The following is a 53,345-nucleotide window of genomic DNA, read 5'->3' on the forward strand; positions in this document are numbered from 1 at the left end:
GCTCCCTTTTTCGTGCCCCAACCATGAGACGAGCAGCTGCAGTTTGGACCAGTTGGAGACGTGCAAGGGAAAATAGATTTACACCAAAATACAGTGCATTACAGTAATCCAGCCTAAATGTAATAAAGGCAGTGCTGAAAAGAAACCTGGGGTTCTTCTTATTTGCCTCTTTTACTGATGAATAGAGATTTGTTGAGGTTTTTCATGGGATGTTCTCTCTTTCACCATGCCATTTTCCAAATCCTTGCTGGTTCAGAGAAGCATTGCATCACGTTGACAGTATACAATTCTAAATATATATCTTTTTTTTTTTTTTTTTTAACTGAATTATGCTTAATAATAATTTCAAATGTAGGCTTTAAATGATTCAATTCAAATTTGACACAGCATACAAACTGTTTCAGAAATGGGATAAATGATATTGATAAATATTGATTGTGATGTGCTAATTGTAGTCTAAGGGTGTCTGACGGTGCAGGTTGTCTTAAAATCCAGATGAACAAAAACAGAGCTGGAATCGGAGATGGTCGTCCTCCCACCAACAGGTAGCAGTAGAAATCCTGTTTGAAAGAGTTGAAAAGGAAGAACCCAGGTAATGATACAGGGTTACAGATGACCATCACAAAAACTGGTCGTAATTGAACCTAAACTCGTTCAGTACGACTCTACTGTCAATCATACAATGTAATATAAAAACGGATTTGTGACATGTCCATCTGATACAACATCACTGGTTTCTACCTTTAACGTTAGTTATTTCATTTATGTAGCATATTAAATATACCCTAGCTATATGTTTAGGCCTGTTAGAAGCGAAGATTCAACATTATGTAACGTTAAAGTTGGAGCAAACAGTAAGATTAGCGAAGCGGATGTTACATCGAGAGGACGGGTTTATCCTCACATGTGATTAGTGGGTGTGTGTTGTTTTTTTCTGCTCATTCAGTGCGACGTTTTATTAAAGTTGTAAGATGGCGACGGTGCATCTGAGGATCGGGGACCTAGTGTGGTGAGATAAACATTGTTAGAAGCCTCTGTTTCTGTGAAGTAATATTGTGTTGCACAACGCAAGTGTGGTCGGTGTTAACTAGACGCAAGTTATGTGGTCGTGTACCAGGTTAGTTGATTGCTAACCTAGCCGACTCAGCGAGCAGTCGTCGTTTGCTGCTAGCTAACGGACAAGCTACAAAAAAAGGTCTAACTTTAGTCTAAAACGTGTTTTGGGTTTTTGAAGATGCAGCAGTGGTTTGTATACGTTCAAGTGCTGCGCCATGTGTTTGTAGTTAAAACCTCGTGTACTTAGGAACGTACAATTGTGATCTGTGACGAGCTTTGCTAGCAGTGTAGCTTCAGCCGATCTGAACTGTAGGTGGCCCTGCGTCTGTTCGGCTTCCGTGTTAAGTGTAATACCCCACAACACTTGTTTATCAAGCTACATTGATTTACACGTTTCTCTTAGTCTGAATTTAGATATTCTTAATTCAATCATGTCCCCCTTATTTAGCATATTCGTTTATTAATAGTAACGTCAAATTGGTTAACCTATTTCTACTTCTTGCCTTTACCTATTCACTTTATCTTCACTTCACTAACACCAGTCCTGACGATCACGTTATTATTGGCATTAGAAAACAACACAGCGTTACAGAAACGAGATAAAGTGGGGCTGATTGAAATGTATATCAGCAACATGCTCAGCGAACGATTGTCGAACATTTCTTAAAGAACATAATGAACATTTCGTCAATGTTGCATACGATCTTCTACTTTCTCTCGTCACCTGCTTTTGAATATCTTGATTTAAAGATTCCCAGTCGTCAGAGTTAAAAGCTGACAATTTGTAGTATTTCACAAAAACACTCCAGGTTAGTTATGTAGAAAAAGAAAATGTTTGTACTATTTCAGCGTGCATAATTTCGACTGAGAGAGAAAGAGAACAACTAGAGAACACAGATACACAACACTTGATAATCATTTCATTTAAAATTTTTAAACAAAGTGAAACCTCATTGGGCCTCAATAAAAATAAATAAATAAAATAAAATAAAAACATTGTCAAAGTCAGCATTGTGAATCCTTTGTATTACTGTGTGATTATATTTACTTTAATTTACTTTACCTTTATACAGTTGATCTGTCATATAGTGCATGTGTTTCTTACCCAGTATAGCTGGGTGTGTTTAAATGTTTTTATACAAATGCGGTTTCAGTACTGAAAATATGTTTGTTCCCAGCCCAGCTGGATTAGTTAAGTTGCTAGCTAAGGCTTGGAGAAGTATAACATACAAATACTAAGGGTAAATATAACACTCATTTCAGGGGGAAGCTTGGTCGTTACCCACCATGGCCAGGAAAGGTGAGGCATGTTAATGAAGTCAGTGACTGGGTCACATTTATTTTAGCAATTACACCTTATGTTACGCTAAAACATTTATTCACATTTCAGATAGTAAGCCCTCCCAAGGACCTGAAAAAACCCAGGGGAAAAAAATGCCATTTTGTCAAATTCTTTGGAACTGAAGATCAGTAAGTATGAATTATAAGGTACTTATTGTATTCGTTGCCCTTGTAATGCCTTCTCCGTGTGTGTAAGAACTGAGTTTCTGTGTGCTGGTGCAGTGCCTGGATCAAAGTAGAACAGCTGAAGCCCTACCATGCCCACAAAGAGGAGATGATTAAGATAAATAAAGGAAAGCGCTTTCAGCAGGCAGTGGATGCAGTGGAAGACTTCCTAAAGAAAGCAAAGGGGAAAGAACAGGTGAGGGGATGCACTCTAAAATAATCAAGAAATGATTTATATAATTTAAAGGTTTGTGTTTTCAACATTTTACTGTAAAAGATCTAAATGTATTTCCCCCAAAAACTATAAGTTATTGTTATATAATTTGTAAGAAAATGGGGCTGTATAGCCATGTTAAAAATAGAAGATCCGACAAATTCTGTTGCCCCTGGAACTGCTGTACACAATAGCACATCAGCTTTTCAGGGAAGATGCTTCTTAGCACTGAAAGATAAGGCTGCTGGTGAAAAAGTTGCCTTTATATTTATTTTTAGCCTTGTTTTTTGCTACTAGACACTGAAGCATTTTCTTTTGTTTCTGAATATGTGCTATAGGTATGGTGAGGCACTATTTAACAGTTGTTCCTAAGACGTAGTCTATGCCGTACCCAGATGTGAACCTCCCCAGAAATGTAACTACACATTGCACTGTATCAACTGGTCCACTCGATAGCACTGCAGTGTTTGTACAGGACATGTACAAAAAATTGGACACATTTTGACAGCCCTGGTATGCAATATTGTCAATAAAAGAAAAGTAGCAGATCAGAGTAAGAACTGTGTGTACAGAGCATCCAAAAAGTATTTACAGGACTTTTTCCACATTTTGGGAAATGGCTTGTTCCAAAATGGTTTCAATTTATTATTTTCCTAAAAAATCCTACAAAAAAATACCCCATAATGACAAAGTGAAAGAAGAAGCTGTACATCAGTATTCACAGCTGTTGGTCAATACTTTGTTGAAGCAACTTTAACACCAATTACAGCCACAAGTCTTTTTAAGTATGAAGCTACAAGCTGGGCACACCTGTTTTGGGGCAATTTCTTTCATTCTTTTTTGCAGTACCTCTCAAGCTGCATCAGGTTGGATGGGTAACGTCGGTTCACAGCCATTTTTAGATCTTTCCAGTGATGTTCAATCGTGGATTCAAGTCTGGGCCCTGGCTGTGCCACTCAATGACATTCCCAGAATTTTCGCATGGCCACTCCTTTTGTTATCTTGGCTGTGTGCTTAGGGTTGTTGTCCTCTTGAAAGATGAACCATTGCCCCAGTCTGAGGTCCAGAGCGCTGTGGAACAGGTTTTAATCAAGGATGTCTCTGTTTATTGCTGCATTCATCTTTCCCTTGATCCTGACTAGTCTCCCAGTTCCAGCTGCTGAAAAACATCACTGTAGAATGATGCTAGCACCATGCTTCATGGAAGATATTGGCCAGGTGGTGAGCAGTGCCTGGCTTCCTTTCAGGCGTGACACTTGGCATTCAGGCCAAAGAGTTAAATCTTTGTTTCTCAGGGTCTGAGAGTCTTTCGGATGCCTTTTGGCAAATTCCAGGTTTTTACTGTGGAGTGGTTTTCTACAGGCCTGATTGGTGGACTGATGCAGAGATCGTTCTTCTTCTGGAAGGTTCTCCTTTCTCTACAGAGAAACACTTGAGCTCTTTTAAAGTGAGCATTGGGTTCTTGGTCCTGACTAAGGCCCCTTTCTTTCAGTTGCGCAAATCGGTTGGATGGCCCACTCTAGGAAGAGTCCTCGTGGTTCCAAGCTAGTGAAACAACCACAGTAGCTGGTCTCACAATAAAACGTCAGCAAAATTTGACCCCTGTTAGGTCTTTCACATGGGTGGTGGGGTGAACCTGCCTCACCTCTGACACTACCTTTCAAGACTACATGGATCCCCATGCCAGCTTAGTACATTTTACACAGCACAGCAGGTGTATTGGGGAGGTGAAGCTGCTTTGTAAAGGGATTTAGTCTCACTTGTACATGAAACCATACACCCCATGTTGTAAGGAAAGTTTGCACGTGGCCTTCATGCATTCCACATTGGGGATACCTGTTTCCTGTTTTATTTAGCATTTGCTACCTGTTTAAAAGGTTGCCTACTAGAATGGCAGCATCAAATGATTTGTGCTTTTGACAGAATGCAGATGGCAAAGGAGATTCAAAAGGAAAGAAAACACCCAATAAGCCACTAAAGATATTGGAGGAGGATGATGAGGATCTCAGCGCCCTAAAAGACCCCTCGGAGAAGGTCAGTAGCACATTGAAAGACTTTGTCTTGTGAAATATTAGTTTAATGGATTTTTAAGAAAGGCAAAATTAATAGATGAGGAGACGAGAGAAAATGTTGTCGATTTCCTCATTTGGTACAAGTTATGACATCCAGATTCTGTATCCAAACATTTCACTGAAATGAAACAAGTTTTGGAGATTTGGTATTGTCTGCCCATCTCTAGATATAAAGAAGTGAATACTGGGATCTACATTATACACACTGGTAAATTTTAAACTACATCTACTTGCAGGAACATTCATAAAACTTAACTAAGTAACTGCCCAGATGATGATGATGTCTAAATATGTGACACTTAACATCCAAAACAAACATCCCATATTAACTTAAAAAACTACTCACTACTTTGCATTCCTGAACTTGGCCCTACCACAGTCACCATAAAAACTGAAACGCAGTCCCCATTTTTAGAAAAACTGAATTTTTCTAAAATCTTCATCTGACAGAGCTACAACAAAAATATTTTTTCACTGACCAGTGTTTCGTGTGGTTTAGAGTTTGATTCCTGCAACACACTCAAAAGTAAGATCACTCAAGATGATTTTTAGCATATTAATTGGTAACAGGTAAGGGATTGTGATAAAAGGGGTGTCCACCACCAAAAGGTTTAAGCCAGCACTGCATGAGAAATCATCATTGTACTGTGATGAATACAACCACATAGGTTTAGGAGGTTTTTGGAAAACCATTGTAACTCAATACATTTCACCGTGTGTCCAGTACTGCAACCTGAAACTCTGTTATGCAAGGAGCCAGCAAAATGTCAATTGTGTGCCATAGACCATAGAGTTCTGAGCCCAAGCTTATGTGAGATGGACTAAAAGGTTTTGAAAAAGTGTACTTCACTCAGGTAACGCATCATATCTAGAAAACAAGTTTATCACAGCATTTCCTTCTTCATAAGTTAGTTATTTAAAAGTAGTACGTTTTGGAGCATGGTTATTGTAATGTAATTTCAACAACTGCCTCACATGCTGGGCTGAGTGTAGCTTGCAGAGTAGTAGCATCCTCTCCATATATCACAGTGAAACAACCCAACTACAGCAGACATCTATAAATGAAACATTAAATTTAGATGGTGAATGTCTGTCTCTCTCCCCTTTAAGGACTTAACTGACTCTGACCCGGAACCATCCACTATTGAGAGGCTGGGGACTGGACCCGGCTCAGGATTCAAATGGGAAAGCAACGTAGGTGAAACCGCATATCTATTAAGCCTGCCTTGCCTTGCTGTTTTTCTGCCTCATCTTAGGCTCTGTCTTTAATCACCAACATTTGCAGGTTTTTCTCTTCTGACCTGTTTGGTACTCTACGGTTGACATGCTATCCAACTCTTTGTGTAGAATGAAACACAGGCTGTGGTTCATGCTTTCTATGAATGTGTGGTTATTTGATACATAATGAAACACTTTTCTTTATCGAAGGTAATTCAGCATATTGGAAGAAAAACTTTGTTGGTTTGGAAAACACAATCTTGTTAATTGAGCTGTGAACACATCAATGTATGTGGTAGTCATACAAACATGATCAGTTTCCACAAACATAGGCAGAAATGAACTGATCATGTAGAGTGCACAGTGCTACTTTCAGTAGTCGAGGTTGGGCACTGTTGCAGAAACTGTTTTACTCACTCCAAAAGAAAACCCACTTTTCACTGCAAATATCTTATACAATTACCTAACTAAACTGTAAATTCATGGCAGTCTCTAAAGGAATCCTGATGGAAAGCCCTGATGTGTCAGCATTGTTACCGCATAGGTTTTTGCACACAGAACCTTTCTGTCAGGTCAGTTTTTGTTGATACGGAAAGAGAACACTGTCCCACTCAACTGTTCTTATGTTGTAGTCTGTGAAGGACGACCCACATTTCCATCACTTCCTACTGAACCAATCTGAAAAGGTAAGAAGAAGCATCAACATTCTGACATCTGCATCTTTAGGATTTTTTTTAATTTTCAGGTTCATTGAGAGGAATGCATTTAAAGTCCCTTAGCTCTTTACATCTATATTAAATTTCCTAATTTCGTAAATGCATCTTTTTCTCTTCTTTCTGTTTGAATTGTCTTTCCAGATGAAAAACCTGAGTTTTTTCAAAACATCCTCTAGAGCAGAGGTGTCAAACTCAGGCGGTGTAAATATATTTTTGAATATTTATTGAGTTTGGCCTGCGACTTTGTCCCAGTTTGTAAATTTGGCCCACTGCGAATTTCAGTTTGCAATCCCTGCTCTAGAGTATGTAGCTCTTAGAACACTGGCTTGGCATTGTAGTATGTACTACACACCCCTGTGACAATGCCAGCTTTCTGTGAGGTAAAAAAAAAAGACCAAGATAAATCATTTCAGAGCTTTTTCCACCTTTAATAACATATAATGTATAACTCAACTGAAAAACAAACTGAAATCTTTCTTTTGGGGGGTGGTAAAAATAAAAACTAAAATAGTGTGGTTGCATAAGTGTGCATACCCTTGGACTAATACTGTGTTGAGCCACCTTCTAATTTTGTTACATCACTCAGTCAATAAGCATGGCACATCCTGACTTGGTAAAATTTGTCCACTCTTTTTTGCAATAACACTTCAAATCTGTCAGGTTCCCTTTGCGTGCTCCCTTCAGATCACCCCACAAATTTTCAATCGTATTAAGGTCTGGGTTTTAGCCAGTCTTTGATGTTTTTCTTTTCTGCCAGCTTGACCAGCTTTGTCAAAACAAAGCTGGTCAATATATCATTGTCTAGTTTTGAGCCGGGGCTGAGACATGTTAGATTGCCCTTAAATGCCCTTAAACTTATGTTTTGTAAAAGACCACAAAAAAGTTGCGTAGGTTTTGCAATTGTTTGACTTCAGATAGATTGGATCGAAATCAAGTGAACTTGAGCTTGGTATTATAGTGTGATTGGTCTGTAGAGTATATTGATCCCCTCTAATTTGGTTGGTCCTTTTCCTCCCGTAGCCGGCCTCATCAATGGAACCCATTAGCAAACGCCTGAAGATCATTGAAGAGGTAAAGTAATTAACAGTATTGAGTACAAGTAACTAGTCAGTGTGTTTGTAGATTTATTCCAGTGTTAAGTATATTTTTACTTAATTACTTTACTTTTTTAGTTAATTTGCTTTACATTACATTACATACAGTGTGGTAACATTTCAGAACGATGTTTTTGTGAAGGTAGTATATATATTTCCATATGTAATGGCTGAACACAGCTATGAATGACTTTAATAGTAATTGCATGCTTTGTTTTCTTGAGTATGATGTTGACAGTGTTGCTTTTAATTGTTTTAGGAGACAGGGTCAACATCTATACAAGCAGCAGACAGCACAGCCATCAATGGCAGCATCACACCCACAGATAAAAGGTATTAACAGATTCTCACTAAAGTATTAATGAACTCTATTAGAAAGATTGATTAAACGTAATAAACTTAACTAACAGATCATTGGCTAGGGATTATTGATTTGTGGTCATTTAGGATCATTTTTAAGGGGTCCGTAGGATTTTTACTTGTGTAGTAATGTCAGTTTTTACAAATGTACTAATGTTAGTTTTTATTTTAATACTTCTTTGCTTATATTTCAATTTGTTTTCCTTCTGACTTTGCCCATCAGAATAGGGTTCCTGGGTCTGGGGCTGATGGGTAGTGGCATAGTTTCCAACCTGCTAAAAATGGGCCATGTTGTCACAGTGTGGAATCGCACAGCAGAAAAGGTACATAATATACTGTGAATGTCACACGATGCACAAGGAGAGTAGCACAATGTGTTACCTAGAATATTGTTATGCACATGTAATTGTACGTGTTTTTAATTGGAGTGCTTATCCAAATACTTACATTTTTTGTTTGGTTTTTTTTTTTTTACAAAAAAACAATTTCTGGTGTTGAGAACTAATGACCAAAGGTTGGGTGTTGATCTATCCATGAAATAACACAGAGATAATTTTTTGTTATTTTTGTTTATAGCATGGTAGGATTGATTCATGAGGTTTTAATTTATACTGAATGTAGTGTGTTGGATCTCTGTTTTTACAGTTTTCTGCACTAGTAAATGAAATCATTCTGTAGCCATGTGTTGCTTGACAAATATGCTGACGGGTCACCTGACCTGACTGCAACTGTGAATTTTCTTCCCCCTGATAAATGCATCTTCTGAGATGCAAGGCAATGAAAGACTTTTCTTTTTGTCTACTACTAATTAATCCTCCCTGCTGTATTCCAGTGTGATCTGTTTATCCAGGAGGGTGCCAGGTTGGGCCGAACCCCTGCAGAGGTGGCTTCCATGTGTGACATTACTTTCTCCTGTGTCTCTGACCCAAAGGCTGCCAGGGATGTGAGTACCATATCAAGTGCAGTAAATGGCTTCCTGTTATTGTCTGATTCACTGACTTTGTGTTTTGTTTTGTTTTATTCTATTTATTTTGTTTTCTCTTCAGTTGGTGTTGGGACCGAGTGGAGTGCTGCAGGGAATCAGACCAGGCAAATGCTACATAGAGATGTCCACTGTAGACCCCGAGACCATCACTGAACTCTCACAGGTTAGACATTTGCAATAATCTAGGAAATTACAGCTGCATGGATTATTATGTTTCAACTGGCAACAAGTCATTTAACTCTAACTGATACAGTTAGTAGCTTCTCATGTCTTCAACAACCATGTCAAGAGAGACATACTGTTGTTGTGGAAAAATGTTAATCTGTTTCAAAAGGGTCAAATTATTGGCATACAAGGAGATTGCTGAAACTACTAAAATTGAATTATCTAACGAGTTATTAAAAACTGGAAGAAAGGTGGGAAGCCATCTTCGAGGAAGGAAAAAATCTTGAATGAACATTTGTTGAAATCAAATCGTAGAAAAACAACTGTAGAACTCATGGTTATGTTAAATAGTTAAAGTAAGAGCATTATAGATTTCATCACGCTGCTGCTCCTTCTACGGCAGGCGTATTGCTTCACTTCCTGTAATCGATGCCCACTTGTTCTTGTGTTGATTAAGTACGAATTAACTTTAGCCTTTTAACTCGATTTTACAATAAATACTTAGTTTTATTATACAGCAACTGAAGTTAAGAGTCGTAAGATATGCTTGTGTTACTTAAACACCTGTTTAAAATTTGGTTTAATTCACAATGATATTGTTCTCTGCTAGCTTATCCCTTAACTAGCATTTCAGTTAGCCATGGCTTTCTGCTTTTCCTCCTCTGACCTGCTCAGTGTGTCTTTAGTTTAGTTTCTCCTCTGCCTCCTTTAGTTATAAGGGTACCAGTAATAAATACAATTTATTTGCAGCATTGGAGGCAAAGCTGATCGACTTGGAAACTTTGCTCTGCACCATGGAAAACAAGCCAGCCACCTAGCCTAGCTCCCTTAGCTGTCCTCCGGCAGTTCCCTGAATTCTCAGGATTTCTATCTGATTTGGTTCTTAGTGCAGGAAAAAGTCATTATAGTGGTTGACTTTAATATCCATGTAGATGATAACTGCCTCAACACTTCATTCGAGTCACTATTAGACTCAATTGGTTTTACCCAAAATGTAAATAAACCCACTCACTATTTTAATCACACCTTTGATCTTGTGTTGACGTACAGTGTTGGAATTGATTCACTTAATAGTTTTTCCCCAAAACCCTCTTTTATCTGACCACTTTTTAATGACATTTGAATTTACTGTACTGAACTTTACCTAACATTTCACTACAGTAGATGTTGATCTGAACACGCAGTTGACAAATTTAAGGAACTGATTCCACCTTTTATTTCAGAGCCATGTACCAACACAGAGAAGGGGGGGCAGTCAACTTACCTTTACTCCAGTACAAACTGATTATCTTGTTGATAATACCGCACTCAATACTGTGCCCCTCTAAAAAGAAGTTGGTGAATCAGAGGAAGCTAGCTTCATGGTACAGTTCACAAAACCGAAGCTTAAAGCAGAGATCATGTAAGCTGGAAAGGAGGAAAGGACCTTTTTAGATTAATCTTGCCTAGCCTGAAAAGATAGTTTAATAATATTTTTAAAAAGCACTCATTATTCCTTATTAATAGAGGCAAATAAGAACAACCCCATGTTTCTTTCTTTTCAGCACTGTAGCCAGGCTCTGTTGAGCCTAGTATCGCCTTAACTCTCAGTAGTAATGACTTGTGAATTTCTTCACTAATAAAATCATAACTATTAGAGAAAAAAATATGAATGAGATCCTCCATTAAACTGGCATGGATGATCTGCTTCTTCCCCATAGATCATGCTGAGTTAATTTCAATAGTTAATTCATCTACACCATCAACAAGTTTTCTGGACCCTATCCAAACTAGACTGCTCAAAGATGTTTTACCTTTTATTAGCACGTCCATATTAGATCAGATCAATCTATCTTTATTAGCAGGCTATGTACCATGGGTTTTTTGATTGCTGTAATCAAACCTCTACTCAAAAGCCTACTCTTGCCTCAGGGGTTATAGCCAGTTATAGAACAATATTGATTCTGCCCTTTATTAAGTATTGCTGTATTAAATACTTTTTCAATGTTTGAATGTCAGGTGATAACATCACGGGGTGGCCGCTTCCTGGAGGCTCCTGTGGCAGGAAGTCAACAGCTTTCCAATGATGGAATGCTAGTCATTCTGGCAGCTGGTGACAAAACAGTCTATGAGGACTGCAGCAGCTGTTTCCAGGCCATGGGCAAAACCTCTTTCTTCCTGGGTATGTAGGGCATAATGATGTTCATAACGTGTACATCATTTGTTCAGTGTTTCAACTGTACAGTGTACAATTGAAAAGAGGTTCATTTTTTAATACATCAAGACGAGTTTTAATAAAACTATAATGATGAGAATGAACACGTTTATCGGGTTAGTTCAGTTTCTTCTGTTTTTGTGGAAGGATACCAACAGATTCATCTACGCCTGTACCTGTTATTGATGCACAGAATCCTCTCCCCTGTTTTTTTATTCTTTAATTTGCATCTGTTTCTTCTGTTTTAGGCTTGGCACTGAAGTATTTTAAGCATATTTCTTCTTTAATATATGTATAAAAATGTGTTTATGTCTTAAGGTGAAGCAGGGAATGCAGCAAAGATGATGCTGATCCTCAACATGGTGCAGGGTAGTTTTATGGCCACTATTGCAGAGGGACTGACTCTTGCCCAGGCCACTGGCCAGTCACAGCAGACTTTTCTGGACATCCTGTGCCAAGGCCAGATGGCAAGCACCTTTGTAGACCAGAAATGCCAAAGTAAGTCAGCACAAGATATGTTTTGTCTGTTCATTGACTTAGTGGTTGATTGTTTGTACTTGCTGTACCTTAAATGGTAAAGTTTTGAATTTGTGACCACATAAAAACTGGCTATGTGAACTTTAAACGTTTGTTTAAATGTTAGGCTTACAAAAACATTTTTCCTGAACTCTATTATAGATATTTTACAGGGCAACTTCAAGCCAGACTACTATCTGAAACATATTCAGAAGGATCTGAGGTTAGCCATTTCCATGGGTGACATGGCCAACCATCCAACCCCAATGGCTGCAGCTGCCAATGAGGTATGATGATGTGCTTTTTTACATTTTCTAAGGTATTTTTCAAAATTTGAAACTTTGTTTCTTTTTTTCTTTTTACTGTAAAGCCCAAAAAATGCATGTGTAACTATTGGTTAATGTCAGCCACTCATATCAGCTGTCACCAAGTTTTTTCAGTTACAACTCAAACCAATGCTATAGCCTGTAGCTCACCCAACAACTCAAAACTTAGATCACATAAGAGCTCAACCACAATCAATATATGAATAAAATCTGAATAAGCAAAAATAACCTTTTTTGTTGTTTGTTTTTTCTATTCCTGTGCAGGTTTACAAGAGGGCTAAGGCATTGGACCAATCAGACAATGATATTTCTGCAGTCTACAGAGCTTACATTCACTAGAGCGAGGTGTGACCTGTCCTGTGGACTGCGCAGTCTTTAATCCCTTATTATTTTTCCTTGTCATCTAATAATTTTTTTTTTTTTTTTTAATTTAAATTATAGTGGTTTTATTTCATTTTGCCGTAGCTCCTAGCTGCCCACAAGTCATGGGACATAATTCCTATTTTAGAGACAACCTTGGGCATTGCACTGTACTAGGAAAAGGCACACTGTAGGAATACTCCAGACAAGGTTGCACTGCACCGCACTGCTGTACTGCTGCAGTTTACTGCAGGTGCAGTTTGTGTGGTTTGTGACAACTCACACAGTGTAAGTAATGCAAGTGGTTTAGCAAGGATTTGGGGTCCAGTGCCGCTGTGAATGGCAGGGTGTGTGACTACTGTCAGGTTTTGTGGATGCAGAGATCCTAAAGAAGTTTTATTTTGTTGTTGTTTTGTGCAGATTGACTTTATTGTTCCTGAAGGGCAATCAATGATGAGTTTAGTTAACTGTAATCTTTGCATTTTTTGTAAATGTCCAGAATTCTGTGAGAGAAAACACCAAGAACTTGCAACTCCATTGCCTTAATATTGTAATCTTGAGTCTTTCAATAGAGATATATTTATTTGTTTCTTTTTAAGTCTTTGTGCAGTTTAGTCTTGGCTTCTGTATTTGACAAGATGATTAATGCTTTTATGTTTGATTATTGTCTTTCTTGAACAGGATGAAAATAGACAACAGATGTGGAGGCCTTAAAATGTATGCCTTGATGTCATATCAAGACTTGAGATTTCCACATTTGAACCCCTAATTTTTTTGTTTGGAAGAGTTCTTATTTCTCCTGTTTTTCCTTGTTAATATATTGCTCTATGACATTAAGCCACTTTCTCAGTTGCATTTTCCCCAGGTTGTTATCAAACATTCTGAATCTGCTTTAAAGGCTAATTTTAGACCCTCATGGGACACAACTGCTAAAGCTACACAGCTATTATGAAAAAGTTTTATATAGGTTAGTGGTGGAATGGTTTTATTAGTTTTAAAGATTGACATACAACAGCAGGTCAATAAAGACAACATCCTCAACTGCACAGTCAAGAGCTGATTTTAGTTAGCACTGTTATTGAGTTGTTACGTGTCACTGTTTGATATCAAATCAGTACATTAGACACAGCCCTCACTTCAGCTAAACTTCTGTTTTCCCCCTGAAGCAGATGTTAACATGGATGGCTATATTATACAGTGGCAAGAAAAACTTTGTGAACCTTTTGGAATTTCATGGTTTTCTGCATGAATTTGTCATAAAATGTGCTCTGATCTTCATCTAACTCACAACAATACAAAAACACAGTCTGCTGAAAATAATAGTACACAAACATTTAATGTTTTCATGTTTGTATTGAACATAACATGTAAACATTAACAGTGCAGGGTGGAAAAAGTATGTGAACCTTTGGACTTAATAACTGGTTGATCCTTCTTTGGCAGCAACAACCTCAACCAAACGTTTCCTGTAGGTGCAGATCAGACCTGCACAATGATCTGGAGTAATTTTGGACCACTTCTCTTCACCAAACTTTTTCAGTGTAGCAATATTCTTGGCATGTCTGGTGTGAATGGTTCTCTTAAGGTCATGCCACAGCATTTCAATCAGGTTGAGGTCAGGACACTGACTGGGCCACTCCAGAAGGTGTATTTTGTTCTGTTGAAGCTAATCTTTTGTTGAATTACTTGTATGCTTTGGATCATTGTTCTGTTACATCACCCATCCTCTGTGGAGCTTCAGTTGGCGGACAGATGGTCTTACGTTTTCCTGCAAAATGAACATCAAGGCTTTTGGAGATACTGTTGTAACCCTTTCCAGCATAATGCAAGTGAACAATTCTTGATCGTAGGTCTTCTGAGAGCTCTTTTCTGCGAGACAGTGCTTCATGAAACCAGTAAACCCAAGACTGGTGTGTGCTTTTAAAGGGCAGGACAGCTTTCAGCAACACATCCAATATCATCACACTGATTGGACTCAAAGTTGGCTCACTCCTGGCTCCAATTGGCGCTTAGAGAAGTCATTAGGCTAGAGGTTCACATACTTTTTCCACCCTGCACTGTGAATGTTTACATGTTATGTTCAATAAAAACATGAAAACATATGTTTGTGTAGTATTATTTTCAGCAGACTGCGTCTTTGCATTGTTGTGAGTTAGATGAAGATCAGAGCACATTTTATGACAAATTCATGCAGAAAACCATGAAATTCCAGAAGGTTCACAAAGTTTTTCTTGCCACTGTATATTTCTCACATTGTCTTCAGAGTTTTGGGATAAAATAAGAGGGACAGCAGTTTGTCACAGCACAGACAATGTTCTATACATAGTAGATGTCCTCCACCACCATTACCTATGTGTAAAAAAAAAAAAAATATATCACAAATGCAATAACTTAATGTCAGTAAGCATGGTCAAACATGTATGCAGCAGATTTTACCTTTATATCTTTAAGCTTGATAGAAACAGTGATTTGATTTATATGGTGATGTAGACTGGAGATCATAAATGTTGCCTAAATTGCTCAACATTTATAGGAATTTTTGTTGTGCATATATACAATGCCATTAGAACCAAGCAAACCAAAGCACTTCAATAAATTTATATGTATTTTGCAAAAAACACAATGATGAAAATTAGAAAACAACAGTGACTGTACCTACATAAAGATTACAACAAAACTTTGAAAGATTCAAAGAACAGTCAGCATTTAGTAGGAAGTGTAAAGGCTCTTACTTTGAATGACTTCAGCACAGCTGCTCCTACAGGACATCACTAGTCTCTCATACTGAGTGATTTTGGTCCACTTCCACTTCTTGTCTCTTCCACAGTTCTATGACTGTAGTGGGTTTTCATGGCCATAACTTTGTCACTAAGAATGTTCTAGAGATTTTCTATTGGGTTTAGATCAGCACTCTGGCTTGGCCATTTTATTATTTCAGTGTTTTCACTTGGAAGCAACAAGGGGGCATTGTCCTGCATGAAAATTGTATTACGAGATAAATCATTACCCTGCTAAGAAATGAACTGGCAAGCAATACTAGTTGCAGCTTGCCCATTGACATTTTGCATATCATCTTGTCCTCTCTTGCATTTGTCTTTCGTGGACAACCAGCCTTTTTGGGAAGCCTCTATAGTTTGTGACGTTGTAAAGATGCAATATTATGGAAATCACAGATTTGGAATGACCAACTTCTGTTGATATGGCTGATAGGTTAATCCCTTTGGCTTTCATCTGGAGGATTTCAGTCACTTTTAAACACCTCACAATCTTCCAAAGTCGGTGAAAATTAGAAAATGTGACTGTCAGTTAAATAGGTTTTGTCAGATACATAAGAAGCTAAATGAACACCAATAACTGGGAGGTATCTGAAAGTGTTCTCTAATTTTGATCAGTGTTCTTTTTCAAATATCTCATATTATGACTTTGATACTTAGATATTACCTAAATGACCTAGACCAGACTTACATATTTAGTGTTCTTTTTCAAATATTTTCTAATATTATATAAAAAAGATGATATTTAGGAAATTGTAGGTTTTCATTTTTTCTAGTTTTGATCTCCAGTGTATATTGATATCTACTGATATTAAAAGAAATAGAAGAAATAATTTTAAAAAAATATATGTATAAAATATATATATATGATTATTTAATTATTATTTAATCCATATCACCCAGCCCTAGAAGAGACTGAAAGCAGCAAGATGACACTGCAATTCCAACACTGCTGAAAAAATCAGGAGAATTTGGGAAATACTTCAGGGTTGAGATGACAAAAACAGCCACAGTTAACAGTAGTAGCAGTTCGGTGACCAGTCATTGGTCTGCAATGTTTTCACGTTATCTTTTGACATTGAATCAGCTCACTTGAAACCCTCACAGAGATGATACCAAAAAGTACTAGGTACTATCCACAACATTTACCCAATGGAAAACCAAATAAGGTGAGTAGAGGGGAGTTTAGTCTGTACTATGTGGTGGAAAAGCACTACACTATATCCCACTCTTTGACAGAAGCCATTGTAAGGAGATAATCACGTTAATGGTTTAATGTTGTGTCTGATCAGTCTGGCCAGCCATTTTCAACTGACATAAGTCGGTGAAGATTCTCAGTCATCAAGTTATCTGGAAGTATAGTCGTGGCAACTGGACTTCGTTGTTTTGACCTTAGAAAATGGAAGTCCAGTTGCTATATCTCAAGTTCCAGACAACTGACATAAGGTCATGATAGATACATTATGTTTGCTGTTAACTAACAAGACAAAGACATGCCAAAGATAGGTTAGTTCATTTAGATGGTATGCGTTATAGTGGACCCTGACATGTACATTTTTACATTCTTAATTCCAATGAATTTAAGGGATTATGATAGAAAATATAAATGTTCCTTGAAAGTGGATATGTTTTTGACCTTTTTAATTTTCAAACATTTACACTACAGGATTTCTGTGGCAGATACTTTCCAACATTTAGTTATTTTCAATTATGTACAAGTTAGGTCTCAGTTCTGTTTGCAGGTGAATAGTGATTTATTTAGGAAACATGTAAAGTGCAAAAAAACTGGTTCACACTTATGCTCGTTTATTCTAAATAAGGAGAAATGATCTTTAAACCTATATTAATGAGGTCTCTTATGTTAATTAATGCGAATTAGGTTTTGTCCTGGCTCTGTTTTGGATTCAGGCCAATATTGTGGGACTATGAAGACCTCTACTACATAACCTAAAACATACCCTACCTAAAAAAGTATGCATATTAATTGACCATCATATATGCAAATAAAATGGCGCTGCAGTACTACGTACTCGGTACGTGTGTGTATGAGAAATACTTTTTTTTTTTTTTGTGCTTGTTAGGAGGACATCAATAATTTCAAAAACTCTATTGGATGTGACTTTGAGTGATTCTAATACTGGACAGCTATAGCAAACAGACCTGCTGTTCTTTGGCTGTAACTCTTCCAACATGACATGAAGACACAGAAAGCAGAGATCCGAGAGTGTGGTGCACCATTAGAAGACCCCAAATTGTAACTGTTGCCGTGTTTTGTTCTTTTCCATTCTTATCAGGTGTTTTTCATAAAACACTACAGTTTTTTGTATATTAAGAATTGTTTGTCCCTAAAGCTTTTTATTCAGTTGACGCATTTATGTGTAAGGAAGACAGATGTAAATGGCACATTGGGTTGAGTATGGTTTATATAGTATAGTTTATACAATAACCAGAATTAATGAAAACTGTTTTTGAGACTGTAGAGCTTGAACTATCTAACGTCTTTGACTTTATTCTGTAGATTGTTTAGTTTAATCTGACATTGTTTATTAATATGTGTCTTATATAATCTGGATTATTGCATTGAAGAGACATTTACTTGGGTCCCATTTCAGGAGGGTGCGTGTAACTTTGGTGGTTTTGGGAATATTTATTATTTTGTGTACATGTGGAAATAAAGACTTGTGCTGCTTAATAAATGATCTTCTGATTACTGATAGTTGTGCATGTTGTATAAGTTAATCAGGTCAAATGAAGAATATTGTTGACATTAATAAATCACAACATAGGGAGAAACCTCAACCTCTGGGCTTAAGTGGCCTTTAAAAGTCATTTCATGCAGGCATTTGCTGTGTTATACTCTTGAATGGCCTTGTAGCCACAAATGATTCACATTTACTTTGTCAATGATTTATCACGTAAAGCGGCACCTCAACTCTCTGAGTCTTACAGCACACATACTGACGTTTGAACACATTTTTATTTGTTTATCAGAGCACATTTGTCAGCAGCTTTGCTCTGACAGTAGCACTGAGCTCTACAAGCAGTAAGTGATATATGTCGGGGTCATGTGACCTCTTCACGTGATCGTTCCTCATTCAACCCGGAAGTTGTTCCGTTCCTCCGTGTTGTACGTCTCAAGTTTCGTGTATCAGCTGTGACAACTCGTTTCTCACAGGGTCAATATATAACAGACCATCCTTGCCGGAAATAATTTACTACACAGACACACGTCTTTATTGTATAAATCGGGCTACATAATAACACAATTGCTAACAAAAAAACAGTACGTGTATCAGAATATAAATAAATAAGGCGTTGCAGACATCACATCATCACAAATCATCCATCAACGGCTAAACAACACAGTGGTGTGACTGATGTGAGCACAGTAAAACATACATAAAGTAGGTTTTTAATAAATATGCAAATGTTTGTCAAAGACTTGAACCATATTCAGACTGAAAATAACACTAAATTGTACTGACGTTGGTACAGGGACTGCATGTTATTGAGGCAGATGGACGAACTACACTAGTTTAGTGGGAACCTACTAAAACCTTTAATGGTCGTGACGGTCCGCGAAGAATAAAAAGCTTCTTGGGATTAGTGGGTGGGTCCGCTGTGATAGTGACTGTGTGAGCAGTCAAATGGTACCTTCAGGTGATTCACGTAAAAACGAAAACATATTTCCCTCGTAGTGCTTAGGTGGGCACAAATAACTAAACACACCACTCAGTATAAGAAACATATTTGATTTATATGTGTTTTCAGGCGACGGGCGTACGCGGCAGCGTTATTTATTCATGCGTACCTCTCGCTTACTGGGATCGTTCGTGCGGCTGTTGGTATTTCCGACAGCTCCCGAAGGCAAGTGATGCTACGCCGAGCTAGTAGATCGTGAGACACGCTTATCTTCAAGACAAGTCGAGGTTAGAAAAGGTATTAATCGAGGGTTTGCTTTGTCTTTATTGCACAAAATGATCAACCCCCAGAGATCTCTGTCCGAGCTTCCTAAGATGTCTGCGGCCAGCCAAGTGGAGAGAGCAGTGTTGGTAAGCTTTCCACGGCTCTGCAGCTCTACGAGGCGGCTGAGACGCAGCGCCGTGTTGCTGTTTACTGTTTGCTTTACCGACGGACCTTTTAATATAATCTTTATTTCACTAGTCAATGTTTAAATGTAGCTACACGGTACGAATGTAGGCACACGTAGCACGGAGGCTCAGTAACATTTGCCGCAGTGAGTCCGCCTGGAAACACCACACAAACTAACGAGAGCCTGCAGTAACGCTGAAAACCAAATGTTAGCATCACACACAGTTCACACAGGTTATCACCCTTCGTCTGGGTCTGTTTTACATTTAGAAACATGCAATAGTTACTATAAATCACACGGTATAAATGCTATAAAACCTTTATTTCTGCTGTAGACTGAAAACCTTTTTTTTTTTTTACAACATTTCAGCATTAACCTCCAGAGGTCCAGTGGGTCTCTTTACATCCCACTAGCCCTGATGGGTATTGCACAAAAGCAGAATTAAGAAATCCAGGATAAGTGAAATATCCTAGCTTGACTTATTCTGATAAAGTCACCCTGGTTTATTCTGTTGAACCCTTATCAAACCACAACAGTACTGTTTGGAAGACACAGAGTTACTGATTAAACTTGAACAAACCTCGCTCAGCATATTTTGAACCCACAGAGCAGCAGCACAATATGCAGATGTACGAAGAGCTAAATCATAAATGGAAAACGGGAAACATGGCTGAAAGAATTAGACTACAGAAAGGAAAAGCCTGGCTTTCAAGTGCGGATCGGCTGAAGTAATAAATAATTATCAAGGAGTGTTCCAGAGAAGTTGTTACAATGCATAGAAAGACATTACATATAACATACATATATATTAACATATGCACTAAACAGTTTGAGTATAAATGCTTTAAATGTAATCATTGGCAGTCCATATGTTACTCAGGACAATCCACTGTTTTGTATTAGTTTTCATGGTATTAAAAAGTAGTTTGGCTTTCAAACAAATCTATAATGTCATAATTTGGTCAATTTATGTAAATTTACCTATCTTATTATTTTTTTATTTACATAGTCTCCCTCATTTTCCCCTGAGGGTGGTTCGATACAGATGTGGGTGCAGTCCACTGCACTAATGACATTAGGGAAGGCTCTACACAAATTAAACTACACTTGATGTGTATATATATATACACCTCCAAAGGTGGTTGAGAATGACCGAGCTAAGATCTTGTGGGACTTCCAGATATAGACTGACAAACTGATAATGGCCAACCAACCCGACATATTAGTGATGGGCAAACAGGAGAATAAGGCTGTAGTGATAGATGTAGCAATCCCAAGTGATAGCAACATCAGGAAGAAGGAGCACGAGAAGATTGAGAAGTACCAAGCCGACGTAAATCTCTTTATATAGAATATATTTTTCATATTTTGCAATCAGGTATTAGTCTTCAAATGCAAAAGGATCAGACCTGTCCCGGAATAGTCTCTGATGCCTGAATGCTTGTCTGAGTATCAACTTTTCCTCATCAACTGCGTCGTCTGAGAAAGGGCATGCTATTGTCAAGAGAAACTTGTGAATAGAACTTCTACAGTTTATATACTAGATTGCATGTTGCCCATCTTATGGTCTTAATTGAAACTGCCTTCGCAAAATGATCAGCTGTTTTCAATAAACTCAACAGTGTCAATACATTTATTCTTTAAACCACAACCATATGAACAGCAATCTTCATAAAACTAGTGATTAAAAAATAAGTCTGACAGTAATTACGAATACCACATGAATAGTTATAAAAAATAATTACGGTATGTTAATAAACGAATCAACGTAGGCACAATTAAATAAAAAAACAAAACACTATCTGTTGTATTTTAAAGCAGAATAAATGAAATGGGGTAATATATAGCACAAAACAATTTCTAATAGTTCAGACAGATAAACATAAAGATAGATCTAGGATTAATCTATCCGGGTTGTTAGCCTGCTCTGGATCAGGCTAACTTAAGGTGTTTTTCTCCTTCTCCTTCTTCTCCTCCCCCTCCTTCTTCTCCTCTTCTCCTTCTCCTCCTCCACATTCCAAATGGTTGGATTGGCTATGGCCAACATTTGTGCAGTGGCTCTGATTAATTTTGCATCTTTTCTCCGCTTCACAATTGCTTGTTACTCACTTAAAGACAGCTCTCTGGTTTCATGTTGGTTATACCTTTTAACTGTTAATGCAATCTGAACAGGTAAAACCCAAATCTAGAACTGAGCATAGACATTCAATGTAATAGGACACATCTGGGCAAGAAAACACACCTGTCAGTTACATGTTCCAATACTTTTGCTCACATGAAAAATTGGTAGGTTCAAAGAAAAGGTACCATCTTCTAAGTTGTGTATTGGATCCAGACATAAACACCTGGAAACAAAAGCTGAAATGTCGATCTCTCATCTCATATTCATCTTTTGATGCCAAACCCAAATGTTTTCAGTCTACAGCAAACATAAAGAAATTGGCCCCTCTGTTCCAATACGTTTGGAGTGGAGTGTAGGTGGGTTGCTTGGAATTGCACAGCACTGGTAATATGATTATACAGCATTACAGTTAATGATATGGCACCAAAAATGGTTTCCTGGGACAATACAAACCCCCTGAGTAGTATCACCTTCCCCATAACAAGAAACATCTAGTCATAAAATTGTCAAATACCCTTACATAATGTTTAAAACTCAGATAATTATTAGGAAATGCAATTTCAGGATCTTTTGTTTTAGAAATAGTAGGCTTTAGTATAAGTATTGCTGAATTCTAAATATTGATGAAATATGTGTTCATCCCTTTAAAACACTAAAGTCACTTTGTGGGTTTTTAAAGGAAGTTGTCATTTCTGTAAATTGCCTAATCATTATGATAGCATTTATCAGTAGTGCAGTTAAAATGTAAAACATGTCAGTGTGTTTCAATGCATGTCGATCTAAGCAGTGCACCTACATTTTGTGCTGGTAAATTATGATTAAATAGCACCAGTGCTACTTGTGTATAAAGTTAGTCTGAAGCTCTGTATTGAATTTAGATTAGATAAAAGCAGTGGCCAGTCAGACCTGTCAGTTGAAGCCACCATTAAATTCTTCCAACATTAAAACCACCAGGTGGTGTTAATGTTGTGGCTGCAAGATGTATGCTTACAGTACACATGAAGGTGTGGCACACTAGTGAAAGTTTTTCCTTATCCAATTCAAGGGTCTGAGGACACAGGATGTTGCTATTGCATGGATAGTAAAGCCCATCGAGGTAAATTTGTGTTTTGGCAAATAGGTTATAAGAATACACTTCAGGTTCATTTCAAGGTCTTTTATTTTTAGCCACTCAATTTAATGTTTGGAATGCCCATGGATATGGGGGCATTGTCCATGATGTTCTGCAGATTTAGCAGCATAGTTCTGAATCTCTTCTCCGTTCCATTTGTTTTTCATTTCATCTTTTGAATAGGACGATGAATTCAACTGGCTGCTTAAAGAAGAGGTTCATGCTGTCTTAAAGCAGCTTCAGGATGTACTTAAGGTAAAAACTGATATTTTATGTATAAATCTATTTTAAAAAAAACATTTTAGATTATCTTCCAACACCAGTGATGGATGTTTGATTAACATGACTAGTCACAGACAGAGAAAGCTGTGCAAATCATATGGTCCGCAGTATATAATGATGATGCATTCTCATGATAAGGATTTGTTATATTGTAGCGTTGGCAAATAGTTGTATGATCACATGTTTGTGCCATTAAATGTGGTAAGAAAGGCAGCAAGCATGGTGGAAGGCCAAGCCTCCACTTTGGAAAAAGAACATCTGTTATTTGGAAATAGTTAAGCAACAACTCGGATATGATAGACAAGTTGTGTCGCAAAACTTTACCACAGATGCCACCAATGTGAGGAGGAGGTCATGGCAGATGTTGGAGCATCAGCAGTAAGCAGGCTCCTTTAGCTTAGAAGGGTTTTGTCTGCCAGTGGTTCTCCGTACAATTAAAGGAGATGCTCAAACAGAGCTAGTGACACTGAGGCAAAGATATGATGCCAGTCCACACTGTAGACAATCAGAAATTCACCTGTAAATCACTTTGGATAAAAGGTGACAACCAAATACAGTATAAATGCTAAATGCTATTTGAGGAATTGTATTGTTAGTGCAAAAATATTGTAAAACAATGTCATGTATCAATATCACCCACCCCATCACAAACCATGGAAAATCTTCCCCTGGGAAGAATTTGTACTGCAGTCTGTGTTACCTGCTAGCTGCAGAATTGCACATAAAGAATGGGACAGCAACATCAGTGAAAATTACTAGATGATTATATAAATATAATAGAAATTATTATGAGTATAAACCAGTCCTAGCTGCATTGTACATCTGTTTCAGCAACTGTTTCAGCAAACACCAGAAGGGCTAAAATGAATGCATCTACACTGTCAGCTCTTAGGCCATGACTGCACAACACTGTGATTATTATTTTGCTCTGTTGTTGTGAACAGGAGGCATCTAGACGTTTCTCAATGCCAACACCAGGCCTGGAGAGTCAGCTCAAACAGGAAAACTTCATCCTCGGCAGCTCAACGTAATACTTTACATCTCTAACCATTTCATTTTACAGTTCTTTTTATGGTGCGAAGGTAGTTGACTATGTCACATAATGCTAAATGAGTAGGCCATATTAATTCCATAACAGTATAACTGTGCTGATTGTGGCTGACTCATGCTAGTGACAGCTATTTTGAATGAGTTTGCCATTTTGGTCATGTCAGTTTCTTACCCTTTCTAAAGACTAGCCCTGCTAACCAGTCTTTCCTGTTGTTACTCATGGATGTTGAAATAAAAATGTGATGTTTTGCAGCATGGATCAAGTAAAGGGGGTGCTGACACTGCAGGGCGAGGCTCTGACTCAGGCTGTATGTTTGACTTGTTCCCATTAAAGATTCATTCCCCTTATATGAACATGAAATGTTGATTTAAATCAAACATGCCTCAAACGTTGTTTTGCTTTTCTCAACAGGACATAAACCTAAAGGTTGCAAAGAACAGCCATGTGCTGCACTTTCAGTTCCGAGAGGACAAGCACTGGAAGCTGCAGCAGGTACTGTTAGTATATGATACAGTCATCTGAGAACCAAATAGTTAAATAGCATTTACTGGTGTAAAGATTGTCTGCCCGTTATCTTGAAGGTTTTTGGTTAACTAGGTTATTGATTGGAATCTGAGACATGCTTATGAAATATACTTTGAACTTGAAGTTTACACAGACACATGTGTTTATTATAAATCGTCTCAGTAAAATGTATTATTAAAAAGAGTATTATAATATCCTAAACATTATACTCACTTTTCTCATAATAATTGTTTTAGCAGTGCAGATATTAGCTCTGCATATTGTGGAATGGAATTAGTATGTTATATTAAACTCCATTCCTGGTTTGTCTTTCCCTCACTGGTGTCGTCATCCTCAAGGCTGTCACCTGGCAAATTGAAAATATTTTCAGTGACTGGGGAGCAATGATTAATAAATGTGTTCTTTCTTATTTTGCCGTTAATTAATAATGTTAGTTTTTGCATGCAAATTATTTTAATGCTCCCATCTTGCTTTATTTGTCCCTTACATCATTTCACCTTTCTCTTGTCTCCCTTTTCTATCAGATCCAGGATGCCAGGAATCATGTGAACCAGGCTCTGCAATTGCTTAACAGCCGTGATGAGAGCTACTGCTTCAAGACAGGAGCTGAAGTTAATAAGGTCTGTCTCTGCTCAGAGCAACAATACCCTGTTCCATTGAGCACAGGGCTGGACATTGATGATAGTATCCTCAATGTTTCTATTGACACTGTAGCTGATGGACGCAGTGATGCTGCAGCTGACACGAGCACGAAACCGCCTCACAACCCCAGCTTCCCTGACGCTGCCTGAACTGGCTACCAGCGGTCTGATGGTATAGATAAACACACCATACACATTATGCAGACACTGCTATACCAAACAAATAACCACAGTATAATGGTATACATTTTTTACTTCTTACAAAGTAAATAAAATTCGTAATTTGTAAAGAAGTGTAATGGCCAATGTGTCATTCTCAGTCAATCTGGTGAAGATATTTGGAAGTTGAGTAATGGCAACTGGACTTAGTGCTAGGTCGAAACGTTTCGCTATTCACCAAGGTAGCTTCTTCAGTCTGAGGTTAGTTGGTAGGAGACCACAAATTTATCTTATCCTCTGTGTGTGTGGGTGTGTGTGTGGGTGTGTGTGTGTGGCTGGGTGTGTGGCTGGGTGTGTGGCTGGGTGTGTGGCTGGGTGTGTGGCTGGGTGGGTGGGTGGGTGGGTGGGTTGTGGGTAAACGGTGGCTATTGTAAGGAATTACAATTTCACTGTGTTTATTATGAAGTATTGTACTGTTATTTTACACTTCTTTATTTCTCTCTTATCACCAGAAAATGTTTACTCCTCCTATGCCTGGGGATGTGATGGTGAATTTTTACATCAACTTAAGCAAACTGTGTCTGACTGTCTATCAGCTTCATGTGCTTCCTCCAAACACAACCAAGGTTAGACATGTATGATGTATATATACCAGTGGTCCCCAACCCCCGGGCTGCGGGGATTATTTGATCTAAACGATGTTTTATTTTGGAAAAGTACCGGATTCTCTCCTCCACATCTGTCTATGATTCACTCTTGATGTATGTCAAGATGCTTGCCTCGTTCACATTAACTACATCTGCTACCTTCTGCATAATATGCGGTGACCGGCTCTCTAATGAGGTAATGAAACCTTCAAAACTGCTTCACCACTTCATTTTAGACGGCAAAAATCTCATTTTGATCGAAAACCCTTAAAATACCAGTTTTTATGCCGGTCGTATCATTTTATTTTACTTTATTTAATTTATCTGCCACATCTCAAAGGCCGGTCCGTGAAGATATTGTCTGAAATTTAACCGGTCTGTGGCGCAAAAAAGGTTGGGACCACTGTTATATCTGTCCAACCGCAATTTCCCCAAGGGGATCAATAAAGTATACATTATAATATAATAATAATAATAATAATAATAATAATAATAATAATAATTATTATTATTATTATTATTATTATTATTATTATTATTATTATTATTATTATTATTATATACTACTCAATACTACTATACTGTGACTAATGTTTTGTGTTTTCTGTCACATCCAGTATTTCAAGCCAGCTGGAAGTTCGGTGTTGCATAGCCCTGGATCAATGTTGTAAGTATTACTTCTTCTTCTTTTCTTTTAGTGTGTGTGTGTGTATATAAATGAGGGGATGGAACTACTAGAAGGCAAGATAGCAGATGTTGAGGATAGCTACAAATACCTTGGAATCCCACAGGCAAATGGTAACCACGAAGGGGCCGCAAGGAAAACAAAGCAACCACTAAGTACCTCCGAAGGGTAAGGCAAGGTCTGAGAAGTCAGCTGAACGGGGAGGAACAAAGTCCGGGCAATCAGAACTTACGCCCTCCCAGTCATCAGGTATCCCGCTGGCATAATAAGCTGGCCAAAAGAGGAGATGGAAGCCACTGACATCAAGACAAGGAAGCTCCTTACAATGCATGGAGTGTTTCACCACAAATCCAGCACCCTGAGAATGTATGCTAAGCGGAAGGAAGGAGGCTTAGTGAGCGTCAAAGCCACTATCCAGGACGAAACAACTAAGCTCAATGAATACATCAGGAAGATGGGCACATCTGATGGCGTGCTTAGCGAATACCTCAGGCAGCAGGCTCCAGAGGAACAAGGGAAGGAAGAGGAGGAACCCTCATGGAAGGACAAACCCCTGCACGATATGTACCACCGGCAGATAGAAGAAGTGGCTGATGTTGACAAATTCTTCCAGTGGCTGGACAAAGCTGGACTGAAAGACAGCACAGAGGCACTAAGATTGATAGTGGCTGGGATCTACCATACCAGGCAGGACCCCAGGTGCAGGCTGTGCAAAGATGCCCCCGAAACAATCCAGCACATAACAGCGGGATGCAAGATGCTAGCAGGCAGGGCATACATGAAACGCCATAACCAAGTGGTACCATACCATAGTGTACAGGAACATCTGTGCCAAGTACAGGCTGGAAGTCCCAAAGTCAAAATGGGACACACCTCCAAAGGTGGTTGAGAATGACAGAGCTAAGATCCTGTGGGACCTCCAGATACAGACACAATGTTGTTTTAGAGTGAAGGATCTTCATTATCACCAGTCTTTGGCTGACACCTATGCCTATGGAGCATGTTTACTAGCATGCTACTTATAGAATTCTTGTTCATTCATTAGTGATGACTAAAATGGCTTGCAGCCAGCAATGTTTGTTTTTTTAAATGTAACCTTTACTTTTGGCTAAAAACAAGGAGGGTGGCTGTTTTTATTCTGACCATCGCTAAATACAGTATTACCAGAGTTTAGCTAATCAATAATACAATAATAAATAAACAATAATAAAAAAGTGAATTGTTTTTGCACATCTATACCCTGCTGCCTTTCCTTTGAACTAAAAATATTTCCCTCCACAGTGAACTTAACAACAACCGTTTTGAGGTGAGCCATGTTCACAAGGTGGAGTGTGTGGTGCCTTGGCTCAATGATACACTGGTGTTCTTCACCATCTCACTACAGCTCTGTCAGCAGCTCAAGGACAAGGTGAGCGTCTCTCCTGGAAATAATTCTGCCAGGTTACACTTAAAGGGTACGTTCCTAATTTTATAAGTATAAGTCTGTCCTAAAAAACACTCAAGACATCAAAGGGAATTCCATATTTATAAAACAGTAGCTTTAGAAAACCCCTAGTTAATTTATTTCTTTAAAGAGTCCATATTATGCTAACTCCACCAGTCCTTGAATTGCCTATTTGAAATTTGTGCAGATAGAACTCACTGATTGGATGTGTGGATAAATACAGAAGTCCCTCTGCTACCACCAGACTCCACCCCTTAGCAGAGCACAGTGGGCAGGAGGAATGGTAGACCTGGGTGCGGGAGTTCAGGTAGGCAGGTGCTGTTGGCTACATGTCGAGGTGTCCTTGGACAAGACACAGAAACCTCTATAGTGGCGCTGACATGTACTGTCTGGCAGCTGTCCAACAACAATTTGTGCATATCTACATACACCAGAGAGTCGTGTATAAAAATGAAGAAAAAGTGGATTTTGCATTATATGGTCTCTTTCACTGGTGTGTGGGTGGAGAATTATTTGCTTGAGTAACTTGAGAAAAGTCACATTATGCTATTCTGTTCTTCTTTTCCTTGCAGATATCTGTCTTCTCTAGTTTCTGGAACTACAGACCTTTCTAATCCAACTCTAATCCATCTTCCAGACACTGGTCTAACTAACCCCACGAGTGTAAGGGACATCCTGAAAAGGTTTTCATCTTTAATTATCAAGTCTTTCAGTCTGTAATGTTGCATGATCAGCCAAAAGAGCCAGTCAGACCCCAACAGATATCAGTGTTTGGTGTTCCCAGTTGTGTCTCATGTGATTGTCATTGCTCTGATATGTGTGTATTGAAACTCATAGCAATGACTTGTCTTGAACTTGTTAGTGAATTCATTTGATTGTTGTTGATTTGTTATTAGAAAATATTTTATTTCAAGCAGCTTAATACTTGTTTAATTATTGACTGATTCTTAATCCCAAGTAGCACTATTTCCCTGTGTACTATTTATGAAGGCTTAGAAGATTGATAAAAGTTCATAGTTATTTTTTCCTGACATACTTTTTAGTTCCCTCAAAAAAGATGTCTTCATTTTTGCGCTCCCACCCAAGATGTGCAGTCTTGCCTTCTTGCATGAGCATTCTTGCGAGGCCCACTGAACAAATGTTCAATCAGCTGCTTACTGAGTAATGGTACCCAACATGAACAAAACATTTACTGCCAAAGCTGGAACAGTGGTTCAGCTGTATAATTTTAATTTTACTAACTTAATTTAGGAATATTCTGTAGTATTTAAAAAGGTATATACACATACACTTTATTGATCCCTTTGGGAAATTGCTGTTGGACAGCTGACAGACAGTACATATTAACACTACTATGAGATTTAGGTGACTTCTCCTGAACATGCTGCCAGGAGGAACTGGGAATTGAACCACTGACCCTGGGGTTTGAAGAGAATGCTTTATTAGTTAAGCTGCAGCAAATCACTCATTACATATATAATATATCCGCCTTTAAGACATGAGTAGTCCACAGTCCAGAGTAAAATTAACCACTTAAAGGAATGGTTTAACATTTTGGGAAATCCTCTTCTTCTAAAGAGAGATGTTACCAACCTCATAACTATACCATAATTATGAAGCTACAACCAGCAACCAGTTATTATCAATTATCATTGCTGATTGTTGCACAAATAAGTTATGAAAACAAAGTTAATACAGTTTACTGAGTGGAAATACTAAAAACTTGACATGAACATTAACGTGAACATAAATACACGTGACAATCTTTGTTAGTAAATGGATTTGTAACTGTTAGGCCATCAGTTATGTTTGTTGATGATTTGTGTTCATCTGCTATATATTGTTTATTTAACGTTTACATTGTCTTGCAAACAATATTGACTCAGAGCCAGACACTAATCCAGTCTTGAGCAAATCACTTCATTCCAGTGTTATTCTAGTTTTAGAAAGCTGCCAATATAAAATGTGGAAATGATTTATCTGTGCAATAAAAATATTTTGAACAATAACCTGCCCGAGTCACACTCTTCCTGTGCTGAATTCTTCTATGAAGATACACTGGCCTAAAAAAAAAGAATACCAAAGCACAGCAAAACATTTTCTTCATTATGTGTAACAATGTATACAGCATGCAAACCGTTTAAAACATAATAGATTTACTTTTACAAAACAACTAACATTTGATATTTAATCAGTGACATGCTGTAACTGGACCAATCAGCGTGGAGAGGGTGTCTGCCTCCCACAGGAGAGGAACTTGAGAGGTCTTTAAGATAAGATGGAGAGGAGCTCCATCTTAAAGACTTCATAGTTCCATATTTTCCTAGCAGAACTCTCCGTTCTCAGAGTGCAGTTTTACTTGTGGTTCCTAGAGTTTCCAAATGTAGAATGGGAGGCAGAGCCTTTATCTATCAAGCTCCTCTCCTGTGGAACCAGCTCCCAGTTCAGGTTCGGGAGGCAGACACCCTCTCAACATTTAAGACTAAACATAAAACTTACCTTTTGTATGAAGCTTACAGTTAGGGTTAGGGTCCCAGAAACAGATGTTGTTTCTGGGATCTGCTGGAGCCACTCTCCCAGTTTGGGAGTTACAGCCCCCAGTGTTCCTATTACCACGGGTACCACTTGTGCCTTCACCTTCCACATCTTTTCCATCTCTTCTTTCAGCCCTTGGTACTTCTCTATCCTCTAGTTCTCCTTCTTCCGGATGTTGCTATTACTTGGGATTGCGACATCTATCATTACAGCCTTGTTCTTCTGTTTGTCCACCACTACTATGTGCGGGGCTACATGAACAGGATGTGGGAACTATGGATATATATATATATATATATCTTTTTTGCCAGCTTGTTGACCTACTTTCACAGCTTGTTGACCTACACCCACTCCCTGTGCTAGTACTTACAGTAAATTTAAAATCAAGTAGCTGACTAAATGTAGGATGTTGTGAAAGAGCAGGTCATACAGTGGTTATTGGTCAGTGAATGGGCTGCAATGGAAATTTTCTTCTTTCTTTTAAATGTTTGCAGACATCCACAAAACCAATGTCACCACTCAGCTAAAACTGGCTTTTAAAATTCATTACAGGATAGAAATATCACATTCATGTATCACATTGTTGTGACAAACATAAATATGACCTCAAAAATTTGGCTTTATCAGACTCTATGCTAGCAAAACTTCAGTCATACATTGAATGTATGTTGTATAATTTTACCTTTTTATATTTTAAGTTTATTAAAGCACCTTTATTAATTCACGTGTACAGACATTCTGTTTTCATCCAGTCCCATGATTTCCTTGTCTTTGTCTTTAATCTGCATGTTAGTGACAAAAGGCAAATTACATTCTAGTCCCTTTTTGAGACGATGTTCCACCACTACCTTAGTGGTGGTGATCAGATAATTCAATAATTACAAAAGATATTCCCTGTGGGGTTTTTTTTATTTACAACAATAATCTAACAAATAGTGAACTTGTCATTGTCATTTAGACACAACCTCTATATGCAGTTCATGGTTTAAATGGCCAAGTTGTACTGTAGAGATATATTAGATCAAAAAGTGTTTTTTGTTTGAGATTTACGATAAAATACAGGGAGCCCTGTGACATTCAGATTTTAGTCATATATTTGTTACAGTGACTGTAGCAAAATTTCATATTTGAATAGAATTAAAGGAGAAATGATTCTGGCTAAGTGTTACAGAAACATGTTATTGTAGAAGTGATCATTTTAATATCTGACAGACAAGTGAGCAGTAATGTGTTACATCCTTAGTTTTTTTAAACTTTTTAAAGATTTTTTAAAAACTTTTCTTGCCTAAATATATGTTATAGTTCAGAGCAACAGCTACTATTGTCCAAAAGAGATCATCTCCAAACAGCTAACAAGGTCCAAAATTAAAACTATTTTTTTCAGTCAGCATTTTATCACAGAGACACTTCTCCCTCTAATCTGTCAGATCAATCAGACATTTTGTGTGTATTAGATTTCCATAACTTGTGAACAACAATTTCTACTTCTAACTACAGTCGCCTTCACTTTACTTCATTACTGCAGTTCAGCTGTCAGGGTTCCAGAGCCATGTTTTCTATGCCAACCTTCTTTCTTCTAGGCTGTTGAGAAAACCAAAAGTATGTTATTTTAAATAGACAACATTCTTACAGTACATACAGCAATCCTATAAAACTAAAGAATCCATTAATGACTGGAATAAATGGAGGAACACTCCTGTGCCCTGTTTATTATGGCTTTTTAAAATAGCAACCAGCAGTTGCTTGGACTCTGTGACTCTCGTGCTTGGAGTGCAAGCAATTATGGGACTAATGTGAAGGTTCAAGTTGTTAAATAAGTAGGTAATAAGTAATTATGATATATTATTTTCTGGTTCATAGAAATCTTTATTTTTCTTGTTATTCAGCCCATTTTTGGCACTTAACTCCTTTCACACTTCAACATATTCAAACCATTCAAACTTCAACATATTCAGCTAATATAGGATATGTACGCTTGTAATTTTCTCATTCAAACCCTTCATACATAACTATTTTTTCACCTTTTCTACCTTTTTTTTCAAGACGATTACAAAATGTTCAAAATTCACAGTTTTTTAGAAGTTTTCGTGCATCTTTCAACTTTCTACTAATTCATACTTTCAGACTCTAAATAATGCATACATTTCTGTACTTTCTTGTATTCAGCATTCACACTGTATTCATACTTTTTAAATAGTTCCACTTTGTTTGAGCCTTGCTCAAAAAGGCAGACACTGAGAAATACATTGGGGTAGAATGTTGGCAAGCTAGAGTAGTTGCCATGACACTAGAGTGGAGAGAGAATTATATTGAACCACAATTTTGTGATTTTTGGAGACAAATAGAACAATTTGTATCTTGTCCTGTTTTCTACATTTTTTACACAACAAACACCTTGTGTTTGAGTGGTATTAAGCACTTATCACCATGACAAGACAGCAACACACCAGACTTCTCTGATGTCAGTAACTACATACTATCTTCTTTTAACTGACTAATGTGCTGGAGTGTGCCATGTACCTCTCATATAGCTCTCTTCCCTACTTCCCTGTAGATGTGTAAAAATTGCACTTTTTACGATTCCCAGTTCTTTCTAATTACCTGCTGATGTGTTCTTGGACAAGACACTGAAACCCCATAGTAGTGCCGATATGTACTGTCTGGCAGCTGTCCAACCCAATTTCCCCAAAAGGATCAATAAAGTTTTTGGACATCAGTCTGTCAAACTGCTGAAGTTCGCAGATAACACCAACCTTATAAGCATCATCTCTGAGAGTCGACCAAAAGAAGTAAGATGGACCATCTGGTTTCATGAAGGCCATCCCCACTGTCATCTAGGCTCAGTACTTCTTGTGGCACCTCCATGTGAGGATGTTTCAGCTCCATGTGAGGATTTTTGGTGAACTTCTACACTGCCATCATCAAATCCATTTTCCACTGCCATCATCAAACCCATTTTTACATAGCTGCAGTGCGTCAATCACTCAGCTGAGAAGGTGATGGGTTGCAGCCTCCCATCACCCTAGAACCTGTATGTCTCAAGGCCAGGATTGCAGGATTGTAGAATTTCAGTCCCTCCCCTCAGTACCTGACAAGAACAGTTTCTTCCCAACTGCAATCAGGCTGCTGAACAGTGCCCCATAGTCACTCTCACTTTTCAAGTTACACCTAACTCCCATGCACAATGACTTTTTCTTTATATGGCTATTTTTAATTGTATAAAATTGTATCTTTTCTACTGTGCACATACTTTATACACTGCACTTCCAAAAAGAAGTATAAAAAAAATATTTTGTATCATTTCGATAAGCTTCGTTCGAGTTGCATTAATTTTTTGCTGAGATCTTGTTTTGATGACGGGAGAGTCGGAGTGCCACGCAAAGTCTTCTCCAGCACATCCCAGAGATTCTGAATGGTCTGGACAATCCATGTGTGAAAATTATGTGTCATGCTCCTTAAACCTTGTGTCTTTCACAATTTGAGCCTGATGAATCCTGGCATTGTCATCTTGAAATATGCCTCAGGGAGGAAAAATCCATTGATGGAATAACCTTGTCATTCAGTATATACCTGAATTCTTTGAGCACATAACATTTGCTGAACCTATCCCTGACCAACTGCAGCAACCCCAGATCATAGCACTTCCCCCACAGGCTTGTACAGTAGGCAGTAGGCATGATGGATGCATCACTTGATCTCCCTCTCTTCTTAACTTGATGCAGCCATAACTCTGGAACAGGCTAAATCTGGACTCATCAGACCGTATGACCTTTTTGCATTGCTCCAGAGTTCAATCATTACGCTCCCTAGCAAATTAAAGCTTTTCTTTCTAATTAGTCTCACTGACTAGTGGCTTTCCGAAGGCTACACAGCTGTTTAGTCCCAGTTCCCTACACATTGTGAGTGTGGAAATGCCCTTACTTTAACTATTACCACCGATGACAATCATTCAACATTCAAACATCACTGTTTCAGAGTTTAGCCCTCCCATTTATCTGTGTGTGCATTTTTATTCCTTCTTTTCTTTTCTTGCGTGTGTGTTTACCGTGTCATCATCGCAGCAGCAGCAGCAGCAGCATCGGATGAGGACCAAGATCAACAGCAGCCCAACCATACCTGACAACACACAGTATGTGGATAGAGCACAACTGATCAGTGTTTTCTGTAGAACTCAACCCCCTCTACTCTAGTCAGACCATCACACCAAATCCACCTACATGACATGTTCAGGTTTGTGTAGTAGATACATAAAATAACTAATATCAATAAAACCTTTTTGACGATGCAGCCAATCCTACCTGTCACTGAATGAAAGGCGGTTTACAGTACAGGTTACTGTACATCGCCTTTCTGCCTAGCTCTACTGAGTGATACCTATAGTTTTTCTATGTTATATCTGTGTTGCTACATATCACCCTTTTAATACCAGGGTGGCTGTGGCTCAAGAGGTATGTCATAGGACTGGTGGTTTGATTTGTCCTGTCACATGCCAAAGTGTCCTTAGGCAAGATACTGAACCCCAAGTTGCCCCCGGTGAGTCAGATAAGCTGCATAGCAGCTCTGCCATCGGTGTGTGAGTGAATGGGTGAATAAGGTGCATTTTTACATGTAGGTTTTATAACTACATATGTTTTGTAGTCCTGTCCAGGGTGTAACCATCCTCTCACCCAGTGACAGCTGGGATTGGCTCCAGCACTTTGCGACCTTTAACAGGATAAATGGTTAGGATAATGGATGGATGGTTAAATGGATGAAATATGCTTTGTTATTATTCATTTCAGTTCAATTAGAATCAGTTATTTGGTTATTGCTGCATTGTGATTGGTCTAAATACATAGATTTGTGAAGTGGTGATGGCTGACTTGTTGCGAGATGTCACTTTTGAAAAGAAACAATGCAACAAATGGGCATCATTTATTTCTACATCACTTTTTGTAATTGAAAGCTTAACTACAGCTATTTGTAGCTTCTATCAGGCAGTTTAGGTTGTCAAGGATACATGTGGTATGTATTGCAGAATGTCCTCTTGGCCTGTATAATCAATTTCTTTCATTTTCACTCACCAATGAAGATGAAGAAGACTGCAAATGAAGCAATGTCCCAGTCAGACTGGAAGAACTGCTTGGACTGCAGTCTGGACACCACATCATTGAACTGATCCTCAAACTGCTGCTTTACAGCCGTCTGACCCATTGGTTTCTCTGCACTCAGATTACAGACATTACAGTATTCCATTATTGACACTCCACCAAAAAAAGGCAGTGTTCCAATTCAATTAAATATGGCATAATTATTTAAGTAGTACAGTGTATCTAAAAATGGTAACATGCATTTATTATTTCATGTTTTATCCAATTATTTTAAAACTTAATAAACATAAACTATTAATTACTGGAGTAAATGTGACACCGGTAGCCCTTAGAATGATTATAAATTTAGGAAAAGGTTAAAATTGTTAAAAAATCTATCATAAAGCAATAGTAAGGTGCCCATGTGTAATTTCTAAAACTCACTGTAATCACTCTTTAATGTCCATACGAATGATTACAGCAAGCTAAATCAGTTTCAAAATTCAAAGGAGACACTGGTTGTTGTTTTTGGATACACTCTCATCCTTTACTTTAGTTTTTCATTTTTCATAAATGTCCAAACAGCGTGATATTGTGAAGTAAGAAGCTCTTGGCCATTTTGCAGCACATATTTTGACTATTGTAATGTAATTAGCACCGTATTAGACAGTTACTAGTTAGGTGGGAACTACTGTGCAATTGTGAAATGCTGCCATTTTGCAGCTTGTACTTTGCCTCTTGTAATGTGCTTACAGCCATATTACAAATTTCATACTGTATGTATTCAGTGTAAATTGCTGTGTAATTGTAAGGTTATTGCCATGGTTAGTGTGTAATTAGTACAGTGTTAGAAAATTACTAGTTTGTGAGAAATTGAAATTGTGATAGATATTGTGATGTATGTATATACTATTAAAATGCTGTGCATCGTCTCATGAGCCTTCAGTTTTTTGATTTCACTGTTTTGCATACTTTTGTAATCATTGGGCAACAGAAATGTCTGTAGGACTCTGTTTGAAATATAAATGTTTACCTACCATATACTTTGGAATATAAACCATAAAACATAAAATTACATTTCTTGTCCATAAGCCCACTTTGGTTACTACGTATTTTAGGTACATTTCTAACTTTTACTCAGTTGCTAATTATTGGGTAATTACTAGTAAATTTGATTATTTTCTCATTTAGGATACTTTGGCAAGTAAATGAGTTGAAATAATGCTATAATACTACACAGATTTCCAGGTAATGACATTAAATTTTTTAATTTTTTTCATACTAAATGATTGTAATTAAACTTCAACTTTATTATTATATATATTATATTAAAATTCCAAACCAGTTTTACACTAATTGAACAGCTATTTTTGCTGCAAGCAACAAATACTCACATCCTAAGGGGTCGAATACAGAATCAATAAAATTCTATTTTTCAGTGACTTGTGTTTGTTGTTAAAAAAGCTTTACAAGAGATGATGTGTTTATGGTTTAACCTCCACATGAATATATTTTAACAAGAAATTTGTTAAAATTATAATGAAACACAGCCATCATACCAGTTTGCTGATTAAACTTTAATTGTAAAACATTGATTAGTCAAGAGCCAGGCGTTTCCCATCATGTCCTGAGATTTTGAAGTCGGTGCAGAGCAACATTCTGCTCCTTAACACATCAAAGACCAAAGGAGATGATTAATGACTTCAGGAGGACAAAAACTGAGGTCCCTCCACTGTACATCAGTGGGGACTGTGTAAAGAGGGTGTCAGACTTCCGCTTCCTGGGGGTCCACATAGAGGAGGATCTAACCTGGAGGAGTACCCCACCTCTGAGCTGATAACAAAGACCCAGCAGAAACTGCCCTTCCTAAGGGTACTGAGGAAGAACAACATCTCCCAGAGACTGTTGGTGTCCTTTTATCGATCCTCCATTGAGAGCATCCTCACGTACTGTGTTTTGGTTTAGCTTCTCGAGAAAGCTCTCCAATGCCAGAGGAGAACAGTGCCTCTCCTTCAGGTTCACAGTTCCGCCGCCTCAAAAAGGACACTACAAACCCTGCACACTCTCTCTACTACTTCAGGGAGAAGTTCAGGTCAGGTCGGAGAGCGACGCATCTACTGAGTTTGTTTGTTTTGTTTTGGTTTTTATATACTGATTTAAATGATTTATTCTGGGTTTATTTTTTATTTCATATATGGCACAGACTGGTTGGCATCTTGCAATGACAATAAGAAGTTTATCTTTTATCTTTATCTTCAGTGCCTGGCTCCAAAATCTGCGGCCGCCTTGGACTCACGAGATAATCGTTGCTTACGCATGCATGACGTCAGAGCAAGTCGGGAACAAGTCAAGCATGCATTGCGCGCCGATGTGACATGCGCAGAACTTGCTCATCTCGACTGAGGCTAATGTTCTTGATAACAACAGTGGTTTTAAGATTGTGATTAAAATGTGTATTTATGAATAGTATTAACATTTATATCGTGCGTACATTATATATTTAAAACTAAACAAACAAGTAAGCCCAAAAAAAAAAAAAACTTTACTTAACTAGGCCTTCGAAATCCACTTTTACATTAAGGCCTATTCACTCTGTTCCGAACAGATCAACGCACCTGTTGTGTTGACGGTAGTTAGGCATCATTAGGCTAAGATCAGCTTTGATTCACTTAAGAAATCATCCTAGTTTAAATTAGGCAAAGCAAAAAACGTCTTCACACAACACTCTTATTTAAAAGTAATTCATCTAATAGACCTATATTTAGAATTATTAGTTATTCTAACTTCTTTCTCCGAAACAACAGCTGCCTACCTGTAAACGGAGTCTGTTGCAGTGTTTCTTCCGGGTACGCAGGTAGCTCACATGACGCACCTGTTGACTGACGCGCACCATTAGCCTGATCTGGAAATGAAACTATACTCTGTGAACTACAGAACCATGAGTCACACTGGACTGGAGCCTTATGGAAAATGTGTGGGCAATTAACACAACATTAATACCTTTGAAAGAAACTTAAACATTTCATCTCTTTCCAAAGCTTGTCATGTTGCACAGGAGCATGCTTATCAACAAACAAAGGATGGACGGCTTGATTGAAAACGTCTAAATTGTGTATAAGTACTGAGGAGTGTTGTCACAATCATAAATGAAGTGTTAGACAAACATAAGAGTAACTGGCAAAGGAAACTGCATTAGGGAAAAAACAAGAAAATACAATATTAACCTATATAAAAAAAATTCAAATCTGTCCTTGTGAAGAAATATTAACCTAAAGAGCCCTACTTGTACGCATACGGGCCTATGTGTGTTTTATTTCATTTATTTCTTGTATTTTTTCTTCAATACATTTCTATTCAATAAATATATTTCTATTTTATGGATTCAATTTTGTTCATTCTTATTTGTTACCTCGTGTGCCTTGATGCCTGTAACAATTTGTTCTGAAATAAATGTAGAAAAAAGAAAGAGGAAGAAGCAACGTGTAGGGACATCTTCCCTGACAGGCAGCTTTAATGACCAATAAACACATTAGGCTCGTTCGACATGAACGGCGCCCTGCGAAGGAAGCAGACGACGGCAGGAGGCGGCAGCAAGGGGATAAGAATGAGGGGGACATCTGACAACGATGTGGGTGAAGTCAGTCGAAAATGATGTCACAGACGTCATTGCGCCAATTTAGCATTTATTAGATATCTGTAATGTATTTCTGACTAGTCAAAACTGCAATTAAAGATATCTACAGTTGAATATCAAAAAAGGCAAATAAGATATCTTTAAAAAAAAAAAAGAAAAATGTGGCCAATTAAACATATCTGTAATTGGAATTGTGACTATTCATAATGTAATTAAAGATATCTTATGTGTGTTTCCTCCTCTCTGTTCTCCTCTGCAGGTATCCTCGGCCTTGGAGCTGTAGCCTGTATGTAGCCTCTATCTCCAGAGTTCAGTTACTGGCCCTGCCAACCTGCCCAATGTTTTTGCTGATTGTTGTTGTGTTTGTTTGTTTGTTTGTTTGTTTGTTTGTTTGTTTGTTTGTTTGTTTGTTTATTGCCTGCTCTGCTTGAGGCAGATGCCCACCGACCCTGAACTTGGTTCTGCTGGAGGTTTCTTCCTCTAAAGGGAGTTTTTCCTCTCCACTGTTGCCTAAAGCTTGCTCAAATAGTATTGTTGGGTTTTTATAATTTTCTATACAGTTATATTAAATATATATATTTAAGGTCGTAAACCTTAAACACTGTAAAGAGCCTTCAGATGACTTCTGTTGTGATTTGGTGCTATACAAATAAAGCTGAATTGAATTGAATCTCTGTAATTCACTTTATGATTAGGCAAAACTGAATTGTAGATCTTCAACTAGTTTCCCAATTCAAATCAATTAACCATTGATAGATATCTTTAAGTGAAATTGTGACTATTTAAAATGTAGTGTCGATATCTTAAAATATCACTCTTACTGGTCAGATATCGTGAATTCTAATTTTGCCTACTCGCATTATAATTTCAACTAGTCAAATTGCTATTTTAGATATCTTAAACATGATAATGGATATTCAGTTTAAAACTCTTAAATGTTAAAACGGCCTGTCATAGCTTTCCAGGCGGAGGCGTAGTCTCGACAGAGCCTCTATTCTGACGTCATCTCCAAGTTGCTTACGTGGAAGCAGAAAGTGTACTTCCTCCGGTCTTCCGGGGTCGAGTTCCGGCAGCAACTGGAGTAGTTTTGGAGTTACGATGGCGGACAATCCTGCGTTGTCTCTTAGTATCTCGGAGATTAAGAAACCGACGGTTCTTTTCGAGCGCTACAACACGGAGGAGATCCGTCGGATCGAACGCAAAGCTCGGGGGGAGATCGAGCAGAAGAAGGAGGAGCTGAGGCAGATGGTCGGGGAGCGCTACCGGGACCTGATAGACGCCGCCGACACCATCGGAGAGATGAAGCAGTGCTCGGAGAGCGTCGTCCAGTCTATCCACGACATGCAACATTATTGCCACAGGCTGAAACAAGGCACAGCTACTGCGAGTGGCTGCAGACAGGAGGTAAAGCTGATAAAGACAGTGTTAGAGGGTTCAACCCCCCCGTACATACCATATTACTACTGAATATACCCAGTGTTTCCTCTCACATTTGACACTTCAGATGTGAAATTCATTCACATCTGTGTGTGTTCATTTGTCTACACACACTCAAACATTTCATTACCTGGAAAGTGTCTTAAAGCCCCTTTTGTCCACTACAAATATTTAATTTAACTGTCATTTTGTTGTAGAACAAAGTGCAGTGGCAGGAGAAGTTCTACATCATGGCCTCCCAGATAAAACTCCTTCTGGAAATCCCAGAGCGCATCTGGAGCGCCATGGAGGCCTCTCAGTACCTCCAGGCCACCCAGCTCTATCTGCTGTGCTGCCACCTGCATACTTTGCTTCAGCTGGATGCCACTGCAGGTGGCCAGTATAGTCCCGTCCTGGCCCGCTTTCCCATCCTGGTCCGACAGGTAGCCATCACCGGACACTTCAGGTGCTGGATGTTTTCTTATTTGTGTTTTTTGGGGAGGCATTTTGTTATAAAGTGAAATTCCTTGTTTGGATTAAGGTAAAAGCCTCAGTACTCAGACTCCATTATTAAAAGACAGTCAAGTCACACGTTTGTAAGCAGCCCATCTTCCTGCAGGTCTACAATTCTGTTGGACAGCAAGTCTCTGCTGCAGGGCCGGGCAGTGTCAGACCAGGCCATTGCTGAAGCTCTTGTGGCTACCATGTTGCTGGAGGGCAGCTCACCACGCCAAGCCCTAGCTGACTTCCTGTTGGCTCGCAAAGCCTCTGTCCATCAGCTACTCAACCAGCCACAGCATGGTATTATATGTCCTGTCAACATGTAAATGTTTTTTCCCTTTAAAATTGTTAAAGCATTTTGTAAACATGTTTATTTTTATCCAGGTGCAGGGATCAAGGCCCAGGTGTGCAGCCTGGTGGAACTTCTAGTCACCACTCTGTTTCAGGCTTATGCTGTCTTCTACCTACCACCAGAGGGAGGACTTAGGCTAGGAGAGGGAGCCCTGACTTGTGGCTTGCTCTTCTCAATCCTTGAGACTGTTACTTCTACTACTCCTGCAGGTAAACTGTATTTATAGAAGAAGGATTTATGATATAACACAGCGCAGCAAACGGTTCTAAGTGATCTTTTTATTTTCATTAATTATATTTTTTAAACTTTAATAAGTCCAGCCTAAGTAACTTTATTGCCCTGATGGCAGCATGTACAGTAAACCATTATACACCACCACATCAATGGCACCTATATGCTTGTCACCTATGATGTGCACCCCCATCTGTTTTTCCTTAAAACACAGAAAGACATAGGCCACCCGATTTTAGCTTTAAATAGTCATAAATGCAAACAGAAAATTCTAACTCAGGCTCAAGAGCCATTCACAAAATGAAATAAAATATACAGTCAAAGTAAATTTACTGATATTTCTCCTCCACAGCCAAAGGCCAGATGGTGATGCAGGAAGAGAAAAGTATAGGCAGATGGTTCAAATACCTTCCTCCTTCCATCATCGAGTTCCAGCCTGCCCTTCGCACCTTGGCTCAGCCAATTCAGAGAGAGCAGCTCAGGGACACCCTGCAGCAGTGGATCAATACGTAAGGCACTGGTCATTTTCTCCTTACCTTATTTTGTTGTAGATATTTTTTAATACACACCTTTTAAAATTTAGTGCTTGTTCTTTGCTTTGCCAACATTTTTTGATGTAAATACCCAGATTTGCTTATTGGCTGCTTTTCTTTCATTCTGCAAACCAACTAATCCCAAATGCAAACTGTAGTCCAAACATTTATGACTTGATTTTGGCAAAACATTAGTGATCTTTGAATCCAAGCTTCAGACTATTATTGCAAAAAGATTTTGATAAACAGATGAGTATATTGAAAAATGTTTTGCATCTGCAGTGCACAATCATCTCTTTAGACCTTAGGAACCAGTTATGTAGCTGATGTGTTGTGCAAAAAAAGGGTGCACACACTCTGCACACATGACCTGATGTGTGTAGAACAAATTGATGTTGGAGTTCTGCTCTATAATCAGCATTCTGCTATTTGTCAAAATTACTTGAAGGCCTCCCAGGTCTTCTGCAGCACTTCCTGACGGTCTGCTGTACTGGCTGGGCAGTGTTTTTATCAAGCTTCTACCACACCAGCTTAATAGAGTTCAGATCTGGTAATTGAGCTAGCCAAGCCATCAAGAGAAACTATTTCAACAGATCCTTTCTTCTCCACATGCATTGTCTTTCTGCAAAATTAAGTTGTCAGTCATTGCCATTGTGAATGGCATTACTCTTCAGTATGCTGCATGCTAATTGAGGATGTCTTGAACGCGATGCATCTATCGTCTTTTTATAAGCTATACCTTTGGGCTCTGAACTTTTTTTTTTTTATTTCATTTGAATCCGAAAACCTTAAACTTGAACTTATCAGTCTACAATAGTGAGATATTTTAACACCTGGGATGGCATGCATGATCAATTTAAGACCACCCATACTTCATCTCATCTTGGAAGTTTTAAGCAGTTTACCTGCTGATTAAGTTGAACGTAACATGTTTAATATGTTTTTATATAAATTTTACATTTAAATGTAAAACTCCTATAATGTCTTGGCATTTGAAAACTTTGTCTTGTGTGTGTGCATGTGTGAGTGTGTATTATTGAATCACTTGAATAACTAGTTTTAAGATGTTTTCTTGGCTTGATTCAGTCATGATGATTCTCTAGAGATAGTTATTCAATGCCTTTGCAATGTCTCCTCTATTCTCAGCTGTAAAGAGGACATCTGCCATGGTGTTGGCAGCCTTCTGGTCTATGTCAAGAGCCTCAAAGGGCTGGCAGCCATCAGAGATGCTGTGTGGGACCTCCTGTCCACTGACTCCATCAGTCAACATTGGAGCACTGTGTGCCAGCGACTGCTGGAGCGTCCTTTGGTTGTCTGGGATGACTTTTTGCAGCAGCTTTTCCTTCAGCGTGTGCAGGTGGGTTCTCTTCCATATTCATCTAAATAGTCTTTTCTTGAATTTAAATGTCATTGTGCAGTATTCTACTACTTTAGTGATTATTTTCTTCTTTCATATTCCCCAAGGCAATCACCAAAGAGGAAACTGAAGCCATCTCTACAAATTCTGTCCAGCTTTTCACTTCAGCTGTTAAGGATCTGCAGGGCCAGTCTATCAATTCTTCTTTGAGTACTAACTCTGGTTCCAGCCATGGTGCCCAATATGAAGTAGATGTTGCCTCCTTCTTGTGGTCAGAGTCTCCAGGGGACTTGCTGAGTGATGCAGGGTGGGTCACTGTTACCCAGCAAGGGCATCAGCAGCAGAGGAGTGGCCTGACAATGAAGGCACGGGCCCTAACACCTTATGTTCAGAATTTCTGCTCTTCCATGGATGCAAAGCTGAAGACCAGGCTGGATGACCTCCAGCACTACCTTCCCTTCCAAGATGCAGGTAGGCACAGTTAAAATTTAACCCAGTACAATATTCAGACAAACTTCAGGTTCGCATGTCGGTTGTCCTACCTAACCTAGTCTCCAGGAGGTGGCCAAGTGAACAGTGAGGCCAGGTGATACAGGTGTACACCAGCTGGTTGGACGGCCTGGTCTCAAGGTTGTGAAATTTTTGTTTGTGAATACAATCCTGAAACAGCTATTGGCTTGGGTAGTGTGGAAATTCCTCTAATTTAATTTGAGAGTTGCCAGTTTATCAAGCAATTGAATTCATCAAACTGAATTAGCTGATCAATGGAATTGACCTTTTTGGGTTGATACATGCAGCATGGAGAGGAGACATTGTCAGTGTTCTCTGACCTAGGTTTTACAAAATGGCTGCTCTTATACTGTTTCCAAAAAGAGGTCCCACCCTTTCCTTGAAACTGTCAAACAGGAAAACAGATAGCATTCACAACCCTTATTCCTGGTTTTCAAAACAATTTATCAGGCCATGAACCCCTTTATCCTGCTTTTCCTGTACGTCCTGCAATTATTCATCTGGCCAATATATCAACAAATCCTCCAGGGGTTGGTCTGTCCTGGCTCTCCTTCATTTACATACTACCCCTTGGTTACATTTTTATAAATATCATATTCATTTTCACTGTTACGTGGGTTACACTCTCTCCCTCTCTCCTTCATCCCTCACTGACTGCCTCTTTGAAATAAAATCTTGACTCGCATGCGACTCAAATGGTATGGCTTGACCACTGCAACTCACTTCTGTTTGGTCTTCCCCAAAAACCCTTCGCAAGCCGCAACTTGTAAAGAATTGTGCAGCACGCATTCTCACACAAGCTCTATCAACCTGTGACATTACATTCTGCAGCAACTCCATTGGCCTCCCATTACATATTGCATTTACTACCTGTTATTCACTTTTTAGGCCATTTGCAACTTTACCACCCTCTTTTCTACATTCTATTTATTGTAATTATGCTATTTTGCTTTTATCTGTACAGTGACTTTGAGCATCATGAAAGACTCCCATAAATATAGTGTGTTGTCGTTGTTGTTGTTGTTGTTGTTGTTGTTGTTGTTGTTGTTACTGTTACTACTACACTCATTTGAATACAGGCCCATGGATTTTCCTTCTCCACACTACCACATAAACATTAACCCTATGATTTTTTGTAATATATATAATTTCCCACAGTGGACCTGCTATAAGCAAATGCTACAGTGGGTGTTGTATTTATATTTGTTGTTTTTGGTAACAAATCTTATATTCTGTGCTTTTCAGGGTCTGATTCCACAGTCTCTAGAACTGCTGAGAGCTTGTCAGCATCATCATATAACCGCTTTATGGACTCCCCGGCAGTAGAAGAGGCTTTACGTGAAGGCTGCCTGGGCTGTATTCGCTACATTCTGTCCTCCATCCGCTCTGAACTGCTTGCAGTCTCACCAGACCCAAGCCCCACTCACCTCAGTTCAGTCCTTTTCATGGCACGGCTCTGCCAGTCCATAAGTGAACTCTGCCCCAACCTGAAGCATTGCATCTTAGGAAAACAGAGTAGGTCTCTGACCTTGGCCAAAGGGACCCCTAGGCAGAGCAGGAAAGTGGGAAAAGACAAGGCCACAGTTGTGGTCAGCACTGCCCAGGCCAAGTGGGCAGGTCTGAAGGAGGAGCTTCTCAACTGCAGCATGAAGGCATACCACATCTGGAGCTCTGCCCTCTCCAAAGTCAGACATTGTCACAAATTTAAATTTGGATCTGTGAAATTTTACTTGCTACAATATACAGTATAAAGTGTAGAAATCTGATTGGTAGAGACAACAAAAGAATTATATGTTGCATATGTTGTAGCATTTAAAGATGATAGTTCATTATTTTGCTTGCTTTTTATATAGTATACAGGTGCTGGTCATATATTTAGAATATCATCAAAAAGTTGATTTATTTCACTAATTCTGTTCAAAAAGTGAAACTTGTATAATGTAAACATTTATTACACAGACTCATATATTTCAAGGGCTTATTTCTTTTAATTTTGATGATTAGAACTGACAATGAAAACCCCAAATTCAGTATTTCAGAAAATTTGAATATTACTTAAGATCAATACAAAGAGGATTTTTCCACACTCTAGTCAGCCAATTAACTCAAAACACCTGCAAAGGCCTTTAAATGGTCTCTCAGTCTAGTTCTGTAGGCAACACAATCATGGGGAAGACTGTTGAGTGTACAAGCAATAGGGATAACCACACCCTGGAGAGCAGCTTCCTGCTGCTGACTAACTTTAGGGAGATGCAGATTTTATTTTCCAACAGGACTTGGCACCTGCACACAGTGCCAACTCTACCAGTACCTAGTTTAAGGACCATGGTATTCCTGTTCTTAACTGGCCAGCAAACTCGCCTGACCTTAACCCCGTAGGAAGGCTATGAGATATTGTGAAGAGGAAGATGTGATATGCCAGACCCAACAATGCAGAAGAGCTGAAGGCCACTATCAGAGCAACCTGGGCTGTGCCACAGACCTTCTTTGTATTGGTCTTAAGTGATATTCTAATTTTCTGAGATACTGAATTTGGATTTTTCATTAGTTTTCAGTTCTAATCATCAAATAAAAAAAATAAAATAAACACTTGAAATATATGAGTCTGTGTGTAATGCATGAATATATTATACAAGTTTCACTTTTTGAACAGAATTAGTGAAATAAATCAACTTTTTGATGATATTCTAATAATATGACCAAAACCTGTATATAAAAACTTTCTTCTATTTTTGCCATTGTAATCAAATACTACTATGTGAAGCATTTAACAGCTAATGACACGAGAATGACACAAACACGACTCCAAATATTAGTGTTCCAGTGCCCACAAGTAGCAAAATATATCTATGAATCCAGCTTTTAATCATGTCGTTAGACCTGCCTACTTACATTATATTGTGTTGTAACAGGTACTGCTGGATAAGTTTGGCACAGCGCTGCACGCTGATTGTGGTGGTGCCATCCTAAAAACAGCAACAAACTGGGGGGATCTGGAGATTCAAGAAGAGGCTGAGTCGGGGAGCAGTGTCACATCCAAAATTCGTCTTCCAGTCCAGGTCAGCCACTCAGCATGACCTTTAACACAGATCAGATCCACAAAGGGCCGCATTCACGAAGTGTTCTTAAAAATACATTTCTTCTTAAAACCCGCATAGGAAGTTTTAATGAACTTACCATAGTTTTCTTATTTGAGATTTGTTTTCCATAGAACAAAATCTATGCACACTTATGCACATTTGAATGCTGATATATTTGTGCAAAAATGTTATGGCAATTTTGTTAATTTTGCAGTTGCATAATATTATATTATATAAATCAAAATCATATTTTCTATCTTATTTTTTCCATTGTTTTACAAAGCATTATGATCTTTTGAAATTAATAAACGTAGCATAGAATATACATGGAATATCATTTATGGAAAGTGATGTGTCTCCACCACCAGCATTGCATCCTGACCCACTCCTGGCACTTTTTTTTGTGTGCTGTGCTCTGCTCTGTCATCTTCACTCATCACTCTCACACTCTGAATGAGGCCCAATAATTTCTGATGCTATTTAGATCTGATGTAAAATTTTGTGTCTTCTGCAGCCGTCTTGGTTTGTCCAGTCACTACTGTTCAGGCTGTGTGTGGAGGTGAACAAGGTGGGAGGCCATACCCTGCCTCGGCCCACCTTGTTGGAGCTGCTGCAAGCCTGTCTGTCTCAGGTCCTACACCACTACCATAGCCTCTTACAGCAGGTGGGCAGCAGGATAACTGGCTGACACATACACACACACCCACACAGAGCTTTGAACTGAGGATAATCAGTTGTTTGATATGATGCACTAACCTTAACCATCACAACTCGATGCTTAACCTGCCTCATGTGTCAATCCAATTTCACCCTAAAACCACAAGTTAAAAGTTACATTTTTTACAGCTCATTGAAGGGTTGTGAGAACCAGCCTAAATGTCCAGACAGACACACGCTTGTTTCCATTGCTTTAGAGGACCTTCATTACCTTCAGGTCCCCTAATAACTATTAATTTAATTATTAGTTTAACTTAAATGATAACTATTTGCCCAATTCTCACCCTTACTCTAACCTGAACTTACCCACAGCTTAAATTTTATGTCAGCTATGTCAGTTTTATTATGCTGAATACAGAATTAAGAGTAAAGTGAGGAATGAGCATTGAAAGGTAAGAATGATAGGCATACTGGAGTATTTGTTATTATTTGTTGTTATTCCATTTAGTCTTTACTAGAGTTAGTCCAGTATCAGATACTCATCCTGAGGATAGCAGGGGATTTAGCCTATAATTAGCAAATAGTAGTGTATCAGACTTTTTTATTCGGCTCTTTAGATTTCTTATTTTTACTCGTACTAAAGTTGCACTTGCTCGTTAACATCTCCTGCGGCAGGTTTTTTCAGTTATCAGTCATCAATGACCATTAAATCCATCAGTAACTCACTGTTAAAATGCTTTCTATATCTGATGTCTCTATGGAGCTACAGAGCTACATGCTACATCTTTGCCTTTCATCCAATTTATCCTAAAGGCCACTCCAGTCCACTCAGTCACCAGACTTTAATACAGCTGTACATCTTTTCACCTGCAGAAGAGGAAACCTCAGGAGTGGGTAGAGTGATCGGGGGAAAGAAGAAAAAGAGTGGGAGAATAACATCATAGTAACTAGTTAGGAAAACAGTAGGAAACAGAGAAGAAATGTCTTAATATCATTTCATGAATTTCAGTGCTTTGTTTTTTTCTGTCCTTTGATTGTCTAGGAGAGTGTTTTCCCCATGACTCAGAACAGAGCCTTGCAGTTGTTGTTTGACCTTCGTTATCTCAGCAGCACACTTGGCAACAGAGTGGAGGAGGGGAAGAGTTTCCGTTCCCATCAAGACACAAGGTATGAATTCTCATCACATATAGACATAAACAAGTATCAATCAGGGAAAACCTGCTGCAAGGGGCCTGAAAATCTAGGCCCAAGTGCCATACACACACAGGTCGATGTGTTAACCCCAATAATTTTAAAGTACATAGTTTGTGTGAACATTATGTTGTCAAGCTGACATCTTTTTCTGTTAGCCTGGACGCATTCTTGCAAACCTCAAAACTCAAGAATAATGCATTGTACAAACATAGTTACTCCATAGGTACATTGCAACTTTCAGCAAATGTGGATTTTGTTTATATAAATTCCTTCCAAATTTCTTTTGGAAGGAAAATCAAGGAAGGCTTAATTTTCTTGATTTCCCTATTTTAGAGCTGCGAAGAGCACATCAGTTTTGACTCACTTTTTTATAAAACATAAACCTGATTTGTGATGATATGAAGTTCCAGACCATTAAGGTTTGTTGCTTTAGTATTGCATGTTGTTCACTGTACCATTAAAAAGCTCTGTTAATTACATTTTCCCGTGTCTTTCAGATTCCACGAGTTATGTGATTGGCTGGAGAGTTTTATTGACCCTTTTGATTTAGATGTGTTCACACCTCTGCTAAACACCAATCTCAACTGCCTTTCCCAGAGGACCTCGGTATTTTCAGTTTCTTAACATTAAAAACGCACATAAAACAAAAACACATTTTAATTTGATAAACATGAATATCACTACACTTACTTTCATTCACATTAGATACTTTTTTAGTGTAACACAGAGTAATTGCATATAAGAGAAGGTCCCTTGTTACTTTGTTAATTGGGTCGAATGACATTCCATATCAGGTTCTGCTGGGATTGCTGATGGGCTCAGAGAAGCAGTTTGCCTCACATAGCAGTGGCGTCAACTGCCAGGAACCTCACAACATTCTTCCACTGGCTAGCAACCAGATCAGGTTAGTATGATCTTATACATTCTTACACATTCACTAAGTTGGACCAAGGACTATGTTGGTCCTCTACACTCTTCTTATTGTGTGCAAGGAATATTAGTTTGTCCACATTCTCTGGTGACAGTTTGTCAAGGTTGTGTTTTGATTCTTTGTTAAAGAACATCACATTATTTAACAAAGACATCAAATCAAATAGGTGAAATCTACTTACTCCTACAGCCATCAGACATGTAAGCTTACTGATTAAATATCACAATAATGCATATGACTTGGTTAACAATTTAATTTGAGCAAGCACTAGGCAAAATTTTAACAGAAAAATCCCCAGCAGAACCGCAAGTGGACCTGCCCTCTGACAGTGAAGTGCTCTGCAGGGATTATGATACTGTAAGGTTCTTAAGATATGCTGGAGCTTGTTTATTAAGTGCTTTATATGTGAAGAGAAGGATTTTAAATTCAATTCTAGATTTTTCAGGAAGCCAGTGGTGTGAAGTTAATGTAGGAGAAAGCATTTTAATATTGAATGTTGGCGTATATTATAAATAATTATATATTCTTCTTTTTCTTAATCACATATAAATGAGAATATTTCTGGGGAAAACTGTGTCTTAACCTAAACCTAATGGCTATGATTGACTCTCTTGTACAGATTCGGTTTGCTGCCTCTCAGCATGTCGAATGCACGGAAATCCAAGCCAGTCTCCAGATGTTCTGATGCTCCTAACCAACTTGTGAGTAACCTATAACCCATACTGAGTATGTTGGAATGTTGGTATTAATTTGGTTTTCATTTCTGAGTTTTATTGTTTTGTTCCACCTGGGTTAAATATTGTCTGTCATACTCTGTATCTTCCCAGTAATTTTGAATCTTAAAAAACCCAGACAAGTTCATCATAGGATCATTACAGTGCCACCCTTGGTGGCAACAACTTCAATTAAGCTTTTGCTTGATGTGGAGGAAATTTGGCCCATCCTCAGTGGAAGGTCATGCAACATCATCTTAATCCAATTTAAATCCAGACTTTGACTAGGTCACTCCTAATTTACCATTTTTTAAGTGCTTAAGAGGTGGCCTAAATGCCAGGCGTCATGTCTGTGAAAACCAGGCATAGCTCGCCACATAGATAATACCACTCCTACAGCGGAGCATGGTGGTGGTAGCACCACGGTGTGAAGATGTTTTATAGCAGCAGCAACTAGGAGACTAGTCAGGATCGAGGGAAATATGAATGTGCCAATGTACAGGGATGTTTGCACATAAACTTCTTTCATGTTGTCATTATTGGGTACTGTTGGTAGATTTATTCCATTTTGTTAAGCTGTAACTTAACAAAATGTTTAATACATTTTAGTGCCCTTGAGATCACAAAATTAAAAAACGTACTGGCAGGTCTTTATCTTTATACATGGAAAAAATCTAATTTACTTTGTCTTTAAATATACTGCAGGATTTTCCCTTTCCTCACAGACTTGAGCTTATTTAGTAGCAATGCTCTCTGTGCTGCCACTGCTGGCAGAAAAAAACACAAGTTAAACTGTAATCCACATGTACTGTATTAATGTAAGTATCATTATTTAATGACATGCAATTACCACCCCCAGGACGGTGGTAATTGGGATGTTGGTTATGGATCATTGTGTTGTCATCATTTACATTAACATGCCAAAAAGAAAATTTTCCAAATCTCAGAAAACCTAATGCTTTCTTCTACATCCATCAGGCATCTTCGTCATCCATAGCAGACCGCGAGGACAGTTTCCAGCCAGGCAGCCTTTTCAGACAACTCGCTGATCAGGAAGAAGACATGGCAACTCCCTCTATATTTAAACTCAGCTGGCTTTCTGGCATGGCCAAATAACCCATTATTGCTCAAGACTTTATATTTGCCTTGCTTTTGCATAAACTATGTCAAATAAATATATGTCTGGAATATATATATTCCTAATAATAATAATGCTTATGTCTTTTAATTGACTTGATTAATTTATATAAGTGAGATTAAACACAGGCTCTTCTTTGGAAATGTGTCAGATGTCAATCAGTCCTCCCATGTACTCCATTCTTGTTTGATGTTTTCCTTATTGTAGATGTGTCAACAAAAATGTTAGCATGTGCCAGAGATTTCTCTAAGTCTTTAGCTGACACTCTAGGATTCTTCTTTACCTCATTCAGCATTCTGCGCTGTGCTCTTGCAGTCATCTTTACAGGACGACCACGCCTAGGGAGAGTAGCAACAGTGCTGCAACAGTAAACCCAAGACTGGTGTGTGTTTTTAAAGGGCAGGACAGCTTTCAGCAACACATTCAATATCATCACACTGATTGGACTCAAGGTTGGCTCACTCCTGGCTCCAATTAGCTCTTGGAGAAGTCATTCGGCTAGGGGTTCACATTCTTTACATGTTATGTTCAATACAAACATGAAAACATATAATATTTGTGTAGTATTATTTTCAGCAGACTGTGTTTTTGTATTGTTATGAGTTAGATGAAGATCAGAGCACATTTTATGACAAATTCATGCAAAACTCCACGTAATCCCAAAGGGTTCACATACTTTTTCTCTACTTTTTAAAAAAAAATTTAATAACATTGTTTACTGGTTAGTTTACTATGCACATCTCAAGTTAATGTAATATATTACCTTGGGTTCTACAAATGTTCAACGGAAAATTTAAACGGCTTTCAATGGAAATTGGTCTGTAGCAGAAAATGAGCTTAGAATCACTGGTCCTTCATCTTAACCATATTAGTGTCTTGATTTAAAAATATATACACAACATGATCTAAAGCTTATTTTTTTTTATTTTATTTATTAGAGTGACCACATCTATATGCCATACAAACTTCCAATAAAATAGTAATAGCAATGTGACTATAGTACAGGGTTAACTAAGGAAAATGCAGTAAACTGCCTTAGTGAAAATCAGACACTAAACAATAGATTTGGCTTTGGACAAGAACAACTAATATTATAATTACAACAAGACCCAGCTCTTGGTGTCTCTGTGACATAAGCAAAACCTCTAACTAGCTAGTCTCATCATGTCTCAGTCTAA

The 53,345-nt window shown here is 38.3% G+C and overlaps 4 protein-coding genes across 8 annotated transcripts; 3 read left to right on the forward strand and 1 right to left on the reverse strand.

Annotated features, from left to right (window-relative positions):
* The first annotated feature begins 898 nt into the window (after nucleotides 1-898).
* On the forward strand, nucleotides 899-13,823 carry glyr1 (glyoxylate reductase 1 homolog (Arabidopsis)). Its single transcript, XM_026359728.1, has 16 exons — nucleotides 899-1,009; nucleotides 2,320-2,356; nucleotides 2,447-2,526; nucleotides 2,620-2,758; nucleotides 4,700-4,810; nucleotides 5,959-6,042; nucleotides 6,699-6,752; nucleotides 7,803-7,853; nucleotides 8,136-8,209; nucleotides 8,460-8,559; nucleotides 9,069-9,179; nucleotides 9,283-9,384; nucleotides 11,385-11,547; nucleotides 11,899-12,078; nucleotides 12,259-12,383; nucleotides 12,687-13,823. Exons 1-16 carry the CDS (start codon nucleotides 972-974, stop codon nucleotides 12,759-12,761), a joined length of 1,524 nt encoding a protein of 507 aa, XP_026215513.1. The 5' UTR covers nucleotides 899-971; the 3' UTR covers nucleotides 12,762-13,823.
* A 5,467-nt stretch (nucleotides 13,824-19,290) lies between these two features.
* Nucleotides 19,291-30,636, forward strand: rogdi (rogdi atypical leucine zipper). 4 transcript variants are annotated; one of them, XR_003298875.1, is made up of 12 exons: nucleotides 19,293-19,608; nucleotides 23,066-23,137; nucleotides 24,109-24,191; nucleotides 24,468-24,522; nucleotides 24,627-24,707; nucleotides 25,265-25,360; nucleotides 25,455-25,553; nucleotides 26,053-26,166; nucleotides 26,805-26,854; nucleotides 28,154-28,280; nucleotides 28,504-28,623; nucleotides 28,889-30,636. XR_003298875.1 is itself a non-coding variant. In XM_026361478.1 (11 exons), the coding sequence occupies exons 1-11, from the start codon at nucleotides 19,534-19,536 to the stop codon at nucleotides 28,903-28,905; spliced, it is 915 nt and encodes a 304-aa protein (XP_026217263.1). In that variant the 5' UTR covers nucleotides 19,291-19,533; the 3' UTR covers nucleotides 28,906-30,636. The 4 variants fall into 4 exon arrangements, 3 of the variants coding, with proteins under 3 accessions (XP_026217263.1, XP_026217283.1, XP_026217272.1); XM_026361478.1 differs by lacking the exon at nucleotides 28,504-28,623 and having other exon boundaries at nucleotides 19,291-19,608; nucleotides 28,154-28,326; XM_026361498.1 differs by lacking the exon at nucleotides 28,504-28,623 and having other exon boundaries at nucleotides 19,292-19,495; nucleotides 28,154-28,326.
* Nucleotides 30,637-31,741: 1,105 nt separating this feature from the next.
* smim22 (small integral membrane protein 22) lies at nucleotides 31,742-38,829 on the reverse strand. Of its 2 annotated transcripts, none has more exons than XM_026361259.1 (4): nucleotides 38,733-38,829; nucleotides 35,915-36,052; nucleotides 34,897-34,967; nucleotides 31,742-32,432 (listed from the first exon to the last, which is right to left on the reverse strand). In XM_026361259.1, the coding sequence occupies exons 2-4, from the start codon at nucleotides 36,042-36,044 to the stop codon at nucleotides 32,385-32,387; spliced, it is 249 nt and encodes an 82-aa protein (XP_026217044.1). In that variant the 5' UTR covers nucleotides 36,045-36,052; nucleotides 38,733-38,829; the 3' UTR covers nucleotides 31,742-32,384. The 2 variants fall into 2 exon arrangements, with proteins under 2 accessions (XP_026217044.1, XP_026217051.1); XM_026361266.1 differs by having other exon boundaries at nucleotides 35,915-36,057; nucleotides 38,733-38,750.
* A 1,758-nt stretch (nucleotides 38,830-40,587) lies between these two features.
* On the forward strand, nucleotides 40,588-52,305 carry cog1 (component of oligomeric golgi complex 1). Its single transcript, XM_026354832.1, has 15 exons — nucleotides 40,588-40,958; nucleotides 41,189-41,436; nucleotides 41,590-41,771; nucleotides 41,856-42,032; nucleotides 42,407-42,563; nucleotides 43,734-43,944; nucleotides 44,052-44,415; nucleotides 45,700-46,139; nucleotides 47,367-47,513; nucleotides 48,049-48,198; nucleotides 49,234-49,358; nucleotides 49,883-49,991; nucleotides 50,180-50,289; nucleotides 50,936-51,017; nucleotides 52,008-52,305. The coding sequence occupies exons 1-15, from the start codon at nucleotides 40,653-40,655 to the stop codon at nucleotides 52,143-52,145; spliced, it is 2,946 nt and encodes a 981-aa protein (XP_026210617.1). The 5' UTR covers nucleotides 40,588-40,652; the 3' UTR covers nucleotides 52,146-52,305.
* Nucleotides 52,306-53,345: the final 1,040 nt, after the last annotated feature.

The sequence above is a fragment of the Anabas testudineus genome, chromosome 8 (genome assembly GCF_900324465.2).
Source record: "Anabas testudineus chromosome 8, fAnaTes1.2, whole genome shotgun sequence".
NCBI classification, from domain to species: domain Eukaryota; kingdom Metazoa; phylum Chordata; class Actinopteri; order Anabantiformes; family Anabantidae; genus Anabas; species Anabas testudineus.

Coding starts and splice junctions, on each gene's coding strand:
- glyr1 (XM_026359728.1), top strand. CDS start 972: ATGGCGACGGTGCATCTGAGGATCGGGGACCTAGTGTG. Junction 1,010..2,319: donor AGGATCGGGGACCTAGTGTG/GTGAGATAAACA, acceptor CACTCATTTCAG/GGGGAAGCTTGGTCGTTACC. Junction 8,560..9,068: donor GGAATCGCACAGCAGAAAAG/GTACATAATATA, acceptor GCTGTATTCCAG/TGTGATCTGTTTATCCAGGA.
- rogdi (XM_026361478.1), top strand. CDS start 19,534: ATGATCAACCCCCAGAGATCTCTGTCCGAGCTTCCTAAGATGTCTGCG. Junction 19,609..23,065: donor AAGTGGAGAGAGCAGTGTTG/GTAAGCTTTCCA, acceptor TCTTTTGAATAG/GACGATGAATTCAACTGGCT. Junction 26,855..28,153: donor CATAGCCCTGGATCAATGTT/GTAAGTATTACT, acceptor TTCCCTCCACAG/TGAACTTAACAACAACCGTT.
- smim22 (XM_026361259.1), bottom strand. CDS start 36,044: ATGGGTCAGACGGCTGTAAAGCAGCAGTTTGAGGATCAGTTCAATGAT. Junction 34,968..35,914: donor AGTCTTCTTCATCTTCATTG/GTGAGTGAAAAT, acceptor GTGTGTTGTCAG/GTATGGTTGGGCTGCTGTTG. Junction 32,433..34,896: donor GCTGCTGCGATGATGACACG/GTAAACACACAC, acceptor TTTTCTCAACAG/CCTAGAAGAAAGAAGGTTGG.
- cog1 (XM_026354832.1), top strand. CDS start 40,653: ATGGCGGACAATCCTGCGTTGTCTCTTAGTATCTCGGAGATTAAGAAA. Junction 42,033..42,406: donor TACTTCTACTACTCCTGCAG/GTAAACTGTATT, acceptor TCTCCTCCACAG/CCAAAGGCCAGATGGTGATG. Junction 42,564..43,733: donor CTGCAGCAGTGGATCAATAC/GTAAGGCACTGG, acceptor CTCTATTCTCAG/CTGTAAAGAGGACATCTGCC.